The sequence below is a fragment of the Amborella trichopoda genome, chromosome 1 (genome assembly GCF_054954075.1).
Source record: "Amborella trichopoda isolate Santa Cruz 75 chromosome 1, AtrichopodaSantaCruz75HAP2 v2.0, whole genome shotgun sequence".
In the NCBI taxonomy this organism is placed as follows: Eukaryota; Viridiplantae; Streptophyta; class Magnoliopsida; order Amborellales; family Amborellaceae; genus Amborella; species Amborella trichopoda.
In genome coordinates, this window is record NC_142336.1 from 51,898,014 (window position 1) to 51,961,114 (window position 63,101).

Genomic DNA, 63,101 nt, shown 5'->3' on the forward strand with positions numbered 1-63,101 from the left:
TTGGGGTCCCATCCTTTAATATCAAGGATTTATTTAAGTACCATAACTATCCTACTAACATCCTATGTATTAAGGGAAAGGTTTCTATACTTGTTCTACATCATAGAAGATATATGCTTCCCCTACCATCCAGCCGTCCAATTTTGATCAAGAGAGCCACTCACCGTTTGATCTTAGATCAGACAGCTCAAAGTATTATATTATTAGTTTTTTTTATACAAATTGTATGAATATGAAATTTTGTACGCCCCATCTTCTCATTGGGCTACACCTATAAAAAAATATTAAAAATAATTTTTCGATAAAAAATAATGACCAAAATACCCCTTGAAACTTTTAGGGGTATTTTGGTCACATTTTATTTTATTGGAAATTCTTTTTTTTATATTTTTCGCTGGTGAGAGTTTAATAGAGGATTGGACGTACAAAATTTTGTGTCAACATCGTTTATAGAAAAAAAATTAAAAATATAATATTGTAGAGATGTGACATTGTAATTGAGGCAATCTTAACTCTCCATTCAGAATGGACGGTTGGATAAGAGAAGTATATAAGTTTTATGTTGGAGAGGGCTTGCCATGTATTAAATGAATGGTGGATATGGCATATGGATGTTGTTAACCTAACCAATATAAATTCAAAGGATTTATTGGTGAAATGAGATAAGACTATATTGCGCAACTCGTGTGTAATATGTTAACCTACCATAGGTTGGAGAAGAGTCATAGTTCTACTCTTAGATTGTGTTTGGAGGTCATCATTTATGGATAGAAAAAAGTTTAGGAAACAATTTACTTGTAGAAATAAGGTTGCATTAATCTATACTATCTATTTTATTCTATATGAACGGTGTAGATTTAATATCGTCTTAAAAAAAATATCACTTTTTATACTATTATCTATACTGTCAAACTAGAATAAACGGTAAAAAATACCCAACATTACTTCTACAAAGGGCACTCTGGATTAGAATAAAACCCACTCATTAATAAGAGGTGTACATGTTTGACGCGCCACCATTTATATGCACCTTCTCTGGGAGTCAAATCTATCATATTAGCAAATCATGCACGGTAGCATATCTAACCCCATTAGGTACAAGACTAACTGGGCAATTATCATATGAGTATTTTAAATAATGGTTGTTTAGAGCTAACAACCCCTCAAAATACAAAGTTTTAAGTTAAAAGGGGTTTATATATCAAAAGAATCATTATTTTTTTATTAAAAAATTATTTAAATATGTAAATTTACTATTAAACAATGACAAATTTGAAATTTTCACAAAAATACGATGACATTTTGAAATTTAATGTAATCAAACTTTATTTGCAAAGTGCCTTTGTCTTTTAGTTAAAAATCACCCTTCATAGAGATGACAAAAATACATTTTATCCTGTAATAATATTTATAAATTTGCCCCATAAAAGTAATTTTTTTAAAAAAATAGACAACAAAATTAATAAATTTATCATTCACAACTCTCTATATCTTAAACCCTTCTAAATTGAAGAGTTGTGAAGTTTAGAATACCCCTATATATATATATATATATAATCCTCATATGCACCTACTTTCATGGTCATGAGAGTTGGAGCAGTCGAGCAACAAGTGAGACCCCACACTAGCAAAGACTTCATATGATAGACTATTATGCGCAACTCGTGTGTAATATGTTACCCATAAGTTGGAGAAGAGCTATAGTTCTACTCTTAGATTGTGTTTGGCGGTTATGATTTCTAAATAGGAAAAAGTTTACATAAAGATACAATTTTATTTGTAGAAATAAGATTGCATTAATTTATACCGTCTATTTTATTCTATATGAACGGTGTAAATTTAATATCGTCTGAAAAAAATATCACTTTTTATACTACTATCTATACTATCAAACTAAAATAAACTGTAAAAAATACCCCAACCGTACTTCTACAAAAGGCAACCTTCTGGATTAGAATAAAACTCACTCATTAATAAGAGGCGTACTTGTTTGACGCGCCACCATTTATATGCACCTTGTTTAGGAGTCAAATCTATCTTATTAGCAAATCATGCACGGTAGCATATCTAACTCCATTAGGTAAAAGACCAACCAGGGAATTATCATATGAGTATTTTAAATAAAAAGGAAATAATATTTAGTTTTTAAACACTTAGATTTAACTGTTTAAAAATGGGGCTGTCTCCATTTGCTATCTTTTTCATGCACATATAGTAAGTGATTTTTTTTGTTGGTCGACAGTTTAGAAGGTTGCATGCCAAAATTTAGAGTCCTAAGGTGCGGTTTGTGTAAGGCCAAGGCTCTAAACAATCATACCAAAGCGCACCTTCAACAGGGTTATTTTCAAAATTAATAGATGGGTTATTTCTAAATAACCATAGACCTACATTTACTGGATATAAAAGGTTAAAATAAGGTCTAAGCTTTATGGAAAAAAAAAAAAAGGTTCAAAAATCGATTATCGCGACTTTGACCGTTATGGTTGTGAAAAAAAAATAGGATTTTAAAACCTAAAAAAAATTTAAATTGTAACACATCATCTATACTGTCTATTTTATAGTGTTCACATATTTGCAAGATCACACCATTTTATGATCTCCAAATTTTACAATCGGCGGTGGAAATAGCTTTTAAATCATTCTTAGGGATTTCCCATGCCCAAAGTGTTTTTCAAATATATGTTTTGAGGTAAAATTTCTCTTTTTCATGAGGCCAAGGTCTTATACACATTTTCTACAAATTGACACAATAGTTGGGTCATGATCACCATCAGTTCGGAGTTGGACGGTGATGGGTGAGAGTAATGACAAAGTTGAACCAATGACAAATTTGGTGGGGCCTACTCACATTTATCGCCATGGATGGTGTCACCCCTTTTGACCAAGTTTTTGTTTTTGTTTTTGTTTTTTTTCTTGGTAATTAAGTGTAGAAGCCGGACCCCTACATGTTTTCTATTCAAATAGTTTAAGAGTTAGTTTTTTTTAAAGATATTAGTGAGGTGGTGTCAATGGGGATGGAAACCATAACAAGGTGATTAAGGTGTGGGGTGCTACATTTTCGTTGTTAATGTGATAAAATGGATCATGCTATAATCTCTTCGGGATGAAATACCATTGAGCACACATATTATGTTCATGTGGGAACAATATTGTACATCCACTACCTCGGTTAGCAGAAATTCTTATGAGATATTTTTCAATATGAAATTTTGAGAACCCCTTAATATTCAACGCATAATACTCACTAGATAATCATTTTCAAAATAGAAAAATTAAGTTTTGAGTTTTCTAACACTTAGATCTCATCCTAAAAAAAAAATAGACAGTCTCCATTCAATCTTGATACATTATTTTTTTCATGTGAGTACAATTTTAAAAATAGACAATCTCCATTTAATCTCGATACATTATTTTTTTCAAGTGAGTACAATTTAAAAAATAGATAGTCTCCATTCAATCTCGATACATTATTTTTTCAAGTGAGTACAATTTAAAAAATAGACAGTCTCCATTCAATCTCGATACATTATTTTTTTCAAGTGAGTACAATTTAAAAGACTTTTTTTTTTATTGAGATTAGCCTATAGGTTGAAGAGGTTATATCCTCAAATTTTGGGGTCCTAAAATTACTCCTAGAATTTTACTGGAAGGTGTAAATGGACAATTTACTATTGTGGGAGGATAAAAATTTTGGCATTTATTTCCATAATTTTCATTATATATAGAGAGAAAATAGCTTTATTTAATGGGTGAGGTGTGTAACTTTGTATAAAGTTGCAACCTTAAACAATCAAAGTAAAGCTGCACCTCCCAATTTTATCATAAGATGTAATTTTTAGTATTGAAAATTCTTAGAATAAAAATCTATTTTTATCTGTAGTTACAAAATTTTAAATTTAAAAACTGGTTCAATCAATTAGACCTATAAACACATGAACAATTTAAAAATGGACAGTCCGAATAATATGTTGCAAGATGCAGTAGTTTTCATATACATACATCTGAACGTCAAGATGATGAATTATAGGGTTTATCATCATTAAAACAACAATTTTTTAAAATATTTTTTAGGTGCACCTCCTTTTTTCTAAAGTTTAAGGTCGCAAAATTGGGTTAAAAGACTTTTCCAATTGGACTAAAAGAGTTTGTGCTCTTTTGCACTTCGATCTTGATGTCCCAAACTTTGGGACCTTATTTCTTTCCAAGCTAATAGAGTGTGCTCGAATTTATTTATTTATTTGCAATTGGCCTCTAGTTTAAAAATATCCCTTACACAAATTTTATGCGAGGGAGAAATATACAGTTTGCTCCCATGGGAACATGGAATCATTTGGCAAAGGGAAAATGAACAAGTCACAAGATGTGCCTGATCGCGTTCATGCAAAGAGTGTTGGAGTTTCAGCGGTGGGAATGGAATAAATCATAAGTTGGTCCCCCACGGCCCCATTGCCCTTTTCATTGTTACTCTGCCATGTCATAATCTGACCGTCAGTTTCACCGTCTCCCAACCGACCTTCAATACGCACCGTCCAAACCCTTTTAACCGCCCCCTCCAAGACCCTGACAATAATCACCTAACCTTCATGCCCCCTCGTCTCCCTTTCACCAAAAAAATGACCAAGTACCCCTTATAACTCCGAAGATGACAAAAACATCCTGAAATTGGGAACAATTAAAATTACCACCGAATGTATTTAATGGTATTATTTTGTGTAGTGTTTTAAAACCTGGCGTTCGCCAATTCGGATCGCCAATTTGGACTCATAATCGGTTGAGACCAAATTAGGTCTTGTCTTGGTTTGCTTTCTATCTTATTTTTTTTCTTTTCTCTACATTTATCTAATATTTTGTTAAATACCCCTTAAAAATCTCACCCCATAAAGCCCTATTTTAATTTTAGCTTTTAATATCTTTTTATATTACCGATTCGAACCAATCCCAATCGCTCTATTAGCAATCTAAATTAGATATGTGGGGTAAACAATCCACTCTACTGATATGGATTTCAAAACATTGGTTATCACAAAATTCAATTCGGTGGATCCTCTTTTAAAATTGCATGATATCATTATTGATAGCATTCTTACCAACTTTTTAACAGTTTTGCTCAGTTTTAAAAACAAGAATCAATGGAGCAGATTGTTCACCCACAAATCTGTGTTGGATTGCTAGATTGACAATCCGCATCAAGTATGGGTAGATCTGAATTGGTGATGCACAAAATATTAAAAAGTAAATAAAGTAAAATAAAACCAAAAATAAAGATTTATGGGCTGGGAACTTAATGGGACCTAAAAAACATTAGACAAGCTCAAAAAATAACAAAAAAATATGTACAATAAGGGTGAGGGGGAGGGGGTTGGGGGTGGCGGTGGGGTTGGGTGAGGGTTTGGGAACCGGAGCCAGGACCCATACCATCTCGAAACTGATTCAGTCTCGACTAATTCCCATATGGATCCATGATTCGGATCGGGAATCATCAGGCTGATCCATTTCATTAATCTGGAAAATCTGAATCCGTAGAGCGGGTGGGCAATTAAAAAGATTTGGGTTTTAAAACGTTCGTTTCGCTAAGTGTAGGGAATCGCTATTTCCCATTTTCTATTATTTTGTTCTTGGCTCCCCATTTCTAGTCAAAAATATATTTCTTTTGTTTTCTCTTTGGGTTTCCTTTAATGATTTGTATAACGACCTTCACTAAATGTAGATAAGGCCATTTCTTTCTCTCCTTGAGGATTCATGGTTGTGGCCTTCACTCATAAATATAGAGACTTGGTAGTTTTTTATTTAAGGTCTATGCAAACTTTTGTACCCACACGGTCTCATGATTTTCCCATATACTATTTTTAGTACTAAAAGTAGTTCCTCTTTTTAGTACTAAAAGTAGTTCCTCAGTGGTCACCACACTTGGCTAGTCACGTATAACTCACCAGATTCTATGTAGAAAACAAGAAGAGAAAAAAAACAAAGTAACATGCTTTCTCACTTGAAAGGATACAATTCTGAGGATTTTTTTGTTTTAGAAAAGTACACAAAGAGACTAATTATTTTGAGAAAAAGTTTATATAGGGTTGCAACGTTAAAATGTAGAATTAATGTACACTTAAAAAATCCATCATAACAAATTATTTTTTATGTTGAAAAACCCTCTAATTGATCATTTTGACATCGAGATGTATGAATATGAAAAGAAAAAAGGATTTTGAGCTCTAAAAAAAGTGTATCTTTCAATACAGTATGTCGACCGTCTATTTTAAACAAATTTAAAAGTTTATAGATGTACTTGATTTGAACTATTTTTGGAGTTTAAGATTTTATAATTAGAGATGAAAATAGATTCTCAAGCCATCCTATGAATTTTTAAACCAAAATTATATTTATGAAAAAATTTGGAGGGTTAATTTGATTGTTTAAGATTAGAACCTTATACAAATCAGACCTTTTATTTTGAGTACACGGAGGTCACAATTATTTTTGTCCCCCATAAAATTATTTTTGTCCCCCATAAAATTTTCGAACTTCATGACATATTCTAAACCATCAAAATTAACATTTAATGGGTATGAGTGATTGTGACCCTTTTGTAATAATGATGAATGACCTCTTAATATACAATTCCTTCTTTTTTTATTGATATGTTAGCCGTGAAAATAGAAGGCGAAACATTGCGTTGAGGCATCCGTCTCCCTCTCCACCGATGCCTGAAGATTGTTACTAATTATTTTGGATGGTATTTTCAAAATAACTTTTTTGAATTAGGAGTTTTCTATCACTTAGATTTCACGCTAAAAAAGATTGAACGCTCTATTCAATCTTGACAACTTTTTTTTTTAGTGCATAAAGGGTGTAATTGCGAATTGCTTTTAGGTCAAAATGTGGTTGAGGAGGTTATATCCCTAAATTTAGGGTCCAAAAATTAATTATATGGGTTTTTACTTGAGGGAGTAAATAAACAGTTTACTCCTATGGGAGTATAATATCTCTTGGCAACACGAAATCGTTGAGTTCCAAGAGGAGGATATTTTTATTTGAATATTTTAGATTTTCAGTCATGCAGTATGGAAAGAGATATTTGACAATTCATTCAGTTTTGTTTTTTATATTTGTGTGCATCTTGTGATTTGATGTGATTTTATGATTTTTTTTTGTGTTTTTGTTTTGGCAATATTTGTGCGTTATGTTTTGAAAATTTCGATATGTTTGTTATCTATCTATTTATATATTAGGCGAGGGGGATACCCCTTTTATTTTTGCTCATTTTTTCTTTTCTTTAATAAAACCCTCCCCTGACCATACGATTTTCTTTCTACTTTATCCTTCTTTCACATTTCTTTAAATCTCTTTTCTTGTTTTGTGTTATGTGTCTCATCTTTTTTTCTTCCTAATAAACCACCTACTCCACAATGTTTTCTTTCTTAATAAATCTCTTCCTCCCCCCACCCCACGTGATTTTATCGTTCTATCTCTCTCTTACACATTTTTTTAAATTTATTACATCTTTCCTAAATTCTCTCTTATCTCTCTTTTTTATATCAGCTACCATTTTCCCTCTTTACTTTTCTATCTATCTCTCCTTCTTTCCTAAAATCTCTCTCCCATTTATTTTCCAAAAATCTTATATATGTCTCTTATTTATATCATCTATAATTTTCTCTCTATTGTTTCTAACTCTCTCCCTCTTTCAATAAAATCTCTCTCAATTATTTCCCAAAAATCTCTCCCTCACAACAGTTTCTCTCTCAATGGTTTATCTATCTTCATTTTCTCTATTGTGCAGTAACTCCCAAAAAGTATTTTTCTCTATTGTGCAATAACTCCCAAAAAGTATAATAAAAGAAATTTCTCTATGCCTCTGTGTAATAACTCCTATCTTAAACTTTCCTATAATATTTTTTCTATTTTACTCATCTCTTTCTCATGTAATGTCTCAATTTCTCTCTCCCGAAATATTTTTCAAAGAGAAAGGTAAAATGGTACGATGTCTGCCTCTATCTCTATGTAGTATATTTTCAAATTGTACTATGATTTTTTTACATATTGAAAATAAGTTATTTGATCTCTCTTTCACAAGTCATAAAACATGATTTGATCGAAAAAAACTAAGGATTCAGGTTCTTGAATAGTTCTGATTTTTATTTTTATAAACTTGAACATAATAATAAAACAGTAGTATATTTTTTAAATTGTAATATGACTTTTTTATATGTAGAAAATAAGTAGTTTGATCTCTCTCTCAGGTTGTGAAACTCAATTAGATTGAAGAAACTAAAAATTTAGATTCTTGATTAGTTCTAATTTTTTATTATAAAGTCGAACATAGTAATAAAATAGTAGTACATTTTTCAAATTGTAATATGACTTTTTTATATGTACAAAATAAGTGGTTTGAACTCTCTCACACAGGTCGTGTAACCCAAATAAACTAATAATTTAAATTATTTAATAGTTTTATTTTTTATTATAAACTTGAACATAATAATAAACTAATACTTATTAATAGTATTATTATTTTATTATTGTTATTATTATTATTATTTATTTTGATTGCCTATAAGTTATTTATTTATGCTATTGTTTCTTCTAGCTTTATTTTGCTATTTTCCAGGTTGTATTATGTCTCTATTATGAAATAATATTTTATTTTTATTTTAAACATTATTTTTATCGTATAACATAAAGCCCATGGATCTTAATGCCAATGAAAAAAATACTTTTTTTCCTTCTTGATTCTTATGTTAGATTATATCAAATTTGTTTCTATTTCAATTTCACCCTTTATAAATTGAACCATAATTTGTTATATTTTTGTTTTTTATGAATATTTTAACATTATACTAGTTTTTTTTATGACAATAATACCTTTATCTAGCTATTTTCTAGGTGAATTATTTCCTCTTTTAACTCTTTATTATGAAAAAAAATCAATGGAAAAATTGAGATAGAACAAAGTCGATTTATCATTTAACATAAGAATCCAAAAGAAAAATAATCATTTTTCTTTAGTATTCAATATCAATGGGCCTTACCTTGGAAGATAAAAGTAAATGATACTAATAATAATTTAATATTTTTATTATTATTTTATTTTAATAAAATAATAATAATAATAATTTAGTCTTTTTATTATTATTGTATTTTAAAAAATAAAAAATATTAATATTAATAATATAAATAAAATAAAATAATAATTTTATTTCTATCTCAATTTTGGTCTTTACGTAATTAAACTATAAGTTTGTATTTTAAAAGGTTTTATGACTATTTTAATATTACATTATTTTTTAATGATATATATATATATATATATATATATATATATATATGAAAAAGCTCGGGTTAGTTCACTAGCTCATATGAACATATGAATCTAGGCCGATATGACGATCACAGATGTCCGATAGTATTTGAATTTTATTTTATTTTTCTACAACTCCAAATCACTTGAAAATTTAGACGTGTGTTTATAAAAAATAGTTAAATCTTCGAAAAAGGTTACTTTTGTGGGGGCAAATTTGTAAATATTACTACAAGACAAAAGGTATTTTTGTCATCACCATAAGGGGTAAAATTGAAATTTTAACTAAATGATAATGATATTCTACTAATAAAGTTTCAGAACATTAACTTTCAAAATTCCAATATACTTTTGTTGAAATTTCAAATTTGTCATTACTTAATGGTAAAGTTACCTATTTAAATAATTTTTTAATAAAAAAGTAATGACTGTTTTGATAAATACATCCATCACAACCCCTTATAACTTCAACCTTTGTATTTTGAGGGGTTGCTAACTCTAGACAAACCTTATATATATATATATATATATATATATATATATATATATATATATATATATATATATATATATATATATATATATATATATATATATATATATATATATATATAAGAGCCCAACAGCCCAGATTGAATCCCAACAGCTCATATTGAATCTGAGCAGATCTGACAGTCACGACCATATTTTATGTTTGAATTTTAATTTTTTTTCTACAAATCTAAATCACTTGAAATTTTAGCCATATGTTTTTCTCATCAAGGCGCACCTACTAAAAATATATAAAAAAAATTATTCGTGACAACAAGATCAAAATACGCCCAAAACTTTTTGAGGGTATTTTGGTCAATTTATTTCGCATAAAATATTTTTTGATATTTTTCGAATATTCAAATATTTATGATGAACACACTCCTAAAAGTTTAAGTAATTTTGATTTGTAAAAAAAAAAATTAAAATTCAAACACTACAAGACATCCGTGATCGTTAGATCGGCCCAGATTGATTCAATTTGGGTCGTTAGGCTCATATGCTCATATAAGCTAGTGTGTTAATCTCTGCTTTTTTCATATATATATATATATATATATATATATATATATATATATATAAGATTCTAGGATGTGCCCACTAGCTCAAGAAAAAATGAGCCCAATAACTTAGATTGAATATGGGCCGATCTGACGATCACGAATGTCCGGTAGTATTTGAATTTAAAGTTTTTTTTTTCTAAAAATCTAAATCAATTAAAATTTGGACCGTGTATACATCAAAAATAGGTGAATCTTTGAAAAATATAAAAAAAATATTTTATATGAAATAAATTGGTCAAAATACTCTCGAAAAGTTTTAGGGGTATTTTGGTCAATAGTTTTTACATGAATTATTTTATTTTTTTATATTTTTATTAGGTGTGTCTTGATGAAAAGAATTCACACCTAAAATTTTAAGTGATTTGGATTTGTAATAATAATAATAATAAAAATTCAAACACTACCAGACATCCGTGTTCATCAGATCGGCCCAGATTCAATCTGAACCGTTGGTCTTATACTATTCCATGAGCTAGTGGGCTCACTCAAGGTTTTTCCTATATATATATATATATATATATATATATATATATATATATATATTGTGATTCAACATATACAAAATTTGATTCTTTATTTTTTGATGTACTTGACTATCTTTTATTTTCTAATTATGAACTTTGAATTATTAAATATCATTCATAACTTATATGTAGTGATCCCATCTCTTTTAACTTTTTTATTACTATTTTTCATTTGTACTATGTCCCTCTTGATTATTCTATTTAAAACAATATTAAAAATCTTTTGGTCATATTTAGTCTTTTTTTATAACAAATAGTATATTTGAATTATTTATTCTGTTCAAGCTTTTTAAATAATTTTATATTTCTTAACTTAATACAATAGAAAAAACATGACCTATTGAAAATGTACATTTTCCCATTAATAATATTTTTTATTAAACATAATTTATCTCTCTCACATGCAAATCATTATTTCCCATGGGCAACAAAAAGCCCTCAAATCATTTTATTTATAATAATTTATTTATCTCACTCAAGTTACTATTCTCGTGTCTATTTTGAATGGGTAATATGTGGGTTAAGAAAAGAAATATGCACTAATCTCACTTCTCACCCCTAAATCTCTCTCCTCTATCTTATTCTTGAAATTAAGTATTGATCAATATATATAAATTATTATCACTCTTTTATTTATAATAAGGTTAATGCTTTTTGAGTATGCCTTAATGGACTAATATATTAGGGGTGCGGTTTGTATAGAGCCTAGGCTCTAAGCAATCAAATTAGAGCCTACCTTCAAATAGTGTCGAGAAATATGGTTTTAATATTGAAAATATTTGTGATAGCCTTAAAATATATTTTTCATATTTATTTGTAAAGTTTATTTGTGATAGCCTTAAAACTTTTAAAATAGTATAGATCGACATATATATGAAAACTTGAAAATCTTGAAAATTGACGGCAAAAAAATGTGTTACAAAATACACTATTTTCAAAACTTGAATTTTTTCTGATGTCCATGCATATTGATGTCGAGATGATCGATTTGAAGATATGCATCAAAACAACCTCTTCTAGCGAAATTTTTGATGTAAGCTTAAATTTGATTGTTTAGAGCATCGGCTCTATATAAACTTTTCCCATATATTAGATATAGATATTAATAGGATCGAATGTCTTAAAGTAATATATAGGATATTAGCATTAGTAAGACCTTGCACAAATTTATTTATTAGTTTTATTTATATAGCATAAATTATTTTTTAAATGATATTTATTATTTTAATTGTATGTCAATTGAATTCGTATTAATTAATAATTATAATATGATTTTTTTACATATAAAAAATAAGTGGTTTGATCTCTCTCATAGGTCATAATACTCAAATTGATAAAAAAAAACTAAGAATTTAGATTCTTGAATAGTTCTATTTTTTTATTTTTATAAATTTGAACATAATAATAAAACAGTAGTATATTTTTAAAATTGTAATATGAATTTTGTACATATATAAAATAAGTGGTTTGATCTCTCTCTCAGGTCGTGAAACTCAATTAGATCGAAGAAACTAATAATTTAGATTCATTAATAGTTCTAATGTTTTATTATAGACTTTGAACATAGTAATAAAATAATAGTATATTTTTCAATTTGTAATATTACTTTTTTTCATGTAGAAAATAAGTGGTTTGATCTATATTTCTCTCACATATCGTGAAACTCAATTAGATTGAAAAAAAACCTAAAGATTTAGATTCTTGAATAGTTTTAATTTTTTATTATAAACTTGAATATAGTAATAAAATATTACTTATTATTAATATTATATTATTATCAATATTTATTTTGATTGCCTATAAGTTATTTATTTATGTTATTGTCTCCTCTAGATTTCTTTTTCTATTTTCCATTTGTTTTATGCCTCTATTATGAAATAATATTTTAATTTTTTTTTATAAACTATTTTTATCATATAACATGAAGCCTATGGATCTTAAATGCCAATTGAAAAAATGAAGTTTTTTTCTTCTTGATTTTTGTGTTAGATTATATCAATTTTGTTTCTATCTCAATTTCTGATTTTAACCACATTTTATATTTTAGTTTTTTTATGGATATTTTAACATCACATTTTTTATTACAGTAATAGTTTTTTCTAGCTATTTTATAGGTGTGTTATTGCCTCTTTTGAACTATTTATTATGAAACAAAATTAAATGGCAAAATTGAGATAGAAACAATATCGATTTTTCATTTAACTTAAGAATCAAGAAGAAAAATATTTTTCTTTAGTCTTCAAGATCAATGGGCATTACCTTAGAAGATAAAAGTAAAATGATACTAAAAATAATTTAATGTTTTTATTACCATTTTATTTTAATACAAATAAAATAATAATAATATTTTAGTCATTATTATTATTGTATTTTAAAATATAATAATAATAATCAGATTATTATTATTATAAATAAAATAAAATAATTTTATTTCTATCTCAATTTTGGTTTTTGTGTATTTTAAATATAATTTTTATATTTTGAAATTTTTTATGACTATTTTAATATTATATTATTTTTGAATGACAATAATATATCTATTTTTTAATGTGATTCAACATATATAAAATTTGATTCATTATTTTTTGAGATACTTGAATATCTTTTATTTTCTAAATATGAATTTTAATTTTTTTTATGAATTTTGAATTATTAAAAATTATTCACAACTGATATGTTGCAATTCCATCTCCTCTAACTTTTTTTTTTTACTATTTTTCATTTGCATTATGTCCCTCTTGATTATTCTATTTAAAATAATATTAAAAATCTTTTGGTGTCATTCAGTATTTTTTTATGACAAATAGTATATCTGAATTATTTATTATGTTATTGTTTTTTAAATAAGTTTTATACTTCTTAAGTTAATGCAAAAGAAAAATACGACCTATTGAAAATGTACATCCCCCATTAATAAACATGCATTTTTTATTAAACATAATTTATCTCTCTCATCATTATTCCCATGCGCAACAAAAAGCCCTCAACCCAATAAAAAGCCTAAGCACTTTTATTTATGATAATTTATCCCTCTTACTCAAGTTACTATTTCCCATATCTATTTTTATTACTCAAGTTACTATTTCCCATATCTATTTTTAATGGGTAACATGTGGCTTAAGAAAATAGGAAATTATTTATTGATCAATATATATAAATTTTTATCATTTTTTTGTTTATAATAAGGTTAATGCTTCTTGCGCATATCTTAATGGACTAATATATTAGATATAGACATTAATAAGATCTAATGTCTTAAACTAATATATTGGATATTAGCATTAGTAAGACCCTGCATAGATTTATTTATTAGTTTATTTATATAATTTTAATTATTTCTTGAATGATCTTTATTATTTTAATTGTAAGTCAAATGAATTCATAAATTAATAATATATTAAAAATAATATTTACTATCACATTTATTATTAATTAATAAAATATTAATTTGTGAAGATATATGCATTTAATTCTCTCTCTAAGATCATGTTTTATTGAAACTTTTTCAATGAAAAATATATTTCAATGATTAATATTAAACATCACGTGCAACGCACATGCATATTATTAGTTTTGATAAAAGGAAAAGTTTATGATAAATTCCCCACCACACCTATTTAAATATGGTCCGCTTCTAAAAATTCATTTTTAAGATGGATTTTGCATTTGAAATACGTCTCAAGTCACTCCACTCAATGTTATCAAATTCGCTTTGTTTTGGCTAAAGAGGCCGAGGCCTTCGGAATTTAAGCATAAACCGAAGCGAAGAGAAGTGTGGTGCTTTCGCTTCAGTCAGATTTGGGCTGCTTCGGTGTGTTTCGGGTTTGCTCCGGCCGAAGCTTCAGGCTGTGTTGGTTATTAAATAAATATCTAAAGTTTTTCTTTAAAATTTTTAATTTTTTTAATCTTAAATTTTTTAAAATTTCCGTTGTTTTTGTATATTTTATATATAAATATCTAATTTATTTATATTAAATTAAAAAAACAGTACGAAGTCTTCCCCAAATCGACCGAAACACCGAATTGCTTCATTTTTCTCACTAAACCGAAAAATTTAAAACAAATTTGACAACATTCGAAAAAAGTGCAAATCTTATGATTTGAAAAATTTAAATGAACGGTCGAAAAAATGAATTCCTTAAATTATTTAAATTTAAATTTTTATTTTTTTTCCCAAAGTAATGATGGTGATTGATGAAATTATTGACCTGTGAAAAGTTTTAAGGTCAAGATATGGAGAGACTTAATTGGTACAAAACCATGTCCAATAAATAAACAATGTATGGACCACCATTTCTCCATGTGATTTAAGGGAAGACATCAATTTTGTTTGTGATTAAGGGGGACTGCGAGGACAGAGAGTGCCGCAAGAAATACAGCTTTCCTTATGCGGCAGAGCGGTAGAGGAGAGAGGAAAATTGAGAAGTAAATATTTCCCATAATAGGGAGAAGAGAGAGAGAGTTGAAGGACGAATGGAGAAACGAACCTTTCCTATGGTATTGTATCCTGTAGAGGTGGCAACAGGTCGGGACAAGTCTGGTTCAGGACCTGGACTTGAATTAATTCGACATGAATCCGGACCCAAACTAAATTTTTTTAAAAATATATATATTATTATATTTAAATATATTTCATAATTTGGGACCAAAAAAATATTACGGGACCTAAACTTAGACCGGACCTGGACCCGGACCTGAACTGCCGTGTTTATTTTTTAACCTATACCCAGACGTGGACTGGGTCTACCCCTCGGGTCCCAAGTCGGGTACGGGTCTATTGCCACCCCCATTAATTATATGAGTGAGGCGGAGTCCCACAAGCAACAAAGCATTTCATTCATAAAGATAGGGTTATTATCTATGCTAGAAATTTCTATAGGATAAGGCTTCGTTGATTTTGAGGCACACTCTTTTTTTTGCTATTTATCATGTGGAGACCATCGCCAAGTCTGTTCAAAGTTAAAACCAACAAGTTTTAAATTAGAAAAACCATAGCCATCTCTCGTAAGAAATTGAAAACAAATGAGGGAAAACAATGTCATTATCATGGACCATATGTTTTTTTTTTTTTTTGTGAATGATGCGTTTTTATATACAGTAAAAAATAAAAAAACAGAGAAAGAGAGTAAAAGGCTGGCAAAGGCCTGGCTTGGCTCCATTGGCCCTATAAAATTAGGTGCTGGGGCAAGCGCCCGGCTAGCTTGACTCTCTGTATTTTTATTTTTTTTTTGAGTTTATTAGGCCTGGCCTAGACCAACCCAACTTGGACTAGGGCTGGGTGAGGAATTTTCAGCTCGGTCCACTACTAGGCTTGGGCCAGACTTATTGGAATAGGCTGGGCTTGGGTGGCTACGGCCGGTTGCCACCCCTAGCTATATGTTCCATGGGAGCAAAATTCTCCCCTACCCAACTTCACGTAAAGCATGTATAGTATGCTCCCATGGGAACACTCCTTACTCTACTCCCGAGGGAAAACATCTTAGGGGGATTTTATCAATATGAAAATTTGGATTCACTTTTTTTATAATTTTCCTTTTATAAAAATAAATTTAGATTTTGAGTTCTTAAACAGTTAGATAAAAGTGTTTGAGACTGACTAGGCTTGCGAAATTTAATCCCCAAAAAGTTTGGTGTCCCACAAATGGCACTAAGATTTTAGTTTGGTGCACAAAAAGATGTCGCACCCTAAACGAAATTGCACATTTACTAAAAATATTTTTCCTTTTCTTTTGAAGTGCACATGATTCTAAAGTGGACCCCAGATCTCAAGATCAAACACCCACTCATAAGCATTGTCAATACCAAAAAAGAACTTCTTGAGTCATTGGGTTGAGGGAGTAAATATAAAAACTGAGTACATGTAGCGTACTCCTTAGGGATCACTTATTACTTGGGAGAAAGAGCTTCTTATGAGAATTCTTTGATCTTTAATTTTGAGATCCACAAAGAATGACCGGATAAATATTATTAAAAAAAAATAGAATTTTGAGTTCTCAACAATCTAATAATATTATCTAATAATTTTTTTTTGGTACATCAGGATGTGCACATGTTATCCCACAAGTTTGCACAATCCAATATCATTAGATGGTGCATATCATTCAAAGAAAATCTTTTACTATGGCTTTTAAGTATAATTTGTACGGTCCAATTATATTGGATAATGCATAACATATGATGCATCGTCGTCATAATGAAAAGCCAAGCCTATTTTTAAGCAGATGTAGTTTTTTTCTTTTGTTTTTGACAATATTATGAGCTTTTATTAAGATAAACGCTTAAAAAGCATCAGATTAGAAAAACGGTATTGAAGCACCTGAAATGAGCAATGAAGGTAGAGAAGCAAGACTATCGCTGCATCATTAACCTCACGATAGGTATAGGAGAAAGGAGCTCGCAATCCGGTGAAACACAAAGATCGTGAATTTTCATCCAAAAAACATGCATAGACCATGGGATCCTCTGCTCCGGGGATTACACCATTTAAGCATATGCAAATTTTTTTCTCTCTGCTCCGGGGCTTACACCATTTAACCATATGCAATTTTTTTTCTTTGTTTTGCTATAGGTCGTTAGGTTGAAATTGTTATCCGTGCAGGAGCTTAGAATCTTTCTATGAGCTGTGGTCCAATGAAAACATATAACACGCATACGTGCTCCTTTATTTAGGATATATTTGGTACGTGTAAAAATATTTTTATAAAAGTATTTACATGTGAAAAAATCTTTTATGTTATTAGATGTGGGAGTTTTTTACTTCGGAACGCATTTTTCATATTGGCAATCAATTAGGGTGAAAAAACTTCTACACTAATATACATGTGAGAATAATTTTTGCATGTGAATATTTTTATAGAAATATTTTCACACATACCAAAAGTGCCATTTTCACACATACCAAAAGTGCCATTAATAAAAAGGAAAAAGTTTATATAAGTACGAGGCTCTAAACAATTAAATTTGGGTGTCCCTCAAAAATTTTACTAGAAGATGTTGTTTCGATGCCCAAATATCTGTAAATTGATCATGCATGGATATGAGAAAAAAATAGATTTCAAATTTTGAAAATAGTGTATTTGTAATGTATTTTTGAACCGACAATTTTTAAGATTTTCAAGTTTTAATTTTTATAACTAGAGATAAAAATATATTTAAAGATTATCACAAAGATCTTCAGTACTGAAACTGCATTTATCGATACTATTCAAATGTGCACTTTACTTTGATTGTTTAGAACCTCAGCTCCACTGCTCCCTACTAAAAATACAAAACAATGAAAGTTTTTGTCAGTTTAGAAAAGGATAATTGTTGCACTGCATTTCTATATGTGCGGTACAGAAAGTGTAAAGTGTAAAGCATCCATCTTAAAGATGGATGCAAGCATGTGTTCCATCTAAAAACACTAAAAATTTACCGTCCAAATATTTTTTTACTAAAATTATTATTTTTAATTTTTAAAATTTATTTGTTTTTTCATATCCATGATGTCCATGTTAGAGATTACATGTCATTACAAACTAAATATTAAAATCCATCTAAAAAATAAATTTAGTACGAGGCCTGCATTTCTACATATGCGAACTTGGCCGCATAGAAACCGCATATAAACAAGGATATCATTCTCTCGTAAATCTGCCCCATTACTCTGGCCGTCAAACTTTTCATCCGTATCGGAAAGGTTGAAGGATATAAAAGCAATTTCCCAACAAATCTTGCCCTTTTTCCAGAAATTTCCGAAATTAATTAGAGCTAAGTAACTAACTACATCTGTACAAAATTAGGGGTATTTTTGTCACTACTCTAAAATACGTCTCTCATACAAACACACGTCTCCAGTTAGATTTACTGGTTCGCCTGCGTCTCTCTCTCATCCTCTTGTCTCTCTCTAACTCTCTCTCTATAAATATCTCTATTCTTCGTTGCCATTCATTTATTTTGGCTTGAAGAAATTTGAGGGGAAGCCATGAACTGAATACCCATGTGTTTTTGCTTCCTTCAATTTCTTCACAAAGCAAATTAAGGGGATTCTCTTGCATGAATTTCTGTGTTGTTTTTTGATGTTTTGGTTTACTCTGATGATCGAGTTTGGTTTTCTCTTGTTGTTTGGTGCACAGGAAATTAGGGTTTCTTGTTCTTGAAATGGTGTTTTGCACATCTCTGGTGTACTGGTTTGAAGCTGGTTTTCTGGTAATGGAGTTCAGTATGGGATTGAGAGACTGCTATTGCTAGTAGTGGTGGATTCATAGTGGAGTAAGGAGGAGGCGTTTGGGTTCTCATCTGATATTTTTTGGTACGATACTGAGTGAAAATCACGGGTTTTCAGTGTGATTGCTTCTTTTTACGGTGAAGGTGGGATTGGAAGATGAGTTGTCCTTGAATTGATTAGGAGTGTGTTGATTAACCAGGGTTTTGCTGAAAAAAATTTGTTTAGTTGCATATTGGTAAAGAATTTGGGTTTCTTGCTCACTCTGGTATTGCATTCACTGGATGAGATGGAGCAGTCTTTTTGTGCAAATTGAAGAGCTGTGGAACTAAGATGAAAAGTTAGGGTTTTGTTTTTGTTTCTTGAACTGTGAATCGATTATGATTTTCTATATCCTCACTTTTCTGATGTCTTATCCAAGTAGTGATATTTCCTATCCGTATTGGCAACAGAAGAGATATCAGAGGATTTTTTCTCAGTGAATTAAGTGATTCAGAGCATCGTGTATTTTAGGGTTTTCTCAATGGGAAACACGCTTGGTAGGAGGCGTCAAGTTGTTGACGAAAGATACACTCGACCTCAAGGTTTGTATTCTCAAGGAGATGTTGATAAAAAGAAGCTTAGGAAACTTATTCTTGACTCAAAGCTCGCTCCTTGTTTTCCCGGTGATGATGATTATTCATTTGATCTTGAGGAGTGTCCCATTTGCTTTCTGGTAAGGAATTGGATCTGCTTTGCCTTTATCTTTTACCTTTTTCTTTCTCTTTTGCGTTTTCTATTTTATTATCGGGTGTTGCTTGCTTTAGTTGTAAGTTTCCTATGCTTTTGAATGGGAGTTCTATCACTTACTTTATGGAAGTGATCTAATTAATAGTGAATTGGTGGATTGGTCAAGTAAATTGATATTTGTTTGGAAGAGGCTCTCTATGCAATCTTTTAATCTTTTTTCTTTTGATGTACTACTTCTTTCAGAACATAAATGCACAACATGTTGGGGAGATTTTTAAGTATATATGTGCATCTAAATTATCTGAGTTTCTTTCTATGGAGTCTTCACAATATGGGTTTGAGGAAACCTTAACGTAGTCCAGTGCAATGAGTCTTCAAATTCATGTCATGCGTATTTGTCTAGTTAGTAATATGCTGGTTGCCTTGGTTTGTTTTTCCATTGCCTAAAATTAATATATAACCCCACTAACACTTTTATACTGGTAGAGTATTGGGATCTGGGTTAATTGCCTCCTTGTTAAATCCAATTTGAGAGGGACATCAGTAAACATTTTTGGGCCTCTTATTGTTGTTCTGTAAGGGATATTATCTTTTTGTTCTCCATGGATCTCTAACTCGTACCTTTTCTATGGGTGGCCATTTTACACATACATGCCTGCATGCGCAACCATGTGTGTGTACACACACAAACTTGAATACATGTTACCAACATGCATATGATATTTGCGGTAAATGTCTGTGTGAATGACATATATCCGTTGAACCTACTCAATAATTTCCCTTAATTGCCTCAGCTTCTCCCAAACTGAATCAAGATTATTTTCAATTAGGTCTGGGATAAGTGTAGCCTTGTCCTAGCAATACCCCTGTGAATTTGGCCGTATTTGATGGTGACATTTCCATGAATGGGCCCGTATGTGGTCTTCACTGGAACTATGCTTGATATATGCTATAGTGAATGTGTCAACAATTTAAAGAAAAAAAGTGAATGCATAAAAAAATGGAAATTGAAGAGATCTGGAACATCTTTTCCCAAAGCAAACAAACATGAACTAAACTAAAAAACCAAACTGTGTCAAAAAAATCATTGGAAGAAAAGGCAATGTTGCAATTGAGATTTCTCCACCGCAAGTTTGTTATAATTTCAAATTCAATGATGAATATTTGCTTTTTAAGTTCATGACCTATATATGTATGTGTACCTACATGCATGTACGTGTGCGCGCGCTTGCGCACACACATGTGGGTGTACTTTGTATGCATGTACTTTCTATGTATGTTGGTACATATATTTAATCTCTTTTTTTACAACATTATACTTAAGTCTTGTCACGTGTTAATTTTTTATTTTTATTTGTTAGCTATGGATGATTATAGAGCACATGCCCTCTACTTCCTTTTTGAAAAATTTTACCTCCCTCTCTCTGTCTCTCTCTTTCTCTCTCTACAAGCATAGACACCCCCAACCTATCCATACACTTAAATGTGCATCCTCATGTTTCTCTTTTTTCAATGTATACATATTGGGATGTATGTGTTGATGTACATATACATCATGCATGTATATGCACAAACACATACGCATACTTGCAAAAGCTTGTGTGTTATTCACTCACATAGATGTGTGTCTATGTGCATGTGTATGTACATGCTCCTTTGAAGATGATGCCCCACAAATTATCTGACCTTTTTGTTTTCCTCATTTATAGTTCTATCCTAGTCTCAATCGTTCGAGATGTTGTATGAAAAGCATATGTACAGGTACTCTTGTGCTATTCCATGCTGTCTTGTGTGATATCATTAAGTCCTTTGAGTTACAGCTATGCACTAACAATTCCTCTTTTGCAGAGTGCTTTTTACAGATGAAACCACCTCATTCTACTCGCCCCACACAGTATCCTTTCTCATTTTGATAAACTTCAAAGTTTATATCTGATGCTGAACTTTGCTTGTATTCCTTTAGTTTTGTAAAAAAGTTCATACATGACATAGTTCCCCTTGTTTACTTGACATTAAGGTGTCCCTTTTGTAAAACCCCCAACTATGCAGTTGAATACCGGGGTGTCAGGACAAAAGAGGAGAAGGGCATGGAACAGGCTGTAAGAATTATTTCACTAGAGATGTATATCTAGCATAGACCAAGTTTAAAACTTTCATCTTAAATACCTTTTTCTCATATCTAGGAAGAACAAAGGGTTATAGAAGCAAAAATTAGGATGCGGCAGCAGGAGCTTCAGGATGAGGAAGAAAGAATGCATAAAAGACAAGAGACTTGCTATTCAAACAGGACTTTGACTGCAACTGGAGTTGAGTACCAGGATGTTACAAGTGGCTCGCTTTCAGGTTAATAGATTTTTTTCTTTTTTTTCCGGGTAAATGATATTCTTCACTATCCTCGAAGTAACAATGAGCAAATCAGGTGTATAAAGTGTTGCAATGGTATTGAAATGGATGCCATTGATAATGAAAATAGGTTTTCTGTTTTTCCAGTGCCACCTGTCACCTCTATCACTCAAGACAATGAGATTGGGTTTTACCAGGAATCAGTGGCTGCACCTGTGATTCGGTCACCTGCATATACGAGGCAAAACAGGTTTGCAAAATGTAACAGTTGTAAACATTCTCTTATTTTTTATGTGATGACATCCTTCACAATATCTCCGTGCTGCACATGTGCTTTGATTCTCATTTATGTAATATGTATTTTGGCCTCTTTGTTGCTATTATGTATGACTGAACCGAGTTTCTTTTTTTCCTACACTGTTTAAGAAATTTTTGGACAAAGCAGAAAGACATGCAACGTGCATTAAAGCTAGCATATGCTCAAATTGTTCAATTACATATTGATCGTGACTGAATTTTAACAGTGCAGTAAATCATGAAAGTTGTAATAATATTAGACTCAAGCCACAGAATTTGCAGCACTTTTGAAATTAAAAGATGCGTAGATGATTACGCTTGATTAGTAGATTACCATGTTCAGTACTCTTCGAAGAGCATTCATAATCTCCAATGTTTTATTTTTTTCCTAAACCAGGCTACTTTTTTTTTTTTTGACAAGGTCTAAACCAGACTATTTTGGATCATTAGATTGAGTTTTGGGCAAAGTTCGGAATGAATTCAACAATCATTGTCAATTTACTTATAGATTTGGAATGATCCTGAATGAATATGTTTTTTAGTTAATTCAATAGGACCATATTCTTTTGCATCAAAAGTTTTGTTGTATTTGACTATTTTCTATAATGGCTTATCTATCAGATCACATAATTTAAAGTTATGTAAATTAGGACCGGGCTTGGCCAGGCATGGTCTGATCCCATCCTGGATCCCTCCCTATAGGGTCCTGCTTGGCCCGGACCAGCCATATGGGTTCTAGCCCAAGCTGGCCTTGGTGGGGTTGGCTTGGGCCTAATAGATTCAAATGAAGAAGAAAAGAGGCGGGGGTGAGAAAAATAAGGGGAAACACAAGGCCAGGCCTGCTATGGATAAAGCCAAGCTCTGGCCTGGCCCTTGGCCACATTTTGTAGCCCAGGCAGGGCTGGGCCGCCCAGCCCATTGCCAGCCCTGTATGTAATTTTATAACTCATATTTCTCATTATTGAAATTAAATGGCACTTTCGTCCAATTCTGGTGCCGGTTCATATTGCTTGTGGCATCATTTCTTTTTCTGAGAAATAATAAAATTATGATACTCAGCACTTATGACAGTGTTTTTAATTTATTTTTGATTGAAATATCTGAAATGATGCTGTGGACCATTCCATCATGTACAATCTGTGTGCAAAATGCATGTTCACAAAGGGAATTTTGGTTGTTTTAATGTGCATCACATATTATTTTTTACACTGTTCTAATATTTGTGCTTATCCCAAAAACTACAGAGTGATTTTCGCAGTCCATCGATTAACTGCAGATAACCATTTAGTGGTTCCCAATTGGGCACCATCTGTGTGGTGCTTCCATGCCTGAAACAATGCCAAAACCTCTTTGTGGTGCCTTGTTAAATTAAAAAATGCATCAAACTCTCATGTTACCTCAGCCAGTATTTAAACATTGAGCCTATTTACCTCCCTTTGAGGTCTAAGCCACAATCAGTGTGTGATTCCAATGCTATGTCCTTCCTTTTGGCATTTCTGTCTCCTTTACATTTTACTAGTTTAGTGATATACAATGTTATAATATTGGACTAGTCATGAATCATTTAAGGGTTTGGTCCAATTGTGCAATCGGTCCCATTGTCAGTTGAACTGGTTGGATTGGATTTAAAAAAAAGAAAAAATAATAAAAATAGTAAACAGAAGTATGAAATATATTACAAAAATAGTTGCCCAACCTTGTTTCGTCGGATCAGCTGGTTAAACTAGATGGCCAACCAGCCAAAACGAATCAAAGTTGGTCTCGAAGAGTTTTCGACCTAAACTATTTTTTAGCTCTGATGGACCAAACTGGCCGAGGCACCAGTCTGAAGTCCGACAGGTTGGACAAACCTGGTCCAGTCTTGATGATGATGGTGATGGTAACTTTTAACAGTTGGTATGATGTATACAACTTAGCCTTGTTTACTGAAGTTTATGGATCAATTTCTTTGGGTTTGCCGACTCCTCATACTTGACATATATTGTTCTTCATGGAGGCAGGCCAGGTGTGACATCCGTAATATCCATTTGAGTAATTCCTGTCATAGAAATTAGGTTAAGTCTAGAAGATTTTGATAGCCATTATGGATCTCAAGGTTGAAAGTCCCGAAGTTGTTCATTCCATGAAACTAATAGTCCTTTATGGTTTGCCTTGAGCCATACGATTGTTCTGTATGACTTGTTGTTTATACATGCGTGTGGGGTTGTAAATAGGTTGGGATGGGTCAGGGTAGTGCCCGATCAGAACCCAACCCTGACTCGGGCACGGGTGGGCAAGAAAGATTCGGAGGCAACCCTGGTCACCTTTTATTATTCAATGATTCTAGAATATATAAATATGCAAATATATATATACAATTATAATATATGTATATATAAGATAATTATTATATTGCATTTAATATAATATATTCTATGATATATTGTAAAATGCTATCGTAAGCACAAAGACGCTCTCTTTCTTAATTCCCTCGCCCGCCCACCCCATTCTACTACTAAACCAATATGGAACTAAATGGTTTAGCCTAAAACCTGATTTGCTTGTGCACTCTCATTTACCAATTACCCTTGGGTTATATAATATCTCTCTCTCTCTCTCTCACACACACTCAACTTGCATTTATCAATGAACTAAAGCAACATAAGAGCTATAGAATATAAGAATCAATACAACTTGCTTGTAATTGACATTGACAATGCGAAAGTCTTTTCACTATGAGACTCGGATCCCTCAGGTTGTTTCATGGAAAAATTGGGGAAAAGTGGGAGGGTTTTTAGTAGTGAGAACACTGTTTGACTACGCGTTCGAGTCGACTTGGATGTGCCCGAGTAACTTGAACTTGGAAAGATGTGTCGCCTGAGTCCCCCCTAAATTTGGGGGTATATAAAGTTGAATAAAATATTTAAAATGGATAAAGGGTGAGAGAATATATCTTCTCCCAAAGTCTGCAAGGGAATCCACCCCAAAATATATTTTCATAGGATCAACTCTTTACTCAAGTCCAAATTCTCTACTCTTTACAGTGAGGAACTCCTTCCCTTTAAATACACTTAGAAGAAAATAAATAGATAAAAACAACCTATAAAAAATAAACTTTCTCTTATCTCTTTCTCTCTAAATCCCATATAAGTCTCTTTCTCCATCTATCTCTCTACATCTCATGTTATCTTCTCTTTCTAAAAGATAGTAAAAAATAATTCCTACTTATCTTAAAAGATAAGCTATTTCCTAAACCAAAAGATAGGCATTCCTAGGTGAGAACTCAGGCCCCTACTAAAACTCGTGCTCAAAAATCCTCGCTCCGAACTTATCCTAGTGCAATTCCTATTCCTAAGAAAAATAAACAAAAAAATAGTAACACTAAAATTTTGACAAATCTCTTTCTGCATCATTCTCCCAAATTTTGACAAATCTTTTTATGCATCATTTAATATTTGATTAACTAGTTATTTTATATTTTTTACTTTTTGAAAACATTTTTCTCATCTTTTATATACTTTTTCTACTGTTTATCATTTCATTTTTTTCTTAGTTTATATATTTTTAAGGATTTTTCTTTTTCTTTTTTGGCTGTTTTTCTCTTTTGTTGGGCAAACTTGTGTGAGTCAACTTGGACTTGCCCGAGTAAACTGGCCAGGCTAGTGGCTGAGTTCAGCAGCCCAACTAAGTTTGAAAGTGTTGGGTGAGAAAAAGGTACATAAAAGAGGACAGAATGTTTGATCTCAAAAGATTGTTAGGAGAGCCCTTGAGCATCTAATGAAGGGAGACCTGCAATTAAAGAGAAGGAGAAATCAGTTGACTTTTAGGAATATATTTTGGTTTCAATTTAAATGATTGGATCCAACCACCACAGTTTGATCACAACCAAAGTTGTGTGGTTGGTGGGTGTCTGTGTGTGCGTGAATGAGTGATTGCGAGAGAGAGAGAGAGAGAGAGAGAGAGAGAGAGAGAGAGAGAGGGTGTGTTTGTGTTAGATGTTGAAAGAGAGAGAGGGTATATATAACTTATATTATATACTAAAATATTAGAGAGGGTATCTAATTATATTATATTATATTTATATAATATACTAAAATATTGTATATTATATATCCTAGCTGGTGGGGTTGACCTAGACCCCCCTGACATCATGTCTCTATTTTTGGACTTGGACCCAACCTGCCAGGACCAAAAATTAGACTCAGACCTGGAACCTTGGTTGACCTGCCGGTTCGGCAGGTTGACCCTACCCATTTACCAGCCTTACACTCATGTGGATTTAGCCTGTGTTTGCTCATAGTCTTTGAGCAATATATGAGGTGTTTTTCTGGTGTAATACAGCCCTCTCTTCGTTCATAGCATGCTTCCAGCTATGATCACCCTTGGCTTCTTGAAGGACTTGGGCTCTTGATGTATAGTAATTTCTAGTGAAGCAGAGTGATGTTCGAAGGAGACATTTCACATAACAACCAAACTATCGTTTGTTGTTTTCACAGGAGGACTTCATTAAAAGCAGAGATGAAGTTATTGCAGAATAGATGTAAAGAAACTTGCATTGATTGCATGAAGTGGGAGGTGGAGGATGATTGTTGTCTTGTAAAGTGGTGGCTACTGTGAAGGATGAAGTTGGTCTTGGACACGGGAGCCCCGATTGTCTTGTAAAGTGGTGATTACTGTAAAGTAAAGGAGGTTGTGTTTTGACTCAAGAGCATGTGTGGCATAGCATACTTCTAATAGAAAGTGACATGGGATCCAATGGAGATGTGGCTTATTTGGGGAGCCGGACTCATAGCATTAATAACATTTTTTATGTTCACTTTACCCAACGTCCCAAACCATAAGACACCCCTTGGCCTGGGGGATAGTTGTGGCAGTGGTTGCTGTTAATATGAACTCTAACATTGTTGAGCACCTCAAGGTAAGTGTAGTATAGAACCATAACAGTGGGAAACTCTTACAGGAGATACCATTTGGTAGGCTAGAGGAAAGCCAATTAATATCAAGCTGTGTGAAATGCCTTAGTACATTAATTATTGAGGGAAACTTTCTTAAGCATTTCACAGGTGCAAATTCAATGCTGTGGCATTGCTCACAAGTCACGATCCGTAGTTCCATTTTGAGCTGGAATACAGGAACATGAAAACTGAGGGTTCGGAACTATTCTTAAGAGAAAACATGCTGAGGAAAACTCATCTCCACCATGCTATGGATCGTTCTACTGTGGTAATCGTTGTATATTTTCAGAGCTATATGGTTGTTTGCATTATTGATTTTGTATTGGATCCTTTGTGACATTTCATTTTGCAATATATAAATAATTTTGACTTGGGAACTTTGTAACAGATTGTGTACATTTTTTACGACAATTCTTTAAACTTGGATTCTTGTCATACATTGGAACCAGGGAATTAGGAATATGTGGATTTGGCTATCGCAAGCCTCATAACTGTTGTGATGGTGCTTTACATGTCTGCTGACACATCCAATCTTACTCCAGGCAAATATAAAAACAAAAAATTGGGAAAAAGATAGTCTTGCACTTCTGATGAATAGCCATGACTTCTGATATTTCTGGAACAGATATAAGCTTTTTGTGGATACTTTCTTTGCAGAAGACAATTATTCTGTATCTTCTGGTTGTAGACATTGAATATCCATAATGATTAAAGTAATTAATGATTTACTTGAGAAGTAAGGTTGTGAATTGGCTGATTTGTTCTTCTAATCGAGGTCAGAAGTTTGGCCTTTGCTATAAGTCTATACCTCATAGATGTATACCTTGTGTATTATGCTTCGTTAGGTCTTGTATCTTCTTAAAGCTTTTCTTACTTTTCATATGCTTGCATCTGCTCATGGTTGGGTATTTATGTCCTTATGCCGTTCCCTAATTTTAGGCCTCCATCTTGGCATGGGATGCAGGGATGAAGAATTCGAACTGGACCTTGAGGATATAATGGTTATGGAAGCTATCTGGCTTTCCATACAGGTAACCTTTTTGACTGAGCTACACACCAAGGTTCCTGTATTTAATTGAAGTTCTGTGGTAAGTATTATAATTTAATTGCATGGACATGATCATGGGTATTTGTGTACTCTATATTAAACACTCCACTCCTAGCCTCTTGAATGATTATTTGTTAGTAATTGGTAAAAGTGCAAACAAGTAAAATTTAAGATGTAATCAAACTATCGTAGGTTTCCATGCTTATGAAAGATTAACGGGAGCTTGGCATGAAGCATGTGATTAGAAATTAAATGGTGCTTTCTCTAATGGGGCAAGAGAGGCAGTAACAGAAACTGAAATCACCCGCTCAAACACATATGTAGAGCTCATCATGCTTCCTTGCCTTTATAGACTAAACATGCTTGCCTGCATTTGGTTTGATAAACAATTTCTCTTTTCTCTTCTTTCTCAGTAAAAGAGAAAAAGTCCTGTACTATTTGGAACTCCTTTTTATTTTTGAAATATTGGAGTATTCGTAACGAGGGAAAAGTTCCTACTGTATAAATATTGGAGCGAGTCACAGAATTGCCGTGTGTGTTAATGGCTGAATCATACTGTTTTTTCTAACTTCTCACTGAACCACACTGCTGAAACTAATCAAGTTAAAACCAAAATTCAAACTAGAAACTGTAAAACTGGAATATTTTGATGTAGCTCGTCATCCAGAATACATGATTTTTTTATCACAATTTTCTATATACTTTCCTTGTAACCATCTTGTTATACATATCGATTAGCTGTCTCCCATTTTTATCAGGTAACAAAAATTCTGTTTATATAGAAAAGGAAGTACAAAGAACAAGCGCGCTAATTAGTTGTCTCCTGTTCTCATGAAAATTCTTACTCTTTGCCCGTATTATATGTCAATGTGCATTTTTTTGTCTGTATTGTATATCAATGTGCATTTTTTTGTTTTGTTTGGGTCAATGTTGAATCACCAAACAGGAACATGGAACTCATAGGGCTCCTCCAATTCCCACTGCTCTGCCTCCACCACACTCTCTCAGTGGTTATGGGCCACTGCCCATGGAACCATCCCCAACCAGCGGGCTGGCGTGTGCCATAGCTGCCCTAGCCGAGCAGCAGGCATCGGGTGCAGGCACCACGGCCACTACTGTGATTCCTTCAGAGAGAGAGGAGGGCTGTTTGGACCATAATAATAGTAATAGTTACATGGCAGAGAGCAGCAATAGCAGCGGTTGGATTGAGGTGTCACCAGATAGTGGAAGGGCAATGGTCCATGGGGCCCAAGCGGGGGGCACGTGGCTCCCGTGCCCTGGGGAGGCTGAGGCTGGGCCTAGTCATGGTAGTGGCAGCATGGGCCCTGTGTCAGCCTGGTCACCGGACCCGAAAGCGGTAGGCTCTTATAACACCTTTTATGAACATTTTACAATAATTGAGAGAGAGAGAGAGAGAGAGAGAGAGAGAGAGAGAGTGAGGCACTAAAATGCCAACATTGTGGCAGGTTTTGCCCGAGAGCTTTGAGGAGCAGATGATGCTGGCAATGGCCATCTCACTGGCAGAGGCACATGCAGGGCCGAGTGTGGCCTGCACAGATTGGCACAATGCGGGAAGAGGGAGAAAAGAGAAGACGTGGGCAACCAAAGGTGAGGAGAGAGAAAGATGGTAAAGGCAAAGGTGGAAAAGCCAGATTGATTGATTTTAGCATTTTCTCTGTGCATTTGTTGTATCTGCTTGTTCTTCACTCTCATGCTTAGTCACACTTCCATTGTACTCCCTCTTTTCTTTTTTGTGCTCTCTCTCCTTTTGTATACAGTTGTAAAGGTCATGCTATCATTGGATGTTGGACCTCTTGCTTGAAGTGGAGGTTTAGAAATCTCTTCATACCTTTATCTCTTTTCCTTTTCGACTTTTTCCTTGCTCAAGTGGCTAAATGGTTTTGCCTTTTGGATCATCCATCTTAATATGTAGAGCTCCATGAATTCAATTCATGGAGCATGCTCAATATGTTGGATAGATTGTATTTCGTCTTCTTCTTTTTTTTCTTTTTAAATTGGTGCAGATGCTCTAAGAGGCTGAGGTTGCACAAGTCTTTTGATGATTTGTAATCGTAGCCGTCCATTTTGGAGATTGAGTGGTAAAATACTATAACCATACCTGCGGGGTCTTAAATAATACTAAGGATCAATCTTGTACCTATGGAATTATTGCGGAGGCCAAATTTTCCTTGGGCCCTCTGTGAGAAGGGTTCAGGCCCCTGCAGGAGCGTACTGTCCATTTGATCCCACGGATAAATTGGAGTTTCTTATTTTTTGGGATCTTGAGATGTGTCCTCTTCAATATCACGACCAACTTCAAATAAAAAAGGGAAAAGTCGAATGCACCTTTTAATGCCCTAAAATTGAACGTAGTCTAATTTTTGGCACGCCGGATCTGAGTTAAAGAACTAGAAATTTATTTATTTATTTAGTTTTTAAGTATAATCAATTAACCTTATTTAAGTCTATTCCTCGATTCCAAAAGATGGTCGACAAGAGCATTAAGCTCATATAACCCAAGCGTGATGTCAGGTTCCTGTTAGGTCCAACGTGGGACCAATATTGTTTTCGCACAAGGAAATAGTGCCTAAGGAGTGGACATGGTTTCCCCCATTTATATTTTTTTATTTTTTTATTGATTGATTCTCACCCAAGAGGGTCTGCCAGATCGCGGCCTGACCTCGTTATCGGATGGCTGGATGAACTAGCTGATCTAGGTTTTAGAACTCTGCTTATGAACTAACCTTTCTTGTACTCATAAAAAAATTATAATTATTTGCATGAATTGAATTTATTTTTATTTTATTATGATAAGTTCTAATGCTGGTTGTAACTTCAATAATATCCTTCTAAAATTGATGTATCATGTTGATTTAATTCTTTCCCTTATTTCCATTAGAAAATACTCTTGCAATAATAATATGTATGTATTTGAAATACTATTTGCAATACTAACACTTTTGCAGTGTCCCTGCATCTAGGGTTAGTGTGGAGCTTATATCTCTTTGTCTTGGTTGTGGATGAGTTAACTAGGCACCTACAAGATGAGGTGGCATGTATGTTAGTCGCGGACGATATAGTCTTGATCGATGAGATTAAAAATGGCATCAATGAGAAATTAGAATATGTATACTTTAGAATCTAAATGATTTAAAATTAGCTGAAGTAATGTAGAATATATGATATATAAGTTTACTAATAATAAGAGTAAAAATGAGGTAGTAGCTACGATTGATGATCTAAGTATTTTCAATATTTTGGGTCAATAATCAAGGAAAATGAAAAAATTGAGGAAGATGTTACATATATAGTTAAGGCTGGGACGGCAAAATGGAGATGTGCATTCAAACTTTTATGTGATTGATGCATATCAATGAACGTGAAAGGAAAGTTCTATGGAATAGCTGTGAGACCATCTTTGCTTTATGAAACAAAATGTTGGGTGGTCAGCAAACAACTTACCCATATGATGAGCGTAGTTGAAATTAGGATGTTGAAATGGATGAGTGGTAAGGCAAGAAATGATATAAATAGAAATGAATATATTCAAGAGAACTTAGGTGTGATTTCCACAGGTGATGAGGGAAAATACACTTAGGTGAGCTGGCTATGTACCGCGTAGAACAAATACAACACTGGTTAGAAAGTTCGACTTGGTTCAAGTAGATGACTCTAAAAGGGTAAAGGGAAGGCCCAAAAGGACATATAGATGGAAGTAGAAGGAAAATATATGGGACTTATGGTCTTATTAAGAGTATGAGAATAGAGCATAATAACGGAACATGATTTGTGCAGGTACAATTTAATGCAAATTTTTGCTTATTTGCCTTCTTGATATTTGCATTAAATTGACGTTGGATATGTTATTGGTTTTTTGTTTGAAAAATACTTTTGTGTATTTCAAAACAACAACCTGGTTTTGTAGTTTTTTCTTAGCTACATTTTGTAGAGAGAAAGTTGTGGGGTTTTTTTCCCACATTGAAGAAGAGAGAATTATATGAGCAATATTTAAGAGTAGGCATTTACATGCCTTATACTCTTAGTACAAAGGTGAGATAGATGATGCATGTATGGAGCACGTGAAGTGTGCGACACACACGTGTACGTGCGTGTGTGAGGGCAAGGGCGCAAGGATGCAAAGTAGAATGGCTAAAGTTTGTTATATGACATTTTCATATAACAACAACCTGGTTTTGTAGTTTTTTCTTAGCTACATTTTGTAGAGAGAAAGTTGTGGGGTTTTTTTCCCACATTGAAGAAGAGAGAATTATATGAGCAATATTTAAGAGTAGGCATTTACATGCCTTATACTCTTAGTACAAAGGTGAGATAGATGATGCATGTATGGAGCACGTGAAGTGTGCGACACACACGTGTACGTGCGTGTGTGAGGGCAAGGGCGCAAGGATGCAAAGTAGAATGGCTAAAGTTTGTTATATGACATTTTCATATGGCCAAAATCAATACTTATGATAATAATATATCTTGATAATCAAGATATTATGGCGAGAGCTTGTAATGATGTATATAATGAAAAATCCATGCATATTGCGAGAAAACACAACTTCATTAAAATATCAATTGGGGATGGAGTGACTAGTGTAGAATATGTAACATAAAAAAAAAAATTGGTAGATCCTTTGATAAAAGGCCTTGCAATGAATGATATCAGTAAGCGGTCAAAATGAATGAGGCTAGAGTCCATTGAGTAATAATCTACAGTGGGAACCCAACTTGGTCTATTGTAACCTCAAAATTCTAGATTCAATATGGTAAAAACAAACTGGATGTATAATTAGTTTGGTCAGTAGATGACAAAATTTTATAAGCACTAATTCTTAGAAAATCCATACGATGGATAAGTCTAGTGAAAACCTGTATGTTAGTAAGTTGAATTGTACTCTTAATGTGGTCTATAGACTTATATAAGTATGAGTGTTTTAAGTGCAAAGACACTCTTGATAGACACACCAATATACTTGTGGAAGTGAGGCCGCTTTCTATGAGATGTGACTTGCCTCTAGAACGCTTATGAAATTGGGAAATAAACACAAGGCCCAAAACGTGCTGGTAGCTAAAAAGACACTAGAGTTGAATATTGTTTGTGGGTTATACTACCAATCTGTTAGATAAGCAACCTGGTTCAAAGTTGTATACTACCAAAATACTTGATGGACTTTGTAGTATACACTCTAAGGGCATGTTTGATTTCCTGAAAGATTTTTTTAAGAAAGAAAACATTCATATTTTTGAGAAGTTTCGAGTTTGGCCGTGTGAGAATTTCTCAAAAAACAGAAAATTAATTTTAAACAAACATTTTTTTTCCTTTTGAAAGAGGAGAGTTTAAATTCCTAGGGGGAGGGGAAGGAACTTAAACTTTCTAAACATTTTTGTCGATCAGTGCTCTTGGTGATCATTATTCACTATTAACTATTTACAACGTAATACATAATATATTATTTATATTATATTATGCTATATAACATTAGATAATATATGTATAATATAATACATAATATTAGTATTATTGATATGATATAACATATAATATTATTTTAACATAATTGGATTATATAGTATATATTAATAATATATGATATATAATATATAACATTATTGTATATTTATATTATATTATATACTATATATATTATATATTTATTATATTATATAATTATATTTATATTATTAATATATATTTGTTTAATGTAATTTGCATTATGTACTATATATTAGTTATGAGTAATGATCCTATGAGACTCCCCCACACCCATATGTGTAGGACCCCAAATGATCACCATTAAATTTGACACAGATCTCTAGAAAAATCAAATCCCACACACATGTGATAACTTTTCTAGAGATCTGTACCAAATTTAATGACGATCGTTTGGAGTCCTACACACATGGGTATGAGAGGGTCTCATAGGATCATTACTCATTAGTTATATATTATATATAATATATAACATAAGCATAATGTAATACATAATATAATATATTATATAATATATTTTATTAATGTATATTTGTATAATATATAACATATAATACAATATTTATTATAATATAATATAAGATATTTATATATTATATAGTATAATATAAGATATTTGTATATTATGTATATAATACTTATATTTTTATTTGTTATATTATATATAATATTCATTTAATATAATAAATATATTATTTATAATATAATAATATATAATATATAATAAATATATAGTAATATTACATATAACATGTTATCAATATATAGTATATAATATAAATTATATTAATAAAATAAATATAAATATATACTATTAATAATACTAATATTATGTATTTATATTATGTATAGTGAATAGTGATCAACAAAAAGGTTTTGAGAGTAAGTTCCTACCCTCCCCCCCTCCCCCCGGAACTTAATCTTTCAGTTTTTAACAAAAGAATGAGACCTTTTGTTAAAAGATTAGTTTTTGAACTTTTCATAAAAAGTAGGAAACAAATGTAGAACGTTATACTTTCTGAAAGAATAATTACAGAAAAACAAACACGTCCTAAGTGAAGTTCAAATTGAAAGATAAGACGTTCAAATTGAAAGATACTTTCATGGTATGAAAATATTATGTTTATTATGTTTTTTTTGTTACTTTGAAATAGTGGAGGAAAATGTTGGTTTTTTTGTTTGAAAAATACTTGTGTGTATTTTGAAACAATAACATGGTTTTGTGGCTTTTCGTAAGTCGTATTTTATAGAGAGAGTAAGCTATGGGTTTTCTGTCCCATTGAAGAGGAGAGAGTTATATAAGCAGTATTTAAGAGTAGGCATTCACATGCAATTGAGACTAGTACAAAGGTGAAAGAGATGGTGCATGTGCGGAGCATGCAAAACGTGTGACGCATACACGCTACGTGCGAGATCATTCACCAAAGTGCAATGCACACTATTACTAATACATTTTCAATTTTGGGATATAGTTAACACTCATTTGATGTAATTATGTATATACTGTTACGTAGCCAACCCCAATTAGTTGGGAAAAAGCTTTGATGTTGATGATGTATACATTGTTACATGTAATTGAGACTACTCATATAATAGGTCTCCTTTATGTACCCTCATATTAGTGCTTTAAAATATAGAAGAAGGTGTCAAATGGTCTGGATCGGCCAAATCTGCAGGATTCAGATCAGTGTAATTGGCAATCTAGCCAAAAAAAAAAACAGAAGGAAAAAAAAGAAAGGAGAGATCTTCTTCTTGTTCACCGCCCCAGGGTCCCTTTCGAGTGTTCGGCTCGATAGCTTTTTGTTTCCAACTCTTGGGTTCCTTTCAGATTTTAAGCCCAATGGATTTATTTATTTATTTATCACCCTAGAATTCCTTTTAGGTATTCAGCCCGGTTGCTTTTTTTCCAACACTTGGGGTTCCTTTCGGATCTTCAGCCCAACTAAACTTTTTCTTTATTTTTGAAGAAGATGATGAAGGAGAAGGAGAAGAGTCAGTGGTGCTTATTATTATTATTATTATTATTATTATTATTGTTATTTTCTAGTATTTCACTTTAAGACTATGCAAGAATTTAATCATCTTTTCCCTATCCAGGTGGCAGGGAAGTTCTAATATTAGTTATCCTCTTATTTCCCTTGCCTCAGGTTGGCATCCAATATCTCTTTGACAATGGTCATCGAGTTCCCCTTGGATTTATCTTTTGAATTGCCCTACTTGAACCTTGATTTGGGACTAAGAATCACTTATAGTTTTTAATCCCTCAATCTTTTGCGTGGACGAACAAGCTCATTAGGTTTTTTTCGTTAATGAGATAATTTATGTTACTCATTACGCGTTAATGCCTTTTGAAGTTTGAGGCGTGAATATCCCATTTAGCTTTTTACAAGGGGTGCATGATCACCCAACTCCTTTTTGATTGTCTATTTTCTTCAAAATTTTGTGTTTATTTTAAAGAGTTAATTCCGTACTAGGCTTCTTTCCAGTGCTTAAGCTCGAGTGAGACTCTCGTATAAGAAAATCGACTGAGTTAACATTGGGTACCTTATGGTACGTTAGGAGTTAACAAACAAGGGCTCAATCTCATTAACTGCGCCTGTTGTGCCCTCTTCATGAGATGATATTGCCTATATTGGGTAGTTTGATGGGGTGCCCCTGCAGGGCTTTCTGTTCCATTACGAACTTGTTCTTCATGAGATGAACTTTCTTGATATGGAGGTGCCCCGGTTATCAGAATTATGCTTATATCGTTAATGACTTCTAGAGAGCCTGCCTCTTGAATTTTCAATATCCAGTTCTTCATCCCAAATTGGTGGATCGTTCAATAAATCCTGCGAAGGTGGTTCGGGAGGTCATCTTAGAACTTTTAGAAGGTCATCATTCCTTAGTGGTTCTGATTCTCGGGATGATAAGTTTTCTTCAAAAAATTGTTCTTTTATTTCTTCTTGATTAACTATCCTCGAACTAGCATTATCTCTGTGATTTTAGGAATCACTAGTTTTGGAGCTTTTGACCGAGCTTATGCATGGGTTCATCTTGGATCCCTTGAGAGTTTAATTCACCATCCCACGTGTGTAGGTCATCTTCTATTACATTCACTTGAAATGATAGGTTAAAAGGATCATCAATGGGAGTGAATTCCTTTAGCATGAAAATCTACATCCTCCATGTGTTTGAGTAAGTTTTAGTCTCTTCTCGTGCCTGGTTTGTGGAAGGGTCCATTTTCTCGATCAAGTTCACCTCTCTTTCTTGAGAAGGTTCCTCAAGTCAAATCCTCATTCCCTTCTCCTTCTTGTGGAGGGTCGACTATAATTAGGTTATGAAAGACTCTGGCCTCATCCTCCTTGGCTTGCTCATATCACAATACTCCTTCAAGCATATCGTCAAAAGAGAAAGGGACCGCTGAAGAAGGTGACATATTCTGAAATCATATTCTCTAATGTCATGCTTACCTTCGCAGATTCAGGGAGTGGGATTTTAATGACTCACATAACAGCCTCTTTGAATCTTGTTATAAATTCAAAAGGAGACTCTTGACTTTTGTTTGGTGGATATCAACTCACCAAGAGTAATGGGTCTTGGCCCTGCCCCACAATAGCGGAAGGAAAATTGCCTAAACATTTCGTCATGAGTTGCTTAAGGGTTATCCTTTATAAATCTCTGGTGCCATTGTTTAGGGTATTTTGTGACACTTATATCCTCGATGCGCATAAGGAGGAACCAATCATGACTTAGGCTAGTAGGTACCAAAAGTGCATGTGGACCATGGAAGTGCTGTAAAAATAAACCCCAATCTGGAGCAGACTTTTGAAAGGCAATAGATGGTTCCCAAAAAGCATATAGAGGTAGCACTTGACTCCCTAAGAACACCCGCTAAGTTTCGTCGCGATCCGACGACGTTAAAGTGGATCACAGACAAAACCAGTTTTCAAGTTCGGCCTCTAGCATGCTGAAAATGTACCCCATCACCGGAGCTTCAGATAAACACTAGACCACTTCCATTGCATTCGAAAGGTTTGAAAACCCCCAAATATCAAATTTCAACTCATTCGGACATTTCTTGACCATTTTGTGACCAACTTACCAAAAAAGGGTAGGTTACATACTATTCTGGTGCACCCTTAGTGAACCAGTTTCCATACAGTATAATATGATTTCGAGATCATCTTTGGAAGGTCATAACTTCTTCATCTTAAGCCGGATCAAGCTCAAATTTCTAGAGGATCTTCATCTCGTTGTCGCGCACGTTTTGATATGCAGCATGACCCATGACATGACACGAGACGAAAGAAATCTTAGAGAGAAGCAGCTTAATAAAACTCATGTTTTATAAATTTTTGCAAAGAAGAGATCCCTTCGATCAAACGGTTATATCATGATTCCCCGACCTTGGATTGACTTGAAAAAGGGTCTCTGCAGCCGTGACGTTCAGGGCTTTGATTCAAACCAAACATCATACCTGATAAGTGATCGAAAAGGCTGTAATTCGAGGTTGCAAGAAAGGGTCTTTTCTGGCGACCGGAATCCATTTTCCGACAAAATTCTCCAATTGTAAAAGTGGCGGTCCGGTCATCAAAACGAGCCATTCTTATCACCAAACAATCATAACAACGTCCTCGTCGTTCTACGATAGAAAGAACAAAGCAAAACGTCAAGAAATGAGCGAAATCTAAAATCTAATAACACAAAATTCTCATCTTTTGTCAGATTTTGTTGAAGGCTTGAGACTTCGATTAACGAATTAAAGAGCATATCAAAACGACCGCCTCGTCGAGACCATCACTTTCGCGACATTCTTTTTGCCGGAAGGTTGCCAAAAAGACCCGAAACTGGCCTCGAATGACGGCCATAGCCTATGGCCCCTTTTTGGGGACCATCTTACCATTTTCGAGATTGTGGGTAAGGGCAAAATAATCATTTTGCCCCAAAAACGGGATGCAAATTTAATTCATAAAAAATGTATTTTTTAACAATTTTAGTTAGTTTTGAGTATCCACCCTTGTTTTCAAGGGAGTACTATATAAGCACATGTAACCCTAAGTTCAAGAGAGGAGAAATTAATGAGATTTTAGCCCCTAAGCTCAAGAATCAATTATGTTTCCTTTGGTTTTACAATAATTTTCCCTATCCCTTTCATCCAAAGAGAGGAGAGAGAAATTTTTCTCCATAAGTCACTATCCCTAGAACTCCTCACTTGGAATCTTACACTTTGCACTTGGAACTCTTCACTCCCAACTTAGCCACCGATTCGGTCCTAGGATCCCACTAGGGAACTCTTTTTCTTTTTCTCTTCTCTCTCGCTCTACCCTTTCTCACATTTCTCTCTCCTCCCTTTCTCACATTTCTCTCGCGTCCTCTTTCTTCTCTCTTCCCCCCTCTCTCTCTCTTCTCTCTCTCTCACGGTCGAACGGGCTGACCCGCCCTCTTTCTCTCTTCTCTCTCTTCCCTCTCTCTCTTCTCCCTCTCTCTTTCTCATGGTTAATGGAGCCCACCCTCTTTCACTTCCTCTCTCTTCTCTCTCTCATAGTCGATCGGGCTGACCCGCCCTCGTTCTCTCTTCTCCCTCTCTCTCTCTCCCTCACGGTTGATTGCGCCGACCCGCCCTCTTTCTCTCTTCTCCCTCTCTCTCTTCCTCTCTGTCTCTCCCCCTTACGATTGATTAGGTCGGTGGCTTCTCTCTTCTCTCTCTTCCTCACGATTGATTGGGCTAACGACTTCTCTCTTCTCTCTCTCTCTCTCTCTCTCTCTCTCTCTCGTTTATGCTCAATCAGACCGTTAGCCCACTCCCTTTCCATCTCCTTTATATTTCTCTCTCCCTTTCCCTTCTCTTCTTCTCCCTCCCTTCTCTTCTCTTTCTTCTTTCTCTCACTCGACCGAGCTGACATCTCTTCTCTTCTCCTCTCTCCTATCCCTCTGTTCTCTTCTCTTTTCTCTTTTCTTTCTCTCTCTCACTCGACCGAGCCGGTGGCTTCCCCTCTTCTCCTCTCTCTTCTCCCTCCCTTCGCTTCTCTTTTCTCTCTCTTACTTAATGGAGCCACCGACCCACTCCTCTCTCCCCTCTCTCTATTGAGCTAACGGCTAAGCCACCGGCCCACTCCTCTCTCTTTCTTGTACGCACTGGCTTCTTGCCTCTTATCCCCTCTCTCTATCTTCTCTCTTTCTTCCTCTCTCTCCCCATCTTGCTCTGTCTCTCTCTCCTCTCAGCCCACTCCTCCTCTCTCTCGCTCTCCCTTTCTCGCTCCTCTCTCTCCCTCTCTCTCGTGCTCTCCCTTTCTCTCTCTCTTCTTCTTTGCTACCTCTCTCTCTCTCAGCCTCTCTCTTTTGGCCTCCCTCTCTCTCTCTCAACTCCTCTATCTTTCTCTCTCCCTCTCTCTCGTGCTCTCCCCTTTTCTCTCTCTTGTTCTTTGCTACCTCTCTCTCCCTGCCTCCCTCTCTCTCTCCCTCTCTTGCCCTCTCTCCATCTCGTTCTTCTTCTCTCTCTCTCTATCAGTCTCCCTCTCGCACTCCCTTTCTCTTGCCCTCTCCCTCTCTCACGTTCTCCTTTTCTCTCTCTTTAGCCTTCTCTCTTTCTTTCTTTCTGCTCTCTCTCTTCCTAGATCTTCTCCCTTGGCCTTTCTCTCCCCCTCTCTTGCCCTCTCTCTCACGTTATCCCTTTCCCTCTCTTTCTTTCTTCTCTTCTCTTTCTTATTATCTCTTTCATCCTCTATTCCCTCTTTGTTCTCTCTTAAAACCCTTCCTTCTCTCTCCCATCTCTTGTGAAATTCTTCAACACCCACACCATCTCTTCGACCATCATCTCTCCCATAACATTTGAACATACTGATTCATTTCATTAACATTTTATTCATTCATATGCCTAGATGAGACCATTTGATGAAAACAACGTCGAAAGGCTGTTGAATTAACAAATGGACTTGTATCATCCACATGCATACTTCTCTAATGACAAGTCAGAGTCTTCTGATCCACTTGTCTGGCAATCTTACGTGTGTGTGTTCGTGAGCCACAAAGTGCAAATCAAGGGGGCTAAAGCCGAACCAGTCTCAGACGATGGGGGCTTTCCGTCGTGATCTAAGAGGGAGCCCACAAAACGCCCGAGCGTGTCATGAACCCGCCGTGAGGTATGTCCAACCTCACACTGCACAATCCTCTCTCACCAGTTGGCACCTACCCGGACGTGCTCCCCACGCATGTTGCGGTCCTCGAGAGAGCAATCTCGAGTCAGACCCAAACCCGGCTCCCCACGTTGTCTCACGACCTGCCGAGATTGAGGCACACAACCACCCACATCAGGGGCTCTTCTGATAAGCCATGTGAGAACTGACCTTAAGTTGGTTCGGTAGGTCTTGCAGTGTATGGACCATTAATAGGTAGGTGTTGATGTGTGCCTCAGGGTCATCTTTTTCCGAAAATTTGTCTCTGAATTATGGCATCACAAACCCTACTGGAAGATTTTCTAGGTGTCCTGGAGTTTTTTGTACATAGGCGTTAGGAGCTGAGAAATCTCATATTCCATTTTCTCTAAAAAGTCTTGGAAGCATTTCACCTGGGTGAATTGAGCCGTTGTTATAATAGTGACCTAGCTCAGTTGTATGACCTGTTGGACCTGGATTTGCAGTATATTGCTTGCATAGATTGGCTGTTGGGCCCATGTAGCAGTTACCTCAAGGATTGAGGCTAGGGAGTGTAGTGAACTTGGTGTGCCGATTATCCGCTTATAGACTCACCTGGGTTTAACTGGGTCTCAATTGATCCATTACTTGGATTTTGCATTATGTGGCCACACAAGAAGGCCTGCAGGATAGGATCACCACTTGACTGGGATGGACGACTTGAGCGGCTATGATGACTAAACATCTGACCTTGGGTGGCTAGGTCTACCTACCCTTGACCTTGACTGAATGATCTATCCCTAGGGTTAGGGTGTTCTCTTGTCCAAGCACTGGACTGAAAGAGTGAAGGAAGGCCATAACTAATGCAAGATGGAGTATGCCTTCTAAGCAGTCTTGAGCTCGAGTGATGACTAGAATTAGACCCCTTGTCCATAGTGGGTTGGATTGGTAGGCTAACACCCTTAGGGTTTTATTGATTGAGCCAACATCTTGGAGGTGGCCTTTAGCTTGAGCTTCTAACTTGACTTGCCTAGATTGACTACGCTGGATGGTGTACCCTCTGTTTAGCAGGTCTTAAGAGAAGGCATGCACATTAAGATTGTCACGATATCGAGTTAGCTCAAGACCTTTACCTTTATTGGTGCTGGGTTACTTGGGTAGACTTTCTTTAGTTATGTATGAACCACTTGCCCATTAACTGGCTGATTGCTAAGACTGGAATGTTGGGCTACTAATTGAACAATAGGGTTAACCTGGCTGAGATTGGCTGCCTCAGAAGTCTAGACTGAGGCCTCACTCTTGGTGTGCTGACTGGATTTGAGACTAATCCCCATATCTTGGAGAATTGCCCCTGACCTAACCCCTTTACTGTTCAGGGTATTACAGACCCTATTAACCTATTGGCTCGTGGCTTCCAAATGATGGTCATGAGGGTAGCTTGGACCGCTAGGTATGGTTCTATATGGGTTGAGATGGCTCACTGACATGAGTGCTATGGATTTGTGAGGGAGCACTGTGACAGTGCCTCTTAGATTGACTAGGTTCTCTAGATCTAGACTGGGCTGGAGCCATAGGGTTAGACCTTGCTTTGCTTTGATCTTGGGTTATGACTCCTAGACTTGTGCTAGACTAAAAAGGTTGGCCCTAGCTTGGGCTTGGACCTAGATTAGGCTTTGACTTGAACCTAATTGGACCTAGTTGGACTAAGCCTCAAACCTAGCTAGACCTAAACTGAATACATGTTAAACTGAGGCCTAGGCTAAGGGTGAGTCTTGTTTAGACTTATGGACAGAATTGAAGTCGAATCCTGGTTTGGACCTAATTCAAGAGTCAGTCTTAACTGGGCATGAGCTTTGTCCTAGGCCTAGAAAGACCTGGGTCGTGACTTAATGGACTTAGGTTTGAACCCTAAACTAAGGTGAACTTAGTCTAATTCGCGAGGCAACTCTATACTTGGACCTAGACTGAGATCTAGACTAGATGGGTACAAGTCTTAGCTCAGACTGAGAGGGGGCCTATGTTCGGACCTGGGCATGAACCTAGTTCAGACCTGGGCTAGGCTGAGTACAAGCTTAGACTTGGACCCAGAAGGTTTTATCTCGGACTAGAAGTTGATTCGGACCTAGATCTAAAACCAATCAACTCATATAAGCAAACAATACAGTTAAAAACTTTGCCCCAATTTATGGGTAGGCTCGGTCTGAATGGGTTCCTAACTATTGAAATGCGGCTAGGCTGAGTAGGTCCCCATGTAGGTCCTGATCACCTGTTAAAAGAATCAACCAGGTCCTACTATGTGTGGAGTTACTTTGAGGCTCATGATTACGGAGGGGGGCACTCACAGTTAAAGTTACATGAATCCCAACCGTCTCGGCTCTCAATGCTAGGTTCCCCTCATGACAGTTAATGCCGGATTTTGGGGGTTTTTGAAAAATTTTGTTGGTTTCTCGTGCGTCCCTAGTCCGTTGTGTGCAATGGGATGTAAAGGAGCACGCAAGTGAAAAGAAAGTGGCAAGCAAGCAAACACACAAGAAAGAAATGTGAGCACTTGGCACGATTCGTGCCAAGTGAGGTATGCTTCGTTTCAGATTTTAACCGATCGAAAGCACAGTTGAGATGTAGGGGTAACCAACCCCTAAGAAGGTATGTAGTTAATAAACGTAGAACCAGACACAGCTCGTGCCTAGTTGAGCGCGCTCCTAGTCGAGGGTGATTCGATCCGGGCACAATTAGAGAAAGAGTTTAGGTGACCTTGAAATTTTTTTTAACCCCCTTTTTCTTAAATGAAAAGAGAAAGAAGCAGTAAATGCTGAATTACAAGCAAAGAAATGAAAGAGTTTTTTTTTTTTTGACGAATTTTTTTTTTTTAAAAAAAAAAGAAGGAGACGCCTTAAAGGTGATTTTTTTAAAAAATAAAGATTCCCTCTTCTTCTTTTTTTTTTAGAAAATGAAGTGGCAACACAACTTTTGTAGCAAAAGTGATTTTTTTAAAAACAAAATAATCTTTTATTTTATTTTATTTTTTCCTTGCAAAGCAAATTTTCCTTTTGAATATGAGAAATGCATTAAAAGTTTTTTTTTTAAAGCAAGATGTCCTTAAAAAGATATTTTTTTTATTACAAGGACGCTTAAAAAAGTGTTAATTCTTTTCTTAGAAAAGTGAAAAAAAATTTAAATGAAAATGGTTAAAGATGCATTTTTTTTTTTAATCAAAAAGATGGCCTTAAACACCCACTTTTTTTTTTTTTTTGAAAGGAAAAGACTTCTAAAAAAAGTTTTTTTTTAATTTTATGAAATTAGTTTTTTTTTTTTTTTTTTTGTATGAGAACTTTTTTGTTTTTTTCTTTTTGAAGCAAAGAGTTTTTTTTTTAATTCGAAAGGTAAAAATACTTTTTAAAGAAGATAGAGTCAATGGAGTTTTAAATTATGCAGATAGGACTTAAAAACAACGATAAGATCAAAGAGATAATATCAAGTCAAATAAGATCATGTCCAACATAGAAAGATAAGAGAAGAGAAAATCTAGTCTAATATGCAAGATATGGATAAAAAAAAAACAAATCTAAACTATGTCTACGGATAAAACAAGAGATAAAATAATTTAAAATGTAATATATTTAGCGACAAAGAGAAAACAAAAGTAAAATCTAATATATTTGAATGCCATTATAATGCAGAGGAGGCTATCAAAATAGAGATGAAATGGAAAGGCTAACTATTGAAGACACATTTTTTATATATATTTATATATTAGAGAGAGTTTAGAGAGTGGAAAGTGTGGTTGATGAAAGCACCATGCACAAAAAAAAAAAACAAAAAAAAAAAGCAGGGGTAAAACGAAGGCCCAATATGAGCATCCGTCTATTTTATTGACAAGCGGTTAAAATAAAGGAATTGGGTTGAGGAGAGATGAAGCCAAAGTTTTCCAAGGGATTTTATTTTATTTTATTTTTGTTTTAAGAATCAAAACACCCACACCAAAAAAATTCACGAAAACCAAAAAAAAGAGACTATGTAGAAAAAACCTGGTAGAAGAAGGCGCAGCTGGCGTCTCGCCCAAAGAGAAAGGAATTTGAGTTGCTTTTGTGAATAAAGATAATTATGCACCCAAAAACCTCTTTCCCTATTCTTAACGTGCTCCTCACAAAGAATAGAGATGTTCAATTCCCTTGTCTTGTTTGATTTGAAATTATCAATAGTTTTGTTTAACTTTTTTGTTGATATTTTTTTAAAAAATTTTATGCCAAGAAAGATTTTTATGGTCGAGATTTTTAGGGTACCATTTTATTTATCTTGTTTACTCGCATCATCTAGCTCTAAGATATACGTGGCTTAAGTGTTTTAAGATTTATTTATTTATTTATTTTGTTTTTTTATTGCAAAGCAATATTTAGGTTTTAACTTAATAACTACACTTTGGTCACATGGGTGAAATCCGTAGATTATCATAGATTTGTCGATTTTATTTCGGACTTTTTTATTTGAATTCACTATAATTTTGTTGACTTTATGCTTTTATGTTTCATTTTAATTTTTGCCAAATTTGGGGATAGAGGTGAAATCTGTCGATCCCCAATAATTTCTCGATTTTCATTCAAACTTTCTTTATTTCATTTTAAATTTCTCATAATTTTGCTGATTTTATAGATTGGTGTGCCTTTTTATTTTTTAAAGCACAAGAATATCCATGACTAGGTTTTTTGAGGTATCATTTTATCCGACTCAATTCTTTGTATTATCTGCTATATCTAGGTCATAATTTAATGACTAGATTTTTGGGTCAAGAGTAAAATCCGTATATCCTCATTTTTTAGTTGATTTTATTTCCTCTTTTAGCTGTGTAATTTAAAATGATATATATTTTTATTGACTTAATTGGTACATTTTTATTTTTATAATCATAAAATGTAGTTTATGACTTGAGTTATTTCAGGCTTGAGTTATTTCAAGTGTCATTTTATTTGCCCAAGTTCTTTGTATTGTTGAGCATAAGGTATGTATTAAGTCAATAACTAGACTTTGAGCGTATCTTATGCTCTAAGTCAAGGGCTATATTGGTTCTAATCCTGGTTTGGACCCAATTCAAGAGTTGGTCTTAACTGGCATGAGCTTTGTCCTAGACTTAGAAAGGCCTGGGTCTTGACTCGATGGACTTAGGTTTGAATCTTAAACTAAGGTCAACCTAGTCTAGGTCTAGGGTCAACTTTGAATGTAGACCTAAGCTTTGACCATGCTAGATAGATCTTGCTAGACTCAATGGGTTTCTATTTGAACCCTGAGCTAAGATGAACGTAGTCTAATTCGAGAGGCAACTCTATACTTGGACCTAGACTGAGATCCAGACTAGATGGGTACGAATCTTGGCTCGGACTGAGAAGGGGCATATGTTCGGACCTGGGCGTGAACCTGGGTCAGACCTGGACTAGGCTCGATACAAGCTTGGACTTGGATCAAGAAGGTTTCAACTCGGACCATAAGTGGATCCGGACCAAGATCTAAAACCAATCAACTCAGATAAGCAAACAATGCACTCGGAAACTTTGCCCTAAACTATGGGTAGGCTTGGTCTGAGTAGGTTCCTAACTATTGAAATGCGGTTAGGCTGAGTAGGTCCCCACGTAGGTCCTGGTCACCTATTAAAAGAATCAACCAGGTCCTACTATGTGTGGAGTTACTTTGAGGCTAAGGAATACAGAGGGGCACTCACAGTTAAAGTTACCCGAATCCCAATCACCTCAGCTCTCAATGCTAAGTTACCCTCACGACAGTTAATGCCGGATTTTGGGGGGTTTTTTAAAATATTTTTTGGTTTCTCGTGCTTCCCCAGTCCGTTGTGTGCAATGGGGTGTAAAGGAGCACGTGAATGCAAAGAAAGTCGCAAGCAAGCAATCACACAAGAAAGAAATGTGAGCACTTGTCACGATTCGTGCCAAGTGAGGTATGCTTCGCTTCGGATTTTAACCAACCAAAATCACAGTTGAGATGTAGTGGTAAGCAACCCCTAAGAAGGTATACAGTTAATAAACGTGGGACCAGGCACAGCCCGTGCCTAGTTGAGCACGTCCCAAGTCGAGGGTGATTCGATAAGGGCACAATTAGAGAGAGAGTGCAGCTGACCCTGAATTTTATTTTTAACCCCTTTTCTTTAATGAAAGAGAAATAAGCGGCAAATGCCAAATTACAAGCAAAGAAATGAAAGAGATTTTTTTTTTTTGGACAGTTTGTTTTTTTTTAGAAAAAAAGAGGGAGACACCTTAAAGGTGCTTTTTTTTTTTTTAAGTGAAGATTCTCTCTTCTTCTTTTCTTTTTAGAAAATGAAGTGGCTTTTAAAAAAAAATGCAACTTTTGTAGAAAAAGTGGTTTTTTTTAAAAAAATAATTCTTAATTTTATTTTATTTTTTCCTTGCAAAGCAAATTTTCCTTTTAAATATGACAAAGGCATTAAAAGTTTTTTTTTTAAAGCAAGATGACCTTAAAAACATATTTTTTTTTATTACAAAGAGGCTTAAAAAAGAGTTAATTCTGTTCTTAAAAAAGTGAAAAGAAAATTTTAAATGAAAATGGTTAAAGATACATTTTTTTTCTTTTTTCTTTTTTAAATAAGAAAGATGACCTTAACTATCCACTTTTTCTTTTTTCTTTTTTTTTTTGAAAGGAAGAGACTTCTAAAAAAAAGTTTTTTTTTTTTTTTTTGAAAACTTAAAAGTTTTTATTTCTTTTTTTATTTATTTAGTAGAAGATAGGTTTTTGTTTATTTATTTTTGAAACAAAGAGTTTTTTTTTTTTTTTAATTCGAAAGGTAAAAATACATTTTAAAGAAGATAGAGTCACGGAAGTTTTAAATTATGCAGATAGGACTTAAAACAAAGATAAGATCAAATATATAATATCAAGTCAAATAAGATCAAGTCCAACCTAGAAATATAAGAGAAGAGAAAATCTAGTCTAATATGTAGGACATGGATAAAGCAAAAGACAAAGAACTAAAAATCTAATCTATTTTTACGGATAGAACAAGAGATAAAATAATTTAAAATCTAATCTATTTAGAGATTAAAAAAAAAGCAAAAATAAAATCTAATATATTTGAATGTCATTCTATTGCAGAGGAGGCTAACTATTGAAGATACCTTCTTGACACCGCCCACTTCTTTTTATATATATATATATATATATATTAATTAGAGAGTGGAAAGTGCGGTTGATGAAAGCACCACGCACAAAGAAAGGACAAATGAAGGCCCAATATGAAGATCCGTCTATTTTATTGACAAGCGGTTAAAATAAAAGAATTGAGGTAAGGAGAGATGAAGCCAAAGTTTCCCCAAGGAATTTTTTGTTTTTTTTTAAAAAAAATCAAAACACCCACAACAAAGAAATTCACGAAAACCAAAAAAAAGAAACTATGTATAAAGCAATTGCGACTCGCTCGAATCGACACGGGAATCGACCCGTGTCGATTCTTGTATAATACTGGGATTCATTCTAGAGGAGAATCGCTGATGTTCATATGTTCTAAGCAGCGGTCACCCCGTAACACGAATCGACACGGGAATCGGTGTCGATTCTTGTATAATACTGGGATTCATTCTAGAAGAGAATCACCGATGTTCATATGTTCTAAGCAGCGGTCACCCCGTAACGAATTGACATGAGAGACGAATTGATATGAGCATCGGTGTCGATTCTTGTATAATACTGGGATTCGTTCTAGAGGAGAATCGTCGATGTTCATATGTTCTAAGCAGCGATCACCCAGTAAGTTCTAAGCAGCGGTCACCCCGTAACGAATCGACATGAGAATCAATGTCGATTCTTGTATAATACTGGGATTCATTCTAAAGGAGAATCACCGATGTTCATATGTTCTAAGCAGCGATCACCCAGTAAGTTCTAAGCAGCGGTCACCCCGTAACGAATTGACATGAGAATCGGTGTCGATCGATTCTTGTATAATACTGGGATTCATTCTAGAGGAGAATCGCCAATGTTCATATGTTCTAAGCAACTGTCACCTTGTAATACTGGGATTCTGTCACCCCGTAATACTGGGATTCATTCTAGAGGAGAATCGTCGATGTTCATATGTTCTAAGCAGCAGTCACCCCGTAATACTGGGATTCATTCTAGAGGAGAATCGTCGATGTTCATATGTTCTAAGCAGCTGATTCATTCTAAAGGAGAATTGCCGTAATACTAGGATTCATTCTAGAGGAGAATCGCTGATGTTCATATGTTCTAAGCAGCGGATTTATTCTTGAGGAGAATCGCTGATGTTCATATGTTCTAAGCAACGGTCACCCCGTAATACTGGGATTCATTCTAGAGGAGAATCGTCGATGTTCATATGTTCTAAGCAGCGGTCACCCAGTAAGTTTTAAGCAGTGGTCACCCCTGGGATTCATTCTAGAGGAGAATCGCCGATGTTAATATGTTCTAAGCAGCGGTCACCCAGTAAGTTCTAAGCATCAGTCACCCAGTAAGTTCTAAGCAGCAGTCACCCCTGGGATTCATTCTAGAGGAGAATCGTCGATGTTCAATTGCTCTAAGCAGCGGTCACCCAGTAAGTTCTAAGCATCGGTCACCCAATAATACTGGGATTCATTCTAGAGGAGTTCTAAGCAGCTGTCATCACCCCGTAATACTGGGATTCTGTCACCCCGTAATACTGGATCCATTCTAGAGGAGTTCTAAGCAGCGGTCACCCCGTAATATTGGGAATTGCTGCATCGACCACGATTCTAGAGGAGAATTGCCGAATACTGGGATAAGTTCTAAGCATCGATCACCGTGTAATACTGGATTCATTCTAGAGGAGTTCTAAGCAGCGGTCACCCCGTAATACTGAGAATTGCTGCATCACCCACGATTCTAGAGGAGAATTGCCGAATACTGTGATATTGGGAATTGCTGCATCGCCCACGATTCTAGAGGAGAATTGCTGAATACTGGGGTTCATTCTAGAGGAGTTCTAAGCAGCGGTCACCCCGCAATACTGGGAATTGCTGCATCGCCCACGATTCTAGAGGAGAATTGCCAAATACTGGGATATTGGGACTTGCTGCATCGCCCACGATTCTAGAGGAGAATTGCCGAATACTGGGATTCATTCTAGAGGAGTTCTAAGCAGCGGTCACCCCGTAATACTGGGAATTGCTGCATCGCCCACGATTCTAGAGGAGGATTGGGAGAATTGCTGATTTTGAACTGTAAATTGCCCACATTTTTAGAGGAGAATTGCGGACGATTATAGAGGAGAATTGCCGAATACTGGGATTCATTCTAGAGGAGTTCTAAGCAGCGGTCACCCCGAAATACTGGGAATTGCTGCATCGCCCTATAATCGCTGCATCGCTCACGATTCTAGAGGAGGATTGGGAGAATTGCCGATTTTGAACTGTAAATTGCTCACGATTCTAGAGGAGAATTGCCGATTTTGAACCTTAAATTGCCCATGATTCTAGAGGAGAATTGCCGATTATGAACCATAAATTTGCAGGTGTACTTCGACCCCTTTTCTTGGTCACATTAACAGTAAGGGTATTGAAGACGTATTTATAGCTTTTCAAAGTTTGTCTAACTCTTCCATGTGGGATTTGAGTCGAGTGATATAATGTTGAAACGTTATTCAATATAAATATTATTATACAAAGTTATTCAACAACCTGCAATGGGGTGTTGTGATTATTATTTACCGTGTTCTTCTTAAGATGTCTCAAGGTTGAATCTTGGGGATGTTATCTTGCATTGTTTTTAAGAAGAAAATAATATTTTTTTTTTTTGAAGAATAATTTTTTGTCTTCAAAAAAGAATAAAAAGAAGAAAATAATAATTTGTCTTCAAAAAAAAAATTAATATCATCAAAAAAATAAAACGAAAAAATACGTTTTACTTAAAAAAGGTAAGGAAAAAGTTTATATAAGATTGCAACCTTATAATGTAGAGCTACGGATGCACCTCAAAAATCCAACAGAAAAGGTTGTTTTAATGTTGAAAACTATTTTTATTTTTTGTCTTCAAAAAAAATAAAAAGAAGAAAATAATAATTCTTTGTCTTCAAAAAAAATAAAAAGAAAAAAATAATATCATCAAAAAAATAAAATGAAAAAATACGTTTTACTTAAAACAAGGTAAAGAAAAAATTTATATAAGGTTGCACCTTATAATGTAAAGTTATGAATGCACTTCAAAAATCCAACTGAAAATGTTGTTTTAATGTTGAAAAACCATTTGATTGATCATCTCAACATAAAGATGTATCACTATAAAAAATAAAAAGATTTTGAGTCTCAGAAATAATGTATCTCACAACATATTATCTGCACCGTCCATTTTCAAGATTTTCATATCTTTATAGATGTACTCGATTTTAACATTTTTTGAAATTTAAAATTTTATAATTAGATATAAAACTAGATTTTGAGATAATCCTAATAACATTTCACATCAAAATTATATACCACAACAAAATTTGAAGGTGCACCTTACCTCTACAGCTACAGATGCATCCGTATGCCAATTGCACCCAAAAGCTAATACAACATCTTCTTTTTTTCCTTGTAAAAAAAAGTAATAAAACAAGTATTTTTTGACAAAAAAATAAAATAAAAAGTATAAAAAATAAAAGGTACTTTGACAACATCATTTTCTTATTTTTTTGTAAAAAAATAAAAAGTAATACAACAAGCACAAAAAAAGGAAATACAACATCTTTTTTTTCTTGTCAAAAAAAAAAAAAAAGGTATAATACAACAAGTATTTCTTGTCAAAAAAAATAAAAAGTAATATAACAAGTATTTTTTAATGCAACCTAGGAACAACTGATGTAATTATAATTTTTATTTTTATAACATGGCAATCTTTAACATAAATTTAGGAATATTAATTTTAAGATAGGGTGCATATAATGAGACCATTTGAAATCTCTTTATGTCTCTACTAACAATCTCTTCCACTAAATTTGTTCTATAAATCTAAAAAATTAAATTTTTTAAAAATGAAAGTGTTATTTCGAAAATTGATACGCGTTCTAAAAATTTCTACATTGATAACCAAATATATTATTTTTTTATCAATTTATCTGTATTATAAATGATGTAATGTGCTATTTTTCTTACAATTGTCAATAATACATTTTATATTAGATGATATTATAAGATATTTTGAAATTGTTATTATTTATATAATAAGATAATTATAAAATGTAAACCAACAAATTCAATTTTAGTATATGATATTGTAGTTAGTTAAGTTGTAATAATTTTGGATTAGAGTTAGTTAGGTTGTGATAATTAGCAGATTAGGGTTTTCCGTCAATTCAAGATTTTAGTGGCCATTTTTTCATCGATTTAATCCATTCTTTATTGTAGTCTATGTATGATCATATGTTTTATCCATGATCGTTTTATGTTTTTTTTTTATGTGATACAAATTAAATAGTTAATATAAGTTCATACCGGGAAAGAACATCTTAATATTCACAAATTGGTAAAAAAAATAGAAATTAATAATGTAATACCTCGTATTTTTTATTGGATTTTTAAAAAACAATATTTATAAATAATTTTAATAAATTTTTTTTAAGATTCAATAAGATTAATTTGATCGATTTCTAATCCTAATCACCGATTCATCAATCGGTATGGTTTTTTGAGGTGCTTGGGACACCGATCTATTTTTAAAACCATCGGTATAAAGAACGTGGTAGAAGAAGGCGCAGTTGGCGTGTCACCCAAAGAGAGAGAAAGGAATTTGAGTTGAATAAAGATAATCATGCACCTAAAAACCTCCTACCCTATTCTTAACGTGGTCCTCACAGAGAATAGAGATAGTCACGCAACCCAAAAACTTGAGATAGTCACGCACCTAAAAACCGTCTTCGCCTTTCAGAAACACGAGAGTAACAGAAGCATATACGTGCTCTCTTCACATAAAGCAATAGAGTGAACTTTTTTTTTTTTTTTTTTTCTTCTTAAAGAAAATCTCTCTTTATTAGGGGCGTTCTTTTGAAAGCATATTTAAACCATAAAACATGCTTTTTGATAAGTATGCAAGAGAGATCACTGTAAATTTTTTTTTTTCCCCCCTTGGAAAGATGAAGAATATCAATCAGCGCAGCGGTTAACCAACTCTTTTTTTTTTTTTTTTTTTTTTTTTTTTTAAGGGGATCCGATATAAACAAAATATCAAAGCCCAATAATTTTTCTTTTTTTTTAATCAAATATTAGCCCTCAAAAAGACTTTTTTTTTTTTTTTTTCTGTGGTGCACGGATCTAGCTTGAAATGCCCCACAACGAACGCCAAACTGTTTACAGTGTAAATCGGGACAATCTCAAAATGAGATTCGACCTAATCTGAACCACAAACTGATTCTTTTTAAGAGTGATAGATAGTGAGGACAATCAAATTCTGATTTAAGGTCAGATCTACTAAGAAATGAACATACCTGCTCTCAAATCAATGGTAGAGTCGGCATTGATCCGAAATACAAACTACAACATAAAATGCAATAAAACTTATTTCATTCTAATAAAAATAAATCAATAAAAGAAAAAAAATCCAAAAAAAGTAAAAAAATACCAGACCAGATCAGCTGGCTCAGGACTCTCGAGGCGTCGAAATCTTGCCTGTATCAGGACCGGCAGAGTTTATCTCATGCGTCCTCTTTGTCTCTTTAGGTTTTTGGCTTGGATAAATGGCTCGTCTCTTCGGGTTTTGACCGGCTTGGTTGGATGGCTTGTCGTTTCAAGTTTTGACCGGCTTTGATTAGATGGCTTATCCCTTCAGCGATAGGATGGGTTTAAATTGAACCGTTATCAAGTGTAGCATATTGATTCTATCTTACATGTATCATGATATCCCTTCTTATTAATGAGCTCGTCCGTGGGGTCCCATACAGCCTTAAGAGGGCAAGCTTTTTATGTTTCGAGCTTTTTTATGTTCCCCTACAACAAAAAACTTATATATTTCTCTTTATCCAACTATTCATTCGGAATTGATGACTGAGATGGCTTCAATCACAATGTCACGACTCTATATTATTTTATTTTTAATTTTTTACAAACTATTTTGACACCAAATTTTGGACATCCACTCCTCTTTTAAACTTGCAATTGTAAAAAATATAAAATATATTCTCAATAAAATAAAATGATCAAAATAACCCTAAAAGTTTAAAAGGGTATTTAAGTCATTATATTTATCTAAAAACCATTTTTAATATTGTTTTAGGTGCGCCCCATTGAGAAGATGACATGTACCAAATTTTATACTCATGCAATTTGTTAAAAAAAAAAAATTGCTGAGGTGTCGAATCTAGATCAAATGGTAAGTAGCTCACTTGATCTAAATTGAACGGCTGGACGGGTGGGAAGTATATTTCTTCTATATTGTAGGAGAAGTATAGAAACATTTCTCTAAAAATCTTTATCATCGGGGAGCTTTTTTCCAACTATTTAGGGTCGGCTATTTAAAAACAATGAATTAAGAAAGCAAAAAGAGAAAAATTGTATAAAAAAACTAAAAAACATAAAATCATGCATTCCAAATATAAAAAATGATTTCACATCAAAATAAAAAATTAAACAAAAACATTTTGGAAAGAGAGTGGAGGGGTTAAAATCGCCAAAAAAAATAACAAACATCGAACTACGAGATTTTTGGTTTTGATATAAAAACATTTGTCCGGACTTTTGTAGATCAATGTGTGAATAATTTTGGTGAAACATGAGTGCAAAAAACTAGCAACCATTAGATTTGAAATTGGAAGGTTGTCAATGTAGTGTTGATTGTACTCCAAGTACATAAAACTTTTTTTCATTTTGTAACACACGCCTTATCTGCACATCTAACGGGTAAGAATGATTATAGGGAAAAGTTTATATAGAGCCAAGGATCTAAATAATCAAATTTGAACATACCTCAAATATTTCACTAAAAGAAATTGGTTTGATGCCCAAATATCTTCAAATTGATCATCTCGATGTCAAAATACATGGACATGAGAAAAAAATCGATTTCAAATTTTGGAAATAGTGCATTTTATAAAGCATTTTTGGACTGTTAATTTTCAAGATTATCAAGTTTCCATAGATCTGTCGATCTACACTATTTTTTAAGCCTTAAACTTTATAAATAAATATAAAAATATATTTTAAAGCTATCAAGAAGATTTCTCGTATTAAAACCACATTTCTTGACACCATTTGAAGGTAGGCTCTAATTTGAATGTTTAGAGCCTAGGCTCTATACAAACCACACCATGATTATAATCAAATCTGGTTTTATTGTTGGGATTGGTGACACCAAAACCATCGCACCAAAGTTCTTTTCTTAAATAAAGGTCGAGTTAAATAAAAGAAAGGTAGGACAAACTTGGTTGGTATTATTTCCCTTTGGAAGTAAGTATAGAACCTAGCCTTCTAGGGAATCAATATGTTCCTATGACTAGTAACCAAAAGGTCGGATGTTAAAATTGCTTGGGGTTCAAGCTAGGAGTTCAAGACCTATGTAAGGCTTTTACTTAAGGGGACTTAGAGTGCCCTAGTTGGGTCAATACATGGAAAAGGTGGCCTTTGTCTAGAAAGATTGAAAGAGAACCCCACCATTACCATCAAAGAGAAAAATAGCCTCTTGAAGGAAAAAGCCAAGAGAGAGAAAATGCTTATAGAAAAAGGAAGCCAAGAGATAAAAATTGCCTCTTAAAGTTAGAGAAATAACCTCTCGAATAAAAAGGAGCACTACTAGAAAATCCCCAAACAAGTACGATCTCTTTCTTCTCTTCGGTGTAGACAGAGAATAATTGAATTTCTCTTGAGTGTAAAGAGAGAAAGAGAATAAAGAGATCGGTGATTTAGATCAAGTGGTATGGTTTTGGGATATCGATATTTTTATCGAATCTTGTAATCCTCATTGTTTAGTGAACTTGTTTGCCTCATTACCTGTGGATGTAGCTTTTGGAGTGAACCACATAAATCTTTGTGTTTTTATATTTTTATTCTTTATTTCCTGCCCTTGAATTGTATTTGTAATTCATACCCACTTTCTAGCTAGTTTAAGTATGTGATCCTTGGGGATTCAAGTATGAAGATTCATGTTCTGACATCTAAGAAGTTCTCAAATTACGACATTTATAGCCTATAGTCACTTCTCAAATTACGACATTTATAGCATATAGTCACTTTTGGGAGAGTGTCAGATTTGCTCTGGAGTTTTCTTTGGTTTGGTCAGAAAAAATGAAACAATTTGGTGCTTCGGCCGAATCAGATGAAGACTTTGAATTTTTTTTAAAAAAATATAATATTAATAAAAAATATATTTTTATTTATAAATATATAAAAATAATTAAAAAAAAATTAAAAAAAAAAATTCAATAAAAAAAAGGCAAATCTATGCTTCTGCCAATGCTTTAGCCGAAGAGGCCGAATCCCACTGAAGCTGGCCAAAGCACAGAATTGCCTTTTTAAAAAACAATTTTGTACTTCGGCCGAAGAGACTGAATCATACCAAAGTGAGCTGACGCGTATTCACAGGAGCTTCGCCTTGGAATATACCGGAAATCCAAAGGCTTCGGCTTCTTCGCGAATTTTACAACATTGTTTTGGGATCTTTATTCCACTTAACTTCAACGTTTTTTTAGTGCGATAGCTCATGCTTGTGGTTCTCAAGCAGAATCTTAAAAAGATCACTTAACCACAAATTCATCAACACTTAAAATGCTGCCCTAATAATAGCAAACCATGGTTTGGAGTGGTATGCAAACGTGCCCCAAATCCACTGATAATCCATATATTCTAATGATTTCTCATGAGATAGAAGTCTCATTTGTGTCTTATGAAATTCTTCCATCCACCCTCAAAACCCTAGACCTTAACCTATGGCTATACGCTTTGTTTACAGTGTCATGCATATGTATTTCAATGTTAAACATCAATATAGTTTTTATATGCATCAATTTGAAATTGGTCTTTTAGATACAACATATTTTGTACAATCATTAAAGTACACACTTACAACTTTTCAATTGAAGAAGGTAAAAAGGTAAAAGCATGGGAGTTTTTAAAGTCCTGAGACGTGCCTTTTGGGTTCATAGTGAGCTTGCACATGTGAAAACCATGGATATATGTAGTGGGTGCCACGATGTATTGCCTTGAGTTTTATTTCTATCATGAGTAGGGGATCCCTTATCAATTGATCTACCCAAAAAAAAAAAAAAGCCATGAATATACATATGTCCAATTTCCTTTTCTTCTTAAGTTATGCTTCTTGTTAGGCATGTGTTTTTTGTGTTTCTCAAAATACAATGTTTTCTTTTATATTTTACATAGTAGTTAGCCTAACAAGAATGAGTCTATCATATAAGGGTGTGGCTTCTACAAGGTTGCAAACTTAAACAATCCAATTAAGGTGTGCCTCCAAATTTTATCATAACATGTAATTTTGGTGCAAAAAATTATTAGGATTATGTGAAAATCTATTTTCATATCTAATTATAAAATTTTAAACTTCAAAAATAGTTAAAATCAAGTAGATTTATAAACATATGAGAATCTTGAAAATGAACATTCTAGATAATGTGGTGCGAGATGCACTATTTCTAGGACTCTCTATATATATATATATATATATATATATATATATATATATATATATATATATATATATATATATATATATATATATATATATATACATTTCAATGTCGAGATGATCAATTAAAGGTTCTTCCAACATTAAAACAACATTTTTTTTATAGATTTTTAAGGTGCATCTGTAATTCTACATTTTAAGATTGCAACCTTATATAAACTTTTTCCATCATATATATATATATATATATATATATATATATATATATACATTTCAATGTCGAGATGATCAATTAAAGGTTCTTCCAACATTAAAACAACATTTTTTTATAGATTTTTAAGGTGCATTTGTAATTCTACATTTTAAGATTGCAACCTTATATAAACTTTTTCCATCATATAATGTCACATAGGGATGTAAATCAAGTTTGGTCAACTCTCAACACGACTTGAGTCCATATTTCAGCTACAGGAATTAGAGCTCTTTGCAATTGCAATGAATTAGGACCTGAGTGGCTTGGATCTAACTAGGTCAATCCTTGTTTGGCTTGCCCAGTGCCCAGACCTGACCCAATTAATTAGTGGACTCAACAGGCCACAGTTGGCTGAGTGGACCTGGCCAATTTCCAAGCCTCTAAATCAGTGAACATACTCGTTAAAATAACATGTACCTCCCCTCTCTCTTAATGCCAAATGTGAGTACTCTTTTTGAAGTTGTTTTGTGACCACCATGCTAAATTAAGAGCAGTGAATGGTCCCACTCTCTAAAATTATAATCCTGAATAATCCCCTAGTCCTATAAGAAGACTATGGACCCCCCATATTAAATAAAAATGACGTTTAACCCCTCCTTATGTTTTCCATTGTCCAAATACATAATTTTTCTTTCTTTCTTAATCACCATGTTATCTAAATATTAAAAAAGCTCTCATCTTTCTCTTTCTTCCTCACTTGCGGACTTCTTCCTCTCATGTGGATCTATTCCTCTCTTTCTAACAAATTTTCTTGAATACTTATCTATCTTTCTCTCTCTCATTTCATGAACCTCACAAGCAAGTTAAAAGAAGCATCGCAAACTCTATTCATATGATGAAGTTATTAGAAAATAATTAAGAAGCACAAATATAGTACTTTGGGCAATGGAAAAGTTAAAGAGGGGGTCTTGGCGAAACTGATTGGAAAAGAGGGTAAATCAGCTATATAGAGGTAGGAAGAGGTCCATAGATGAGGAATAGAGAGAAAGAGGAGAATAGCTTTTTCAAGATTTAGGTAACAAGGTAATTAATATAAAAAAAAAAAGGTAAATTATGAGGTTAAACGTTATTTTTGGTTTAACTTGGGGGTTCCATCGTTTTTTTTATAGGATCATGCAGTTATTTGGGATATAATTGGAGAGAGGGGGATATTCATTTGCCCTTATTTTTTTGTCTAGACTATTTTTTTGGTGGTTAGTTACGTGATTTAATAATATATGGAGTTATCAGATAACAATTATGCTTATAGCTTTGATGGTAGCAAGTCTCCATATTTTTGTAATTTTTATTCAAATTCAGATTATAAAATAAGCAACAATTTCACAAAGCATGCTCATGTGTTAATGAGAGGTTCATCTTTTTCTCTCAGCCCTAAAAAATTATTTTTTTGTTTATTTATTCTTATTGGAATGAACTTGCTTTTTCCTATTTATTGTTTTACTTGTGTTGGAATGGTCTATTTCTATTCTCTAGACTATTTTTCGTGGTTAGCTAGGTGATTTAATAAAACAAGGAGTTATCGAATAAGAATTATGCTTATAGCTTGGATGGTCGCACGAATCCATATTTTTTGTAATTTTTATTCAATTTTTAAATTATGAAATCGTATAGTACTTAATTTGCCATTTCTTATACATCAAATCATTTTGATGGTCATTTGATGAAGAACTGTAAAATCATATTTTCTTTTAAATTTTTTTAACCTTTTTACTTTGATGTAGATTGAAGCGCCCAAATAGTTTGGTAGCTGTAAGCTTTTTGAGATTTCACTTCACATATTTTCATTATGAGTTGCATATAATAGTTTTTTTCTATTTTTCATCATTGTGGCATGATAAGATTTTAGTAAAGTTTTATGTTAGCTGCTCTACCTAATAGAACTTCATCTTTTACTTAGGCTTGGGACTGGCATGACCAGGTTGGGGACAGCCAAGGCAAAGTTATGTAGTTTCTTCTATTTTTCATATTTTATTATATTTTTCATTTGATATTTCTATTAATGTTTCTTCTTATCTATGTATGACAAAATATGTGGCTTTGATTTTAAATAAATGCTTTTTATATATTTCAAATTATTAATGCTATTTATTTTAAATTTTAGATTTATTTATTTATTTATTTTTATCTTTAGATTCATTATTTCTGCTATGTGGATTAATATTATTGTTTGTTAGATAATTGGGTGTTAGATGATACATCGAAGTAACTTTTTATTTAAGTTTTAATGTAATGATGGGGCACCAACATAGATGCTCACATAGGAAACATTTTTCTAATTTTTTATTTTTATATAATATTTTATAGATTTTTTAACATTTTTTATGTCATAATAACCTTTTATTTATTTTGGTATATTTATCGTTTTCTTTTTGTCTTGGGTATTGCATGTATATGCATTAATAATATTTGTTTTCAAATTGATAGATCCAAATATTTGTTCAGTAATATGTGTGGGTCCTTTTTTTTTATGTGTTTAATATGTGCCACTCTGTGATTAATTGTATATTAAGTCTTTGGATTTAGTAAATCAAATAATTATCTATTTTATTTTGATAAACGACTTATTACTACATTTTTATGCAAAATGCAATGGAAATAAGAAAGATAAACAAAACAATGTGCACGAAATTTGGATGTTTTATCAAACAAACAATATCCGACTAAAACCTCAAGCTACTCAATATATGAAAAGTAAAATGAAATTAAACATATGAAAAATAATAAAGTGAATCAAAATAATATTTATATGGAGTCAGTATACAATAAGACCATTTATCTTTATTACAAGGATGTCATCACTCATACTCATTAGATGTCAAATTGGATGGCTTGGACTAGTCATGAAGTGTGAGAATTTTTTTTAAAAAAATTTTGACTATTTTCAATGACACTCTTACAACCACCCAATTTGAAATCCAAGAGACAACTGTGATTGTAACCTCCATGTACAAAAACTAAATGGCTTCTCTATATACTTTTCCTATCTATATTATTATACTATATTAAAATAAAAACAACAAAGTAAATCGATATTTCTATTATTATGAAAATAATAATTTTTATATTAGCTGACAACATAGATATTTTATAATACAATTCATATTGGAAAAATGAAATTAATGTAACTATATTTTGTAAGTAACTATATATTATCATTATTATATAATATACTAATAGAATTGTACCCCGTTTATTACTAAAGTTCAGTGATGGTATTTTAAAGTTTAAGTAATAAATAGTACCTATTTTGTAAGTAACTATATCTTATCATTATTATATAATACACTAATAGAATTGTACTCCATTTATTACTAAAGTTTAGTTATGGTATTTTGAAGTTTAAGTAACAAATAGTAGACACTTAATCCTAGGTTAACTAGGAGTTTATAATTAATATAAATATATATATTGATAAGACCTATCATCAGTTTCGACATTATTTCAAGAAGCTTTTAAGAAGTGCAACACATTTTCATTCTGGCAGTCTGTTTTCATTTGTGTTTTTACGATTCTGTTCTTTCACCTCTTTTTTTTTTTTTTTTTTTTTTTGAGAAATAGGTTATTTGCTATTTTACTGTTTTTCACAATATCCTAAGATACAAAATCATAAAATACCCACGACTATTAATGGGTTTACTGTTAATGGTTCTTTCTGTTGTATGGTTTTTAATGAATTTCAATATTGACTAGTATTAATGTTCCTTTGTACTGTTGATGGTTTTGTATGTTCTGTTTTCTTTGTTTTTACGATTTTTTGGCTTCTAAAACGTGGAGATGAGGTCGCTATTGTGGGAGTGACGGTCCAGATATCTTTGAGTTGCATGCAAGTCTATATTTTTACTTCTCTACCTGGCCTTCTTCATAGCGTGGCCACACACAGAGAGAGCTTAATAGAGAGAGGGATATATATGGAAAAAGCTTATATAAGGTTGCAACCCTAAAATGTAGAATTACACATGCATCACAAAAATCCATTGGAAAAGGTTGTTTTAATGTTGAAAAACCCTCTAATTGATCATCTCGATATCAAGATGTATGAATATGAAAAAAAAAAAAATTTGAATCTTAAAAATAATGCATCTTACAACACATTATCCAGACCATCTATTTTCAAGATTTTCATATGTTTATAGATCTACTTTATTTTAACCATTTCTAAAGTTCAAAATTTTAAAATTAGATATGAAAATAGATTTTCAGATAATCCGAATAATTTTTTATACCAAAATTACATGTAATGGTAAAATTTGTAGGTGCCCCTTAATTGGATTGTTTAAGGTTTGCAGCCTTTGATATATATATATATATATATATAATGTAAGCTGGTTGGCTTACCTGTGAAAATATATCAAACGGCTTAAATTGAATCTGGGCCGATCTGACGATCACGAATGTCCCGTAGTGTTTTCATTTTAATTTTTTTTCTATAAATCGAAATCACTTGAAATTTAATGCTTGTGTTCTTCAAAAATTAAATAATCTATGAAAAATATCAAAAAAATATTTTACATTAAATAAATTAACCAAAATACCCTTGAAAAGTTTTGGAGGTATTTTGGTCAAAACAATTTTGCATATTATTTTTTTTATATTTTTATTAAATACGCCTTGATGAGAAGAACACACACCTAAAATTTAAAGTGATTTGGATTTGTAGAAAAAAATTAAAATTTAAACATTGTCAGACATCAGTGATCGTCAGATTGGCTTAGATTCAATCTGGGCCATTTGGTGTATTTTCACAAATAAGCCAACTAGCTTACAAGATCATTTTCCATATAGGAAAATGATCATATGAGCCAATGGGCTCACAAAAAAAAATAAACCCAACGGCTCAGATTAAATCTGGGCTGATCTGACGATCATATATAGGGAATGATTTCATGCAGCAGTTAGTAGTACAATGCAACCATCCTTCAAAAAGATGTTAAAAAGATTTGTTTGACGCGAATTTTTAAATGTACACTATTTTCATTATGAAGAACAATCACAAAAAAAAAAATTTTGAAAAAATGCTCTAGAAAGTTTTCATTCTAACCCAATTAATATAAGCCGTCCATTTTATTGAAATAGTTAGATATAGGCCTCATAAGGATTTTTCTATTCTCAAAATTTTTATACAGCGTTATCACCATTAGATTAATAATGCTAAAATAGAAAAAAGTGATTTTAAATTTGTTAAGGC

At 33.4% G+C, this 63,101-nt stretch overlaps 1 protein-coding gene and 1 long non-coding RNA gene across 7 annotated transcripts; one reads left to right on the forward strand and one right to left on the reverse strand.

The window, feature by feature from the left end:
• The first annotated feature begins 19,432 nt into the window (after positions 1-19,432).
• Positions 19,433-30,313, forward strand: LOC18434900 (RING/U-box superfamily protein). 6 transcript variants are annotated; one of them, XR_016059748.1, is made up of 9 exons: positions 19,433-19,831; positions 21,555-21,606; positions 21,694-21,739; positions 21,863-21,944; positions 22,029-22,188; positions 22,336-22,449; positions 28,384-28,450; positions 29,414-29,824; positions 29,934-30,313. XR_016059748.1 is itself a non-coding variant. In XM_020667499.2 (9 exons), the coding sequence occupies exons 1-9, from the start codon at positions 19,640-19,642 to the stop codon at positions 30,096-30,098; spliced, it is 1,314 nt and encodes a 437-aa protein (XP_020523158.1). In that variant the 5' UTR covers positions 19,433-19,639; the 3' UTR covers positions 30,099-30,313. The 6 variants fall into 6 exon arrangements, 4 of the variants coding, with proteins under 4 accessions (XP_020523158.1, XP_011623651.1, XP_088728756.1 ...); XR_016059752.1 differs by having other exon boundaries at positions 22,336-22,438; positions 28,359-28,450; XM_020667499.2 differs by having other exon boundaries at positions 28,359-28,450.
• A 7,684-nt stretch (positions 30,314-37,997) lies between these two features.
• LOC148783915 (uncharacterized) lies at positions 37,998-53,943 on the reverse strand. The gene is made up of 2 exons (XR_016059755.1): positions 53,522-53,943; positions 37,998-38,588 (listed from the first exon to the last, which is right to left on the reverse strand). It is a non-coding gene; the product is annotated as an uncharacterized LOC148783915 (long non-coding RNA).
• Positions 53,944-63,101: the final 9,158 nt, after the last annotated feature.

Coding starts and splice junctions, on each gene's coding strand:
- LOC18434900 (XM_020667499.2), top strand. CDS start 19,640: ATGGGAAACACGCTTGGTAGGAGGCGTCAAGTTGTTGACGAAAGATAC. Junction 19,832..21,554: donor AGTGTCCCATTTGCTTTCTG/GTAAGGAATTGG, acceptor CCTCATTTATAG/TTCTATCCTAGTCTCAATCG. Junction 28,451..29,413: donor CTATCTGGCTTTCCATACAG/GTAACCTTTTTG, acceptor ATCACCAAACAG/GAACATGGAACTCATAGGGC.